The sequence below is a fragment of the Myxocyprinus asiaticus genome, chromosome 37 (genome assembly GCF_019703515.2).
Source record: "Myxocyprinus asiaticus isolate MX2 ecotype Aquarium Trade chromosome 37, UBuf_Myxa_2, whole genome shotgun sequence".
NCBI classification, from domain to species: domain Eukaryota; kingdom Metazoa; phylum Chordata; class Actinopteri; order Cypriniformes; family Catostomidae; genus Myxocyprinus; species Myxocyprinus asiaticus.
This window is the reverse complement of record NC_059380.1, coordinates 20572152-20644240: the sequence shown is the minus strand read 5'-3', so window position 1 is coordinate 20644240 and position 72089 is coordinate 20572152. Positions and strand designations below refer to the sequence as shown.

The 72089-nt window shown below is 42.0% G+C and overlaps 1 pseudogene; it reads right to left on the bottom strand.

Annotated features, from left to right (window-relative positions):
- Positions 1 to 21318: 21318 nt before the first annotated feature.
- LOC127427784 (uncharacterized) lies at positions 21319 to 63595 on the bottom strand (annotated as a pseudogene).
- Positions 63596 to 72089: the final 8494 nt, after the last annotated feature.

The window sequence follows — 72089 nt, the reverse complement described above, 5'->3', positions numbered from 1 at the left end:
CATAATTCAAACATCACTCTTTTTGCCCTGCTGCTGGTTCAACTTCACTAAAAAGGCACTGATAACACATAATCTGTGCATTATCTTTGTACAACTATCACATCACAGCATTCTCTAATAATCTTTTGTTCTTGACAATAGGCCTTAAAGGAATAGTTCACCTACAAAAGAGGAATATTCTATTATTATTTACTCACCCGCATGTTGTTCTGAACTTACATGTTGTTATTTGTATAGTGGAACACAAAAGCAGAATCGCACAGCTTTTTTTCATACTATGTCAGTTCATAGTGAGCATGTCTGTCAAAAGTACTATTACAGTAGCCTATATGACTTGTGCACTATAGTCTATAGATTAAAGTCTTCTAAAGCCTTCAGACAACTCTAATGTTTCATTTGGCATATTCAAATGTGCGTAAATTCGGTTACAACACATGTGAGAACCAATGGCATTCGGCTTCCACTTTTCAAAACCGAACATGGATGCAAATAGGATCCAAGAGTTTCGGTGTAGTGCAAGATTATCAGTGAATGACGACTTCAATTTTGGTCTATTCCTCACACAAAAGTATCATATGGATTCAGAAGGCTTGGACTATTGCACATGAGTTGTATGGACTACTTTTATGGTGTGTTTTTTTTTTTTTTTTTTTTTTTTTGGAGATTGATAGTTACTTTTAACTGTTGTAAATAATTACAGTATTTTATTTGTTTTTTGAACTAATTATTTATTCTCATGTAAATATATGTATGGTCTCCAGAACATCCATCAACACCTCTCCCACCCTGTGACCCAACAGAAATGACTGCCAGTTCTCCTGACAGATCTGTGTTATTGATTCACCGCTGTTTCCAAGACAACAAGGTGGCAGTTAAATTGACACATTTGTCTCTGGCTGCATAATCGTTTCAAGAGGATTTACACTTGGTAATCAAACACCTTCTGAGTTTGAGTCAAATTTCACTCAAGCCCAAGTCAAACCAAAAGTGAATCTTAAAATTGCACTTGCTATTTGATCTGAGTTCAAATTTGATTCTTGGAAGAGGAAGAAAATTTTACAAGGGAAACATCATTGTAGTAAATTGCCTTCACCACCAAATCATAACACATTTTCAATGATAGGCCTATACATCAAATTATACAACTTTCAAATGATAGGCCAATTATTTAATTCCACAATAAATCTACTATACATTTTACATAAATATTATCTGGCACAAAAACAATGAAGATCTCAATTAACATGACACTAAACAAATAGGGTGGCAACATAAAATGAACAAATAACTTCCTACTAAATAAAACAAATCCTACTCAATTAAACAGAGTAGTTTACGCTAAATACAGCACTTTAATTGTAACTGAGTTGCAAACATAAAGATAAACAGCTGCATTAGCCAACCTAAATATTTTTCCTAAAAAAATAAATAAAAAGAAATGCAGTAACTTCTACATATAGGCTCCAGTAAATTGGTGACTCTTTACATGAAACATCTGAACAAACCAATTCACTTTAGTTAATCAAACTTCATAATTGCTACATTATACAGTAAGTGTCACGGATCCACCGGACTCCCTCTCTCACTCCACACTCCGCTCCCTCTCCCTCACTGCCTCCACACTCCACTCACTCTCCCCTGAGTTGATCACACACACCTGCATATCATCAGTGACTAATCTTGGACTGGATTTATACCCTGCTCTCACACACATTGTCTGTTCTTGTCCGTGTTATCCCGGAGACTACGAACTCCCTAGTTTTGTCTAGACTTACCTGTGTATGTATACTTACCTGTTATTGTTCTCCTCGTCAGAGTTTTGTGTTAGTTCATCCTCTGTTTGTTCCCCAGCGTTTGGATTCTCCTGTTTCATTTACGTTTCCTGTAAAGATCAAAAGACTGTTGTGAGTTTACCTTTCATCTGCACATCACTATATTTCCCTGTTTGGCTATTACTCGCCTGCTGTTTGCATCTTATCTGTTTCTGGATTGCCTCACCTGTTGTTTACATCACTGCTTCATTCACCTGTCTAATAAACCCCACGATTGAGTCCATACCCCTGCCTCCGTGAGTTTTTCCATGACAGTAAGTGGATTGGTGAATCGTTTGTTTTAACCGGCTTACTGCCATCCAAATGAACCTATTCACTTAGACTTCACATGAGAAAGGAGCGGTGTAGGTAAGTGCATTTTTATAAGAGTTTTGGTTAGCTCGGGTGCTGCATGTACAATACAATGCACCCTGGTCTTATAGAATCACATCACTATCAATAAATTTAGCAAAATGAGTTTTACATGCCTCGTTCTACTGTTATAGTATTATACTAGACCACACCTGAAAAAAAGCGTATGGCTAGCATTTCAAAACTGGCTAAAAATGTCTAGGATTTTGCTCTCTACAGTTAGGACAATCATACATTCTGTGAATTTGGTACTGCGCATCAGTTTTCACATGTTTGTGTCCTTTGTGATTTATTCTGGCTGAGAGCGGCAGAGTGGGCACTCTTCCAAAGTACTTTTTTTACACTCTCTCGCTCACTGGCTCGCTCTCTGCACATGCACTGTATGTGTGTGTGCACGAGAAAGATGGCCAGAGCCAGAACCCCTCTACCAAGGGGGAGCCTTCAAGGATAGAAAAACGCAGTACACTGGCGAGAAGACCAGAGGCGGTTCTTTTTGAATGGATGTTAATGGAGGAGATGCTTCAGTATGCAGAATAAACTGCTTTTGTGATTTAAGCAGCTCATCACTTAAAGGAATATTTCAGGTTCAAGACAAGTTTAGCTCAATCGACAGCATTTGTGGCATAATGTTGTTTACCACAAAGTCTTATTTTGAATCGTCCCTACTTAAACAAAAAAAAAAAAAAAAAAAAAAGCAAAAATCAAGGTTACAGTGAGGCACACAGTGGAAGTGAATGGGGCCAATTTGAAGCTTATAATTTAATAAAAGCACTTGCATTAATTCTTCTGTTAAAACTTGTGTATTATTTGAGCTGTAAAGTTGTTTAAGTCATAACTTTTACAGTCGTTTTAGGGTTTGTTGACATGTTAATTTAATCCGACCAATCACACAGCCAGAGTGTATATAAACAGCTGCTTACCTCTATGTAGCACTGAGAGTTTCTGGCATTTCCGCCCATGAACAGACCCATACAAGTGACTCGGATCATCGGATTGCAACTCCGCTGTAAAGCATTTGACTTCATCAGAACAACTCTTCCATCTAAATCATTTCATTTCAGCAGAAGCTGCTACAGCAGCTCATTCGTTTCATAGCATCAACTGCTGCTACTTTAAGTGCTACTTTTACTCTGTCTTTCCTCCTAATCTCTATTCGCCAGAGCAGATCATTGCGTGAAGCTGCTTCTGCAACTTGCTGCTTCGACACTGTACACATGTGAAACAGCTCTCTACAACTGTTGAAATGTTCTCATCTAAAGTTTCCACCTGAGTCGGCCATTCGCGTGAAGCTGCTTCTGCAAACCGGCTACTTCGGTGCCTCACATGTGAAACAGCTCTTTATACATTCTTATCTAAAATTTCCACTCGGAGTGGTCCGTCGTGAGCTCACCTCCTTGAACTCCGGCTTCACGTTATTCAAGCTCTATTACAGCTCTATTCGAACACGTGAAACAAAGATTAACTTTTTAATTCAACCATCATGTCAACGCTCCCCAGCGTTTCAATCCGGTTCACAGCGCAGCCCCGTTAACCATGAAGCAATTGCTTCTACAAACTTCTATTCATCTCTAGACCATAACATGACTTCTCTCCTCCCACCCAGGACAAACACTTCACGCAGGTAAAACATCTATTTTGTTTTACAGTCTTTGCCCGAATCATTGGATTTCAAACTCTTAACAAGCTCGACCATAGAACCTAATTGCTCATGACTTAAAAAGCATTCAACAATCTGTCATAATCTTATGCTCCACCCCAGTTAAAGTAACGGGTTTAAATCGACACCAAATGATTCAGCTTGGCACCTTATACTCCAATATTTCAAGTTTTCTGTAGTATTTATTACAAGTCAATATATTTCAGTCGTTCTGTAGCATTCATTGCAAAGTCATCAATATAAGCAAGTTGTTTCATTCACCACGCTACTGCAAACTGTGCTCTTATAGTATCTATTAAAACCAACTCTCAGGCACAAACTCCTACGATTTCATACGTCCTTGTCAAAACGAGACTAGTCTCCCCATGCCAATAATACAGAGTCATGAAATGACTCGCATTACATTGGAAACAATCTACAAAGCTCCAGTTTATAACATCAGACTACGGTATTCATCTGGGCACTCTGTTTCAGGTGCCTTCTAATTTCATGACAACCAACTTTAAATGACGTCATTCATATGTACACGCAAGCATGTTTCTTGACATTGTTTCACAATGTTCCCGACATTTAATCTAGCAACAATTATGTTCAGGTGTCCGCAGTCGCTACATTTACCATGTTTTCTATTGACTCAACACATCCCTAAGCAGCACAAATGTGCTGTCCAGGTGCCGCAACTGCGGCGTCTTTTGGGCTGTGCGACCAAACCTCCTCCTGCACTGCAAACAGCGCAAATACGCTGTTCAAGCACCACAACCGTGGCATCTTTAGGGCCATATGACAAACTCCAACTACACGGCAAACAACGCAAACACACTGTCCAAGTGCCACAACTGTTCATGTGCCACAACCTCGGCATGTCTTTCAGACCATGTCTCAGCCCCCATGGCTCCGTAACCTATACTATGCCACTCATACTAAACAAACCATCACCACTTAGTGATTGACAATCGGGCTGCTTTAGGTCTTCCCTAAATAGTCTGCCATGAGCCGGCATTTAGGGCAGTGGTAGCTCAGCGGTTAAGGCTCTGGGTTACTGATCAGAAGGTCGGGGGTTCAAGCCCCAGCACCGCCAAGATGCCACTGTTGGGCCCTTGAGCAAGGCCCTTAACCCTATCTGCTCCAGGGGCGCCGTATCATGGCTGACCCTGCACTCTGACCCCAGCCTAGCTGGGATATGTGAAAAAAAAGAAGAATTTCACCATATATGTGCAAAATGTATAATGTGTGATAAATAAAGAAAAAAAAAATAAAAAAAAATAATAAATAAAAATCTCTGCATCAATCATTTTCATTCAAATATCGCCTACAATTTGCCCTCACGTCGAACGCCGGGCTTGATGACTGAACCCATTCATATCGCAGAGTAAGTTCTTGCTTGTATGCAGCGTGAATTGTTCACACGAAAACACAGGCTCTTCCTGTTAACGCCGTGTTATCCCGTGCTCACGGATTCAGCCCTTTTTGCATAGGGAGTTTCCTTAAATACATATATCGCTTCCACAAGAATCTAGTGTCCTACCATCGTATGTCATGCGGGCCCACGCCTATGGATTCAGCCACTCGCAGCTCCTAGCAAGCTCAATCTAATACAGCTAAAATATTCTCACACAAATAACATGCTCTCCCATTGAATGCTGTGCGGTCCCACACCTGAGGATTCAGGCTGTTCATATAGCAAACACACATGCAAGCATGTACCCTGACATTGCCTCTCATGAGGGCATTTATTTTCATTTTCAATCTGCCATCTCCCATCCAGCCCTTCCAATTGCTTGTACACTATATCCATTATGGAGGATCCCACTTAAATCCGGCATCTCGGAAATTAACTCAAGCCATTCCTTCCATATCGGCGCCACAACCGCAGCAGCCCAAAGGCCTGCCTGTGCACCAAATCCGCTCACTAGGCTGGTGTCATCTGATGCATGCAGTAGTTACATACGTACAAACCATCTCCAAATCAAGAAAGAGCGCCTTGCCCTAATAAAAAAGGGAAGGTGGCCCCCCGTGCTCGAGCATGGCAAAGCCCTCCAGTTGCAATAACAACAGCTGAGAGCTCATTTCTATGTGGCCACAACCACCACTGTCTTTCAGTGTTTCAGCTTAAATTTCACTCTCCATTCCTCCCTATCCTGCACCTATTGGTTTCCTATCCCCCAAGCAGACCCTAGCATGAGGTTTGTTCTATCTTTGGCACCTCTGCCCATCTGGCACACAAGGCTCCCTTCCAGTACGTCATTTCAGGTTCCATTCTTTTGGAGGGGGGAAGATATTGTCGTTAAAATCAATCGGTTCCTCTTATTCCTTCCAACACATCACTTCCACACCTCATGAGGCTATGACACTAGTGACTTGCTGTTGCATTTCTTGGCTTCCTTTTGGGGGGCATTCGAGCTCAGGTCAAGTCTTGAGCCTCGAGCCCTCCACCAGGGACAGCAACACACGTATGTTTACGCTATCCTCACTGCAGGATTACATTAAATTGCGAACTACTAAAATGGTGTTTTGTTAACAAAATTCATTTAATCCGACCAAACACACAGCCACAGTAAGAGTATATAAACAGCTGCTTACCTCTACGTAGCACTGAGTGTTTCCGGCATCCCACCACCTCCCCATCTCCTCCGATCTATTCCATCAAAACTAATCCAGTACGGGGGGGGGCATTCGAGCTTAGGTCAAGTCTCAAGCCCTCTGCCAGGGACAGCAAGCCACATATGTATCCTCACTGCAGGATTACATTAACTTGAGAACCACTGAAATGGCAACGAAGTTGTAAAATTGGCTATAACCTTACACAAGGTTAGTAAGCTATTGTATCACTCTAAAATCATGTTAACATGCATATTGTTCATGTCTTGTGGCTATACTTTTGAAAAAGTGAGTATTTAAATATTTTAAAAAATTGGCCTGCATTCACTTCCATTGTAAGTGCCTCACTGGAACCAAGACTGTTGCTTTTTTTAAAGAAAAGGAGGGACAAATCAGAATGAATTTTGTGGTAATCAATATTATGCAACAAATGCTGTCAATTGAGCTTAACTTGTATTGAACCCAGAATATTCCTTTAATAAACTGACCACCTGTCCACTATTCTTCAACATGTTCACACTAAAAAAATCATTTTGGAGTGAACTATGTTTATAAGAGAAGTAATAGACAATTTAGCATCAGGTAGGTGTCGGTTTACGGCTCTCCCCATTCATTTATATAGCATGGTCGTAACACACTAGTTGACCATTACGCTCCCTGTCCTGTGGTAGAGTTGCAAAGGTTGGTATCTCAGTATAAAATAATCTTTGCTACAGCCAGAAAAATTCAATAACATAAGTACACTTTTAGAAGTATATTCCCCAATTCCGCAATGGTTCATGTGGAAAGGTCTGTATCATCAGATTCACACTTACTATGCACTGCCAGTTTCAACTGAATATGTTGACTTCTGTATATCGAGACAAATCAAATATACTACATGTCATTTTAATTTAAACTGATATGATGGATAAAAATAGACCATGATGGAACTTTACAACTACGTTTTACAGATATTTGTTTTGCAACCTCTGTATGTGACCTGTAAAGCTGGCACTTGCATATCAGTGGCAAAAAATCACAAAAAACAAAACAATGAACACGAACACAGGTTAGGCGATCTGAGGGGAGAAACAAGCCCTGCATCTCTATTCACATACTATTTATACTAAATATTGTGTGATGAGCAAAAAAGTTAGCCAAAGGAGAGTTTGTTATAAAATTTTATCTTCAGGGAAGTACACCTGGCTACAGCAAGAGGACTGAAAAGTGTGAAGTTTAGTTTTATAAGACATTTTTTTAAAGCGTCTTTTCTGTTTTAATTTGTTGTTTTATTTTATAACCATTATTACATTTATTAGCGTTTATTATTCATTAAATGTATTAGATACATTTATTGAACAGCTGATACAATGTGACTTAAAGCAATTAAGTGTTTTGTCGTGTAGCACCATAACTTATTGAAAACGTCTGGGTTACTGGTGTAACCCCTGTTCCCTGATGGAGGGAATGAGACGTTGTATCGATGTAGTGATACTAGGGGTTTGATCTTGAGAGCCCCAATCACCTTTGCTTAAATTAGAAAAGGCCAAAGAGAATGGTGAGTGGAATTTGCATGCCACTCTCTGCCCAGGACATACGGGTATAAAAGGAGATGGCGTGCATCACTCATTCAGATTTATGCTGAGGAGCCGATTGAGAGTCCCGGCCATGTCAGTGGCCAGTTCAGCGCTACGGCAGGACAGACACAACGTCTCGTTCCCTCCATCAGGGAACAGGGGTTACACTAGTAACCCAGATGTTACCTGACTGTCACTCACTCGACGTTGTGTCGATGTAGTAACACTAGGGGTTCCTATAGGAAATGCCGCAGGTGCTGAACCATGTCACGAGGTACGGAAGAGTGGACATGGGCAAGCTGCTGTATGCCTCGCAGTGAACGCTCGACCACGTTGTGACCTTCCAGCGAGTTTAGGTAAGACGTCTCCCTAGTCCCGTTAAGGGGGGAGGAGGCACTTACCCAAGGAGGCTACAGGCGGTGGCCTTTCCTGATATTTGCTGTTAAGCAATTTCCTGCCGAGCACCTTCTAGAATAACGCTGGGATGTGCTCTTCCCGCTCCAGGAGGGAGGGCACTATGGAGACCACATCCTACCAGAGTGAGGTTAACATGTGGAGAACGCCTCATATGGACTTACCAACGGGGAAGTTCACATATGGAATGATACCAATGGGAGGACCCTATCTACGGAGAGGGTACACAGCAACAGTGGCCGAAGCAGAGCGAGGATCTGATGAGGGGAAACACAGGGTTCACCAGAGGGGAAACCGAACAGTGGAAATGCATCACATGGGATTACACAGAGGGGAATCACCACGTATGGAGCAGTGAGCCCAAGTACACAGGCTCACCTGAAAAGAGGCATACCACGAGTACTGGGCCTAGTGGTGTCACTCCTCCGCCGAGTTTGTCACCGAACAGTGCTTAAGATTTAAAGAGGCATCCAGGGTTTACCAGTTACGGGGAACTGTTGTGGACAAAATAGCACACATTATCACCTTGAAAAAGGGGAAAGGCGTAATGCAGGCGGTACACCCAACCGGCTGCCTGGCCTACCTGCTGTTACCTTGTAACACTCTGGATGAAACCAGTTCTAAATAGGTTTTAAAACCTCACAAAGGTATTGGGTGTAGCCCAACCCCCAGCTCTGCATATGTCTGCTAGAGAGGCCCCCCTTGCCAGTGCCCAGGAGGATGCAACACCTCTAGTGGAGTGCACCCGAACTCCCAAGGGGCACAGCAGGTCTTGTGACTGGTAAGCCAAGGAAATGGCATCCACAATCCAATGGGCCAGCCTCTGTTTGGAGACAGCTTTCCCCTTCTGCTGCCCTCCAAAGCAGACAGAGAGCTGATCCGAGCATCTGAAGCTCTGCGTGCGGTCCAGATAGATGTGCTGGGTGCGAACTGGACATAGCAACGACAAGGCCAGGTCTTACTCCTCTGAAGAGAATGCTTGCAGGCTCACCACCTGGTACCAGAAGGGAGTGGTGGGAACTTTGGGCACGTAACCGAGCCGGGGTCTCAAGATCACGTGAGAGTGTGCCGGCCTGAACTCCAGGCATCCGCTGATGACAGAGCACCTGTAGTTCCCCCATCCTCTTGATGGAAGTGAGCGCCACCAGGAGGGCCATCTTCAGTGACAAAGTGCTGAGTTCAGTCTGCTCCAGGGGCTCAAAGGGGGCTCTCTATAGGGCAAGTAGGACCACAGAGAGATCCCAAGAGGGAATCAGGCGTGGTCTAGGAGGATTCAACCTCCTCGCAACCTTTGAGGAACCTGGTGATCAGGTCGTGCTGCCATGAGGGTCTCCCATCCAGTGTATCGTGATGCGCTGCTATAGCAGCCATGTACATCTTCAGGGTAGAGGGAGACAACCGTCTCTCCAGCCCTTCCTGTAGTAAAGACAGCACAGACCCAACCGCACACCTCTGTGGGTCTTCCCCATGGGAAGAACACCAGTTCACAAAGAGATGCCACTTCAAGGCATACAGCCACTTCGTAGAGAACCACGACTGATTGGGCCAGTACGGCGCAATGAACAGGACTTGCTGCCCATCCTCCCTGACTTTGCACAGTGTCTGTGCAATGAGGCTCACTGGAGGAAACGCATACTTGCATAGCCACCAAGGCATCCGTGCCAAGGGGAGCCTTGGACAGGGAGTACCAATGGGGCAGTGAGAGGACTCTCTGGAGGCGAACAGGTCTACCTGCACCTGGTGGAGTCTCCACTCCCCGCGGAGTGTTACCTGCCATGAGAGCGCATCCGCTGCACGGTTGAGGATGCCCGGAAGGTGAGTGGCTCGCAGAGACTTAAACGTCTGCTGATTCCAAAGGAGGCAGCGGCGGCCGAATTGCAACATGCGACATGAGCCTACACCGCATTTGTGGTTTATTTACGCCATGATCGCTGTGTTGTCAGTCCGGACCAACACATGCTTGCCCTGAATCAATGGCCAAAGCCTCCGCAAGGCCAGCGATACTGCCAGCAACTAAGCAGTTGATGTGCCATTGGAGTCAGGGCCCTGTCCAGAGCACCAATACTGCTTGCCCGTTGCACACAGCACCCAAGTTTGAGGCATCTGTCGTGACGCGCCTCGAGACCTGCTATTAGGGAATGCCTGCCCATAGAAATGCCAGGTCTGACCAAGGGCTGAAAGTCTGATGGCACTGTGGCGTGATAGTCACACACTGGTTGCCATGGTGCCATGCCCACCTCGGGCCTCAAGTCTGTAGCCAGTGCTGAAGCAGTCTCATATGCATCAACCCGAGGGGGAGAATCGCCGCCGAGGATGCCATATGACCCAGGAGCCTCTGAAATTGTTTCACTGGTGCCACTACCTTCTGCCTGAAGCTTTTCAGGCAGGTCAGCATTGACTGTGCATGCTTTGGTCGTAAGACATGCCGTGAGAGTGACAGAGTCCAACTCCATACTGAGAAAAGAGATGCTCTGCACAGGGGAGAGCTTGCTCTTCTCCCAGTTGACCTGAAGCCCGAGTCGGTCGAGGTGCCGAAGCACAAGGTCCTGACAATCATCCTGACGAGCCACCACGAGGGGCTGGAGAATGCTAACCAGGCCTCCAGACTCCGCACCAGCGGCACCAGGGGGACGACTGGATTTATAATGCCCGGGGAGGTTCGCGGCAAGGCAGAGCAGGCTCCCCACCTGGAAGACAACCCAGGGGGGATGTGCTGCTCCGCAAGCCCGCAACGATGGCCAGTGGCTGGGGTGGGCACGCGGCCCCAGAGACCAGCACGATTACCTGTTTGCCGGCCGTCTCTCGATGGGGAAAGAGGGAACACGAGATACTCACTCTCGTCCGACTGTTTGACCGGAAAGACTTCCAGTGCTTGGCCGTCGTGAGCGCGATGACCCAGGGAATGAGGAAACTGCTCTCAGAGGGCACCCGGCAATTTTATACTTGCCAAGCGGACCGGCCGGAGTCATCCCTGGGTTGCCTGTGTCAGGGCCGCCTCGAAGCCCGTCCGGGGTTCTTGGGGGCCGGCTGACGGGCGGATGGAGCCACCTTCCTACGGGAGGATCTTCTTCTCAAAGACCGACATACGGGCTCCGATGGTGCTGGGGCCGGCGCCGCAGGAGGATGGCCCTGGTGAGAGGCAGATGGGGCGTGGGACTTCAGAGGCCTGAAGGCAGCTGCGTCACACCGTGGCAAGATATGTTTGATCACCTCCATCTGCTTCCTCACCGTCGAGAACTGATGGGTGAAGTCCTCGACAGTGTCGCCAAAAAGCCCCCCTTGGGAGATGGGCACATCGAAAAAGCTAACCTTCTCTGTGTCACACATCTACGCAAGTTTGAGCCACAGGTGCCGCTCTTGGACCACCAGAGTGGACATCGTCCGGCCCTGGGCACGCACCGTGGTTCGCCAGTTCTCATTGGCCTTTTCTATTTTAAGCAAAGGTGATTGGGGCTCTCAAGATCGAAACCCTATTGTCACTACATCGACACAATGTCGAGTGAGTGACAGACAGGGAACAGTAGCCTATTTCTGGAAAAGAACACGTATTGTAGTTGGCAGTACTTTTTTGCTAGTTTTCTAGGCTTCTTGCATGTGCAAATTCCATCTCTTTATTTTGAATAATCTTGGAGACTTAAAGCCATTTTTATTCAAAAATCTCCCTCTAACTCTTTACCAAAAATTACTGGGGGTGTTATCCATAGCCACATGCTTAGTTATCCAAACAAGAAGAGCAAGCCACGGAAACAAGTAAAATTAATTTTGAGACCACGGATGTCTTCTTAATCCCACAGTTAATAACTTCAGCTGTAAGTAACAGAATATCATTAACACCTTGAAATGCAAAGCTGCCTCAGAGGCAGGCATTTTTCCATCATTATGTTTCAGCTCAGTGAAAATCCAAATGCAGAAAGTGAAATTTAATATCTTCTGTCTATCTTTTCCTTCTGAGAGATTGCATTCAATAATGAAATGTAATAATGAAAAAATGTTTCAGAAAACTCTTGTTGTTTGGCTGATCTGGCTGTAATCACAACAGCCAACTTAATTATTCCATACACTGCATTTATTAACTTGTAAGACATGAAGATGGACAAAATGGCATGGGTGTCATTTTATTTTAAAAATTTTGGTTGGGGGGGGGGGGGTGTAAGATGATGTCATGAATTAGCGAAACTCATGAATATTAATTAGGTTATGTACAGATAATATCAAATAATCTTTTACTGTTTTGATACTGTAAATAGTCATTCTTGATGAACAATACAAACATTTTAATACAAAAATTCTGTTATCCATTATCGCTCATTGTTTTACAATGGACTAATGCCTGTTTCCCAAACCTGCACGTAGATCGCTAATTATAAAGTTGAACTTAAGTTCTTCGTTACGGGAGCTGTCCGGTTCCAAGCATGCTGGTTACTTTGGCCAGTATATGTCCAGGAGATTGTTTTCTCTACATGAAAATGTGGAAATACTAACATTCATGGAAGTTGTTTGTAACCTTGTCGAGGCGCCGAAATGTAGGCTATTAACTATTACAGAATTTAATAAAATAAATAATGATGGCTTTAGTAAGATGGAGTTTCAGATGTGTAGGCTATTGATGCTAAATCATAGAGATCAATGAATTTGAATCATATAGGGCTCTCATGTAACCTAAAGTTGTGGTACTTAATCTGGAAACTGAACAAATGCGCCCAGAACAGGATTAAAATGACGGGCATCAGTACTGAACTAATCATAGACCTATCTAAATATTAATAGATCGTCTGGTTAGAGTTCAAGGCACTGTGTACTTGTAGCCTTACTGCCATTATGCAGCATGCAATTTGTTACTAGCTTGTAAAAAGACTGATTTGAACCAGCCATTGGAGGAATGAAGAAGAGGAGGAGGAAGAGAGAGAGGGAGTCTCTCTTTGTACACTCTCACTCAAATTTCCTTTTTTAACCATATTTTAATTATTTATTGAGGCATATTTATTTAAATTTTAAACTGCATGGTTACATTACTCACATATGTCTTCTTAAATAATCTGTTTTTGTCATGCACAGACTGCGGAGACTGCCTATTGATTTCATAGCGATTTTTTTCCAATTTATTTTATCCTCTGAAATAATAATTACAATGGCTTTCCAATTATCAAAATAAATTAATACAATTTATTAAATTTCCCAGTGTCTGACAAACTGTGAAAGATGCGAAACAGATACGTTAAGTTGCACTCATTAGCTCTCATTAATTTATGAACATTTTTACGAACTACTTAGATAACGATGCTTTTGGGAAACATGACTTAGAGATTAAGTAATACTTAAGTGCTACTAACCTTCAACTTGGAGCTTCAGGAAACCCAGCCAACATTAGTAAAGATGATCATAAGAACTTAAGTTGCAATGTTTTCAGGAAACCCTACCCTCGTCAGTTGTTTGCTTGCATGCATTTCACTTCTGCTGGTCGATTTTGCATTAAAAATAAAATGCATTAATTGAAACATTCTAGATATTCTAGAACTTTCTAAATATTTCTTCAAACAACTTCAAACAAAGTGAAAATATAATCACAATAATGAAAAAAGAAAAAAATCCTATATTTTTAACTACCCAAATCCAAAAATGTTAAACTCTTCAACTTCTTTCACCAGCAATTGTAAATATAAGCATAATTATAAATGAAAAATTAAACCATGGCCTCTGTAAAGTTTAACACAAATATCATACATTTTTGTTTCATAAAATGGCTCCAAAAAAGCTAATGAAGACTTGGTCTAAAATCTCCTGCTTCTCAAATGTTTCCCTTGAGAAAAAGCCCCTAGCAGTGCATGAAGTGGGCAGGTACTTACCAGTACGCACTATCTGCACTTCTATAATTTATTCTACAGAGCACTGGCAGTTTTTTGTGTACCACAGCTTTTCAGAGTATACCGGTATAATGTAAATTATTTATGTAATGTACATCAGATGGTGATTCGACACAGCCAGCCAATCATTTTATCTGGCCCTCAGACTGATTTAGATAAATCCACGTGAAGTCACGTCTAAAACATCCGAGCGTCCTCTGCACAAAACTCAGTGGTGAGTTTAACAACACTCAACACGTAACATTCAGGAGAAGCTATCTATCTACCGGAGTCTGCAGTTGCATGTAAGTGTGTTTATTTCATTGTTTTACTTTGTTGAAGAGTGGTATTCATTTCTAGACTTGTGCTGTTTGTTTACTGTCTGGAACTCGCGTCGCTTAAACGTGTGTTGGTGTGTGTGCTATATTGTTTTGACTTGTCCCAGGGTATTCACTGCTAGAGTTAGAGTTGTTTGTCCAGTGTGTGTGTGTGTGTGTGTGTGTGTGTGTGTGTGTGTGTGTGTGTGTGTAAAACTATCAAGTGCAGCATAATTGATTTGCAGTGTACTGAAGTCGCGTTTGTTCCCGCGCTTGTCACCCTTAGTTTCGGTTGCCCACGTGACTAGCTTTGTTGTGCTAAGTAGTTTTAAGGCGTGTCCTGCTTTTTTCACTGAACGGCTCGTTAGCATTGTGTATATATTTGACGTGAATGCTGATGCAGAAGCAGCAGTGGAAGTAGTAGCCCACGTGTAAAGCCCTCCTGGTGTGAAGACCTACTTGTGTAAAGATCAGCGAGTCTACCTGTGCAAGTCCACCGAGCAAGGACACCGACAAGGCGCCACTCACCATAGCACTTAAGTATCTTTTACTTTTAACTCTTTACTTATTTTCCTTCGACATACTAACATGTCTACTTCACGAATAACACATGCCTTCAAGCACATCCCTGTTATGTGTTACCGACCGTTTACACAATATAGATGCAAGACCAAATGCAACCCACACAACCTATGGCCTTTTTGCACTTCAGCACCTGCTCCACTCTCTTTCTCATTGGGACTCTGGAACTGCCAGTCAGCTGTGAACAAAGCTGACTTAATTCCAGCCTTTGCCACACAGTCCACCCTCAGCATCCTGGCACTGACAGAAACATGGATACGTCCAGAGGATACAGCAACACCTGCTGCTCTCTCCAACAACTTCTCCTTCTCTCACACCCCTCGACACACCGGTAGGGGTGGGGGAACAGGTTTGCTGATTCATAACAACTGGACTTTTTCACCAACTCTTCACTATGTAACAATACTCCATATTAATTCCATGCTATTATTATCAGCTGACAAACTTTCTTGAGGAGTTGGATGTCCTGCTGTCCTCATTCCCAGAGGATGGTAGGCCACTTGTGATCCTTGGTGATTTCAACATACACCATGACAAGCCCCAGGCCACTGAACTGAATACTCTTCTGGCCTCATTTGACTTGGAAAGACTACACACCACAGCCACTCACAGATCAGGCAACCAGCTGGACCTCATTTTTACACGTAACTGTACCAACTCAAATATTCTTGTTACTCCCTTGCATGTCTCTATTCACTACTTTGTTCAATTCCACATGACTCTCCCATCTACATTAAAACAGACTCCACCTTTGTTTTTTTTTCACCGTAACGTCCGTTCTCTTTCAGCCTCTCACCTTTCCACTGCTGTCTCTACCTCTCTTCCTACACCAAATGTATTTTCCACGCTTGATGTAAACACTGCCACAGACACACTAAGCTCTAATTTAACAACCTGTCTAGACAACATCTGTCCTCTCTCTTCTAGGTCAGCATGTGCTACACCACCCAGCCCCTGGCTCTCTGACGTCCTTCGTGAACATTGGACTGACCTCAGGGCAGCTGAGAGGAGATGGCAGAAATCTAAAGATCCACCAGATCTAGGTAAGTATCAGTCTCTACTTGCAATTTTTTCAGATAACGTTAAATCTGCTAAAACCTCCTATTACCAGAACAAGATCAACAGCACCACAGACACTCGCAGCTTGTTTAGAACATTGAACACACTTCTTTGCCCTCCCCCTCCACCACCTGACATATCACTGACAGCAGATGTCTTTGCCACATTTTTTACTAATAAGGTTACAACCATCAGCAATACATTCTCAGCACCACACCCTGTCAAACACCAATCTCCTGTATGCAACACTTCTGTCTCTGTTCTCTCCTCTGACTGACACTGAGGTCTCTAAACTATTCTCCAACCACCCCACCACCTGTTCCCTTGACCCCATTCCTTCTCACCTTCTCCAGGCCATCTCTCTGTCCATCCTACCTGCACTCATACACATAATTAACACATCTCTACTTAAGGCACTTTTCCCACTACATTTAAGCAGGCTCGAGTAACCCCGCTGCTGAAGAAACCCGCACTTAACCCCACACAAATAGAACACTACAGACCAGTCTCTCTCATCCCATTCATGGCAAAAACACTTGTCACAGAACAAGCTGCTGGATGACAATCAGTCAGGCTTCAAAAGTGGACACTCCACCGAGACTGCCCTGCTGTCTGTCACTGAGTCGCTGAGACAGGCGAAAGCTGAATCCAGATAATCCGTCCTGATTCTGCTGGACCTTTCTGCAGCCTCTGACACAGTCAACCATCAGATCTTACTCTCCACCCTCTCTTCGCTGGGCATCACAGGAACTGTGCTTGACTGGTTTAATTCCTATCTCTCAGGTAGGTCCTTCAAGGTAGCCTGGGGAGGTGAGGTATCCAAGCCACATCAGCTACTTACTGGGGTACCTCAGGGATCAGTGCTTGGGCCACTTCTCTTCTCTATATACACATCATCACTGGGACCCATCATTCAGGCACACGGTTTCTCTTACCACTGCTATGCTGATGACACCACAGTGACTGCACAAATCTCTGCCTGCCTGGCAGACATCTCGGCCTGGATGAAGGAACACCACCTGCAACTCAACCCAGCCAAGACCGAACTCCAGCGCAAAAAGCCTTGTCTGTCCAAGAGCTAGCACCTGATACCTTGTCTGCCCTAGAGCTAGTGCCTGAAACCTCATCAGGCCATGCCATCATACCAGCCATGCCAGCCAACCCTGCTGTTCGAACACATCACCATGCAACTGGGTGCAACTACAGTAACGCCTTCCAAAATGGTCTGAAATCTAGGGGTAACCATCAATAACAAACTACATTTCACAGACCACATATCAAAGACTGCAAGATCATGTAGATTTACACTCTACAATATCAGGAAGATAAGACCCTCCCTCTCTGAACATGCCACACAACTTCTTGTTCAGTCACTTGTCATAACTAGACTGGACTACTGTAACGCTCTCATTGCAGGCCTCCCTACATGTGCAATTAGACCCCTGCATATGATCCAGAATACAGCAGCACGTCTGGTCTTTAATCAACCAAAGAGAGCGCATGTTACACCATTCCTTATCTCTCTCCACTGGCTGCCGGTTAATGCATGTATCAAATTCATGGCTCTGATGCTGGCATACAGAACACTCACTGGGTCTGCTCCAGCATACATAAAATCATTTCTGCAGAGCTACACGCCCACTTGAAGCCTGTGGTCAGCTAAGGAATGTCACCTTGTTGTACCAACACAAAGAGGCACCAAAACACTTTCCTGGACTTTCGGCTTCATCATACCACGTTGGTGGAATGACCTTCCCGACTCCATCCGTGAAGCTGACTCACTTTCTGTCTTCAAAAAACGACTAAAAACACATCTTTTCCATGAGCACTTAACCAGTCACTAATTTAAAAAAAATACAAAATTCTTGTTGCACTTTAATCTGTTTTGAATACTATTCTGATGCTAGTGAAATTTTGTAATATGGCATTTTTCATATCACTGTCTCCTTAAGATGATATGCTTATGTTTTCCTCTTTTGTAAGTCACTTTGGATAAAAGTGTCTGCCAAATGAATAAATGTAAATGTAACAGCATCAGCAGTCTTCAAGCAATCCGTAGTCCAGTTCCGGACAGAAGAATGCATGTTTAAGTTTGTTTGAGCTTAGTTTGGTTACACTACTCACCAAACAGCCTAGCCTTATGAAATTTATGTGAGCATTGCAAAGTTTTTGCAAAACTTTACACGTTTGGCTGCAGTTTTCAAGTGAAATGTCCAGCAGGGGGTGCCAAAACTGAGCCAAACTAGATTGCAATCAGACAGTGTTTTTAAGGTGAATTTTAGATGGAGGGCTTAATAAGTAAAACGTACCTCCCTAACCTAGAACTTTACCCTAAACCTAACCAGTAGTTTTCGAAAAGATAAATGAGAGTTTAACAAAACAGACATCCACGGTGTGAAATAAGCTATTTTGTGAAATAACTGATTGGAGTCTTAGCCGATGCAGATCTGAGCAGATCCACTCCTGTTCACTGTAACTCCGCCTCAGCATGCGCTTCAAGCACCATAACTTTGTGCTTTCAGCCCTTGCAAACCCGACATGCTAAAAAGTGATAACATGAATGGCCACTAAACCTGCATACATGCATATATCCTGATTGTTCTTGGCTCTGTATACAGATGTGTTTCAGCATTCTCAATTCCCAAACATCATCAAATCATATTGTTCTCTGTTTACTAATGATTATCTACACAAGTATCTGGCTCATGTACAGTATGTGTGGTCAGGGAAAGGTTAATTTTCCCTTCATTGAATGAGAGGATATTAGAGAAAAAGGAAGAACAGACATTTTCCTTTTCTTTTTCTTTTCTTTTTATGTATAAAAGACAGTTCAACATTGGATTGCCATTGTTTTCTTATGTGGGTTGATATAGTCAAAGATATAGACTTTAGCAGATCTAAATGTACTACTTCAGCTGTGAAAAACAATAACGCTAGGTTACATGTTTTTATTTTCAAAGTAACGTTAATCAAAACCTATTTTTTACTTGAGGATGTGAGGTCATTTTTGTTCTTCAGACAGATCTTAAGAAGGAATTTATGGCCAGATGTAAAAATATTAAATAACCCTAACCATTTTATTGTAAATAAACACATATTATTAACATTGTTTTGTTTTTCATGTTAACATGTTACAATGAAAGTGTTCAAAGATAAATACGGGAACATTTTGGTCACCGTTAAGTTTTCATCTGGATAATCTGGCCCCCGCAAGAAGTTGAAGGGCCCTGCCATATAGTATAAACTCCAAATTTATTTCTTTTATTTTTAAATAAACACATGTTGTGAACAAAAGCAGTCTCAGATTATCATTTATTTTCCAAAAAAATGAAAAATAAATTGTACCTGCAGTTTTTTACTTCCACTTCAAGAACTGGACCCTCGTAATTTTTTTTTCTTTTTCAGAGTCTGAAGAAATCTCAGCAATGTCTCAAACTGTGCAATATATTTGATTGCAGATTTAAGTCTGCAATCAAATATAGAAATTTCAATATGAACTCAAACATTTATCATAAAATTCCTCCAAGACTAAATTATCTGTGCCATCCTGTCTGGGTTATTTAATTTTTAATTTTTTGGCTATATATTCAATTGTCTATGTGTCTTTTTTTTTTTTTTTTTTTTTTTTTTTTTGACAGTTGATACTTAAATGAAACATTTTATGAACATGCATTGTGTTGTGACCTAAAAAGCCATTTTTGAGCACTAAATTTTCCTCTAGACACTTATATGGCCTTGTAGTAAATGTAACAATGTTTTGATGAGTTGTCTACTAATTTCCTACTGTATGGCCTGACTTGACTTGCATTAAAAAAACAAAGCAACTCAATCAATAAGAACATGCTCCCAAGCAATGAACAATGTTGCATCAATAAGGCCTATCTGCTTTCTCCCGCCTGACATGCATGTCTATTTTCTCCTGAGCATAGACAAACAGCACAGCTCAGCAAAGCTCAAGCTAAATGTAATCTGATCAATACTAATGAAGTCTGATCACTGAAACCTTGCAGCCAAACACAACACAAAGCCTCTAAATTGCTTATTTGTGTTTTTCAATCTGAATTTATATTCAATAACAAGATCTGCATCTCGATATAAAATGAATGTGAATGCATTGCAATTATTATTTAAATATAGCTGTTGCCCTTTAGCCACTATATCATTTTTATTTTTACGATATTGTCACTTTTACTGGATAGAGACAGTGGAGAGGATTAGGTAGAGAGGGGGAATGGAAAAGAAACATGAAACTGGCTGGAATCAATCCTGAGTCACCCATGTGTACATCAGGGTCAGAATTTAATCAGGATTTGTAGCAAAAATGTCCCAGATATTTAAAATGTGGGGACATACTTTTTATTTATTTTATTTTATTTATTTATTTATCTTCAATCTAAGGTTTGTTACATTTCATGGTATTCTTTTCTAGGCCATAATATTATATTATATTATATCTATTTATGGGTTTAGTGTCTCTGCAGACACCACAGTGACCTGTAGTGATAGATGTCTGTGTTCACTGTCTCAGAGGAAAGTGATGACATTATATATATATATATATATATATATATATATATATATATATATATATATATATATATATATAAACCATATATATATATAATTAAAAAAAATAACAACTAAAAATCATTTCTAATGACATCAAAATCAACAGTGATGTCCGAAAGTGCAGAGCTGTAGGGATCGACCAATTATTAAAAATGTACTTGCGTATTTATTTGTTTATTTATAGATAACTTTGAGCAGAGCGCTATTGTTTTAGTATCATGTGCATCATTTTCTGTCAATGGGTGGCTCCTGATGCCCAAACATAAAGAAAAATAACACTAGATTTCAATAGGGAGCTGGGGGGTGGGCTCCTTGAGGCAATGGCGGACATGGACCTTGGGGCAGGGGTGGACATTGACTTTGAGGCCCAAAAACCAGGGTGATCCAGGCGCCCAGAGCGTAGCCGGCGGGAGGCCATGAGGCCAGGGCAGATCCGGCTGAGGACCCAGACACCAGGGCGAACCAGGCAACCATGGTGGAGCTGGCACAGGACCCAAAAACCAGGGCAAACCAGGCGACCAGGGCAGAGCCAGCGGGAGGCTAGGGCGGATCTGGCAGATGGCCAGGAGCGTGGTCCGATGAGACAGACAAGGGCTGAGGAACAGGGCCTGATGAAGCAGCGTGGCATGGCGAGGCTGACGTGGCAGCGTGGCATGGTGAGTCAGTGTGGCATGCCGTACTGTCAGGGGGCAGAGCCGCAGAAGTCAGAGACCCATGGGGCAGAGCCGCTGGAGGCGGAGACCCAGGAGTCAAGGCAGCCTGGCATGGTGGGTCTGACGTGGTGACTTGGCATGGCGGGTCAGATGTAATGACATGGCTTGGCATGGCAGGCATGATGACATGGCTTGGCATGGCTGGTGTGATGTCATGGCCTGATGAGGTTTCAGGTACTAGCTCTAGGGCAGACAAGGTATCAGGCACTAGCTCTTGGACAGACAAGGCTTTTTGCGCTTGCTCTGGAATGGACGAGGCTTCAGGCGCTAGCTCTGGGATGGCTGAGGCAGGTATGGGCACTGGCTCATTGACTGTGGCAGGCGTGGAGGCCATGATGGGGGACACAGGCGTGGCAGCCACTGTAGAAGTGCTGAGTTCCTCACCAGCCACTCCCACAGTGAAAGACGAACCACTCAACAGTAGGGCAAAGTCGATATACCACTGAAGAGACCAGTTGACTAAACCCCCAGGCATCCTGGAGTGGATGGGCTCATTTAAGCCTGCATGAAAAATGTACTTAAGAGCGACATCATTGAAGTTCACCCGGTCACACAAAACTCCACAATGAATTCTTCAATGGAAAGATTCCCTTGATGTAAACGCAGTGGTGTTTTCTCAGGGCCAGCAAAGCCTTCACTGCTGGCGTAACATGCCTATTAAATAAATATTTTTCATCCTTTCATTCCCATTGACCTTTTGCCCATGTACACTATATGGCCAAAAGTTTGTGGACACCATATGTGCCTGATGAACATTTGATTTCAAAACCTTAGGCATCAATTTCCCCATTTGCTGTAATAACAGTTTCCACTCTTTTGGGAAGGCTTTCCACTATACTGTATGTAGTAACATGGCTGCAGGGATTTACTCTCATTCAGACACAAGGCTATCAGTGAGGTCAGGAACTGATGTTGGTCGATGGGGTCTGACTTACAGTTGCTGTTCCAGTTCACCCCAAAAGTGATCAGTGGGGTTCAGGTCAGGGCTTTGTGCAGGCCAGTCAATTTCTTCCACACCAGACAGAGTAAACCATTTCTTTATGGACCTCACTTTGTTCACAGGGGTATTGTCATGCTGGAACAGAAAAGGGCTATCCCCAAACAGTTGCCACAAATTTGGAAGCACACAAAGCCCAAGCCATTACATAAAGAAACATTAAAATTCTTTGCTGGATTTAATGGAGTAACCAAATTCGTAAATTAGAAGGGGGTGTCCACAAACTTTTGGCCATATAGTGTATTTTCAATCGCTTTCCACTCCTAATTAATCTACAAACGAGTAGCAAAAAACAAAAAATTTATCCAATCAGAATTTATTCCTCGATGTTTATAAGCAAAGCGTGACAACTATTTCACCAATCGCATTCCCGAAGCTATGCTCCTTAGCCAAAGTAGTGCACGAGTCTGAGCTCCACCCCATCAGGCCTTCAGAATTTCCACAGAATCCCTCAACAGTGAAAATGAATGGGCATCTAAAGTCAGATTGTCAGATTCATCAGCCAATCAGATTGATTTATTTGTTCTTGGTGGGTGTGGTCTTTAGGATATGTCCCAGTCCAGGCCTCCTAGCTGGCCTTGAGTGATGCAATCGCATTTGAAGCGCAAGGTCTTGCTGACAATTCGGCTGTCACTGCCACATCACCAATGAGAAAGAGATCTTTAAAAACCTGAGATGTTCACATGCATGATTAATTAAACAGGAAAGGAGGGCTGATTTTCACTTCAAGCAAATTGGTAAGTGCTTTTCGCATTGTTATACAGTATCAACATCAGGAGTTTAAGTGTAAATTAGGCTGCATGAGCATTCAGTGTAAGATCAAGTTTTGAAAAGTAACCGTGTACCCTGACGAAACAATTTTTTGCAAGCAAAATTTAAATCTCAAATATTATTAGAGAGCTTGTTCTTGGTATTAGACCTCCTTGGTTTTGGCTTTTGTGCATAGACGTGTTTTTAAAATGTCATTTGATATTATTAGTTGACTGCCACGTAATGTATGATAGGCATACGGTGTCTTATTCATTCTGAAACTGTGTTTTCTTAAGGGCAAGAATTGCACTGAAGGCCTAGACTTAAAACGCACGGACTGCGGCTGTGTAAACGTAATAGCAGAACTGCTCATTGTGGCAGGTCGAGTATTCTGTTGTAGGCAGGTAAGACAGACAGGAGCAAGACAAAGAACATAATGAAAAGAACCCAAGTGCAAATGATTCAATCCAATGTGAAAAAACTATAAATCCAAAACAGAATGTGAACAATAACTAAACTAGACTTGACAAGACAATGACTAAACTTCATTAAACTATAACGAAGACTATGAATGACCAAGAACAAGTGAAGAGGCAACAATAGCAAACATGATGGCTATAAATACACAGACTGGATAAACAAGTTAACAAGATAACCAATCTCAAGACTGAACTAATAACAAGATAACAAGACAATAAACACATGAACCAATGACAGGATAACAAGACTCATGAACATAAACCACATGACACATGGAACAAGAGAGGATCACATGAGAGAAAAGGAGATCACATGACGTGACACATGACAATGAAACAGAAACAGGAAATAAACAATGAACTTACAAATAAAAGACATGAAAACATGAACAAAACACACATAAACAGCCTGAATGTCAATACAGTACAATACAACCTACTGTACATTCTATATATACTTTTTTTTATTGAATAATGTGTGTCTATATTGTGTGTATTGTATACTGTACAGTGTATGTTATTATTTGTATATTGTGTTGTGTAATTATGTGTATATTAGACTTTAAATTGTGTTCTGTAAATTTGATGTTTATTGTAAATTGGTATATGTCTCATCACTGTCACGACTGCTATGTTGATCGGAACTGCACCCAAGAATTTCACACACCATTGCACTTGTGTATATGGCTGTGTGACAATAAAAGTGATTTGATTTTGATTTGATTTGATAAACATGACAATGTGTTTGGCATAATTGTTATATATTTTTAAATAAATATATTAAATATATATATATATATTTTCTTAAGTAATGATTATATGATTACAGAATAGTTTAAAGCCAAGAATAACATTTCAAGTTTCTTCCAAACGAGTTGAATTTTGCACCAAAAGTCACACAGAACAGAATGAAACCAAAATTAGGTTAGAAAAAATGTCAAAATGTGTCAACTCTGTTAAATAAATGTGATGGCATTGAACAACTAATCAATCTCATTGATTATGAATACAATCAAATAAATTATTATTTCAATTCAGTAAGGATTTGTAAACATTTGTGCGTCTCTAAAGTTAATCATACACAAAACCCATTGCATTTAAGATGCTGGCAGTGCATCAGTATTGTACATTTCGGTGTCTATGCAAAGGTAAGCAAATGTACAGTATGTGTGCACCACACCTACAAATGCTCATGAGATTAAGTTATATCTAGAGACCAGAATATCGTAGAAAATGGAGGTAGGATGACCAAAGTCCAGCCATGAAACTCAAGCACAAGCTGATAAGTTCTTTGTTAGGTTCTGTTTGCCAGTTGGCTGGCTCACATGTGACATGTTCAGTCAGTCGGCTTGCTTTGTGTAGGCTGATTGGTACTTTGACATGTAATTGGGTAGCCAGTCAACTTGCATCTCTCTTGTCTAACATTTAAATTGCTCAGTTTTGCAAATAAGCCTGTTTTACTGGAGTGTGCTGCAAGAGTTTTTTTTTTTTTTTCTCTGAAACCGAACTCCACCACAGGTCTACATGTCTAGATCTGCTACACTGGGATTCTTTGTAATGTCTATTTGTGCAGCAGCATGACATACATGGTCAGTGCAGCATGTCTTATGTTTTGTCTAATTGTGCAGCAGCGGCAGCATGTCCACTTGCTTAACTCCATATGTTTGTGCATTTTTTAGCAGTAGCATGTATCCATTCTTGCTCTGCAGCAGCAGTATCAGCAACATAGCAGATCTAGTCCACCAAGACCAGTATCCTATTTTTATGTCATACCCACATTAACATGCTAGTTTCCGAGAGTTGTTAAGACTGAACTTGGGTCAGTAAGCAACTACCAGAACACTCCATCATTGTGGCACCCCATCATTATGTCTTCAGAAAATATACAATTCTAGATAAAATGTCAATTCTGCTGCACATTTTAGAGCATGTTTTTAGCACAGAATTGTTCACAGAGCAGATTTAACTTTACATTTATCTCTCCAACATCTAAAAGAAATTAAAGGGAAAGCCAAGTGATGCAAATATAGGCCCAGCATCTCTGTGTGTATATTTAATAACAAATACATAACCTTATTGATTGAGAGAGGAACGGAAGCACTGAGAGAGAAAATTGAATTCTGGCAAAAAAAGAGAAAGAGAGAGAGAGAGAGAGAGAGAGAGGGAGAGAGAGATTACTGGTGATGGATCTTCTTGTGAGGCTGAATGTGTATGTTTAGAATCTGCAGTGGCAGCGAGGATACAAGCAGCAAGAGAGCACTTATCGTACGCTACAATAGAGCTGCTATTTCCTTTAAGATATCAGAGGAGACGGAGCTGAATTTAATTACTGTGAGACTGTTAACGTTTCAAGGACTTTTTTTCTGCAGCTGAGAATGAGATTAGAGCTAACGCCTCAGTCATACGAGAGAATCATGATTAATTTCTCGAAGGAATATGCCTCTAAATCAGTAAACTTTCTCTATTAGCAATTTAGATCAGAGCTGCTCTGATGCAGCAGTGAATATTCACCTGACAAGCATCATCACACTTTATTAACAGCTCAGTCAGTGCTGCATGTTGGGGCCCTCATTTCCAACTTTACACATACACATACATCATAGAATGACAACTGTTATGAATCCATTGACAAATCCACAATGTGTTTTTGGCAGAGCATACTGTACAGCCAGGCAGACCCACTCCTCTTTCATCCCTCCATACTTTATAATAACTCTAAACTCTACTTACCAACAGCTTGCCTAACAAGAAAAACTTAAAATACAATTTGTACCCTCTGGCATTTTACAGACATTGCCTGAAATATTTATCTTTCCTTAAAGTGAAGGGCTCAATAATGAATGTAAGTAATATAATCAACCTATTGTTAGGTTAACAGCAAAGAGAAAAAAACACTGTGGTTTTGTGGTACTTAGTGTTGTCAGAAGTACAGGTACTTTGATAGTACTCGGTACTACAATAAAAAGATGTAACAATACCAGTGTTTCCACAGTACCGGTAGTACCGAGCACCGGCTTATTTTGGTACCCGCATGCAGTCTGACTGACACATGACTGCTTCCAAATGCTCACATGCTTATTTGAGCGTGTGCTCTGTGACTCCTTTTACACTGAAATGGACAATTAATGAAATTAAAATTGAGATACGTCCTAATGCTTTCATTAAACTGCAAAAGTCTCCAATCTTAGTCTGCATTTGAGCTGCGTGTTTTAAATGAATGTATGAAGCACACTGCTCTTGCACTGGAAACTCCACAGATATTGAGAATCACTTGCATTATATGAGATGACAGAGCAGAGCACTAACCTACTGTGAAGCGCATATTACATGTAGACTATATATTTATATAAATAAATCACAACATTTGCACTTTAACAATCACACTGGGCCATGAAGCGAACTGTTTATCTGTCAGAAGAAGAAAAGTCCACAGTCAGAATAAAAGCATGATTCAAAATAAAATCTAGATGCCTGAAATTTAAGAAATTGCAACAGAAATACTGTATATTACAACTGTTTAGTAAAATATAACATTCACTGTAGTAATATTAATAATAATAATGAATAATGAAAGCAATAATAATAATAATAATAATAATTATTATTATTATTATTATTAAGAAATATATCACAAGCAAGAGTGTATTTGTAATGAGTAATTAAAAAAAATGCAATGGTATGTTGAAAAGTAATTATTCTATTTGTTTATTTGTTAAAAGTTTTTAAAAGTTTCAAGAATTAATTTGATTAGACACCATTTTGATTATGAAATTAAATTAAACTTTAAACAAGGAATTGTGGAAAAATAATTAAACAAAAGTGACAAAAAAAAGGATTAGGTAAAAAATAAAGCATATTTCAGTAGGGCCCTGTTTAGAAACACTTATGCAATGCATGTTCAATTGAGAAACACTTGAAGGAAACATGCATATCTTTTAATTTAGTGTTTACATTGAAATTAAACTTAAATTAGTCTAAAGGAGTGTGTTCAATAGCACATTACCATATTAGCATATTTTTGCTGTGGTATTGAAATTGGTATCGAAAACCATGAAATTTCACTGGTGTCGGTTCCGAAAACTACCATTTTGGTATCGTGACAACACTAGTGGTACTTTCAACATTGATCTTTTTGTTCGAGCAGCCCAACATTTCAATTTCAGGCTCAACCAATAGTAAGAGTTTGGGGTGGGGACTATCCAAACAATGGCAGAAGGGGGCAGCTGGTTTAGTGCTGTTAGTTCCCTATCTGTCACTCACTCGACGTTGGTGTCGATGTAGTGACACTAGGGGACCAACGTCTCGTTCCCTCCATCAGGGAACGGAGGTTACACCAGTAACCATGACGTTCCCTATCTGTCACTCACTCGACGTTGGTGTCGATGTAGTGACACTAGGGGTCACTCTTGGGAGCCCGAGACACCTCTGGTCTTTGATAAAAGGCCAATGAAAATTGGCGAGTGGTATTTGCATGCCACTCCCCCGAACATACGGGTATAAAAGGAGCTGGTATGCAACCACTCATTCAGATTTTCTCTTCGGAGCCGAACGGTCATGCTCGCTGAGCTGAATACTACTGTTCATTCTGCGCTGGATCTGACGGCGCATTTCAGCGGCTTCTCCCTCCTCTGCACTGGTGCACTGCAGAGAATGCCCCTGGGCGCTTCGGCAGAAAAACTAGAGAGTATATTTTCTGAAAGAGCATTTTTCCCCTCTAAAAGAGTATATATTTCTCTAAAAGAGCGCACACACGGAACGTCTTTTTAAAGACGCGTCTTTTTAAAGATGCTTTTCCGATTGTGTGATATTCCTGGTTGTGCTCGTTATCTCTCGCCTTCTAACGGTCACGATCACTGTCTTTCGTGTCTGGGCACTGCTCACGCGGAGACAGCGTTCGTGGATGGTCACGTTCTCATTGCGAGAATATGTCCATGGCAACGTTGCGGTCGCGGCTCGCCTTCGTAAGAAAGCGAGCCACCACAGAGGCTCCCGCCTCGGTCCTTTTACCCACGGGTTTGAGGCCAGCGCGGCTAGCACTGGGGACAATTTGGGGACCCCAATGGGACCGCCTCCGCCGGGTATCCCCCCGCGGACCTCCCATTCCCCAGCACGCTCGTCTGTCCCGAGCGGGCTTCCGGGTGAGTCTCACGGCGAGTTCAACCTCTTATTCGGAGCCCGCGAAAGTGATGAGCTCTCGAGCGCAGCATCGGAGAGCGGACTCGTCCAGTCGGAAGACTCAGCTGGGCTCCTCCTTTCGGGGTCGATCGCCCAGTCACAGGCTGATGCGGAGATGACGACATGCTTTCCCGGACAGCTGCGAGCATCGGTTAGAGTGGATTTCACCGCTTTTCCCTGAACCCTCGCGGCTCGGTGATTGGTTCCTGGGCTCGCGGCGCCGCTCAAAGCCACGCCCCGCCCCGTTCCTTTCTTCCCGGAAGTGCATGAAGAGCTGACAAGGTTGCGGGAGGCACTTTTTACTGCCCGGTCCCGATCTTTTCAGCTTCCCCGCTCTCACTACCCTCGATGGTGGGGCGGCCAAGGGTTATTCGGCAATCCCCCAGTGGATAAAGGCGCTCACGGTGCACCTATGCCTGCAGAGCGCCGCCACCTGGCGCGGGTGCCCAAAGCCCCCGTCCAAGGCCTGTAGGTTTACGTCATCTCTGACGGTCGAAGCCTACGGTGCCGCTGGACAAGCCGCCTCCACCCTGCACGCCATGGCTCTCCTGCAAGTCCGCCAAGGCGCTAAAGGAACTGCACGAGGGTAGTTCCGCCCGGGGATTGATGCAGGAACTGCGCTCAACGACCGACTTCGATCTCCGAGCGATGGAGGTCACGGCGCGGTCTCTCGGGCGGACGATGGCCACACTAGTGGTCCAGGAGCACCACCTTTGGCTCAACCTGGTCGAGATGGGTGAGTCCAACAGGACACGATTCCTTGCTGCCCCCATTTCCCAGGCGGGCCTATTCGGCGACACCGTCGAGGACTTTGCCTAGCAGCTCTCGATGGTAGAGCAGTAGATGGATGCTAGCCGGCTTATCCTGCCCCGGCACGGCTCAAGATCCCGCACCCCATCTACTCATCGCCGAGGGCGTCCCCCTGCGGTGATTGCACCGGCTCCGCCGCAGCCCGCCCCTCCGGCCCGGCCCCGGCGTGGAGCTCACCGCAGGAAGGCGACACCACCCGTCTCACAGCCGGCACCAAAGAACCCACGGAGGTCTTCGAAGCGCCCCTGAGACGGGCGACCCAGGGACAATGAAACCGCTGCTCTGGAGCTGGTAAGCAGATCTTCATCTTTTTGTTACCTTTTGTATTTAATTGCGCTGCATGCCCAAGTGGCTGCAGTACTCAAGAGCTCAGCAAGAGTGGTTTCCTTGTTCCCTGGGTCACATATCCGGTGTGTACGGCTGGCATCACGACCACCATCCACCACTCCATTTGGCAGGTCGGCGCTCCAGCGGCGGTCTCCCGCCCTGAGCGCCCAGCTGTGGCACAAATCCGCCCCCGATGTGACAGTCTCCACGGGTCACGAGGACAGGTCTCTTCCTCCCCCGTCCCAGGCTGTTCCGGGTGTGGTCACAAGGAGCCAGGTAAGTGCTTCGATGTCCTAGGACTCAGCACGGCCACGATGTGGTGTGGCACCTCGAGCTCCGCCCCGCCGCGAGGCCCCACCTGCCGGTACATCTGATGATGTTGTCCCTTTGGTCCCCCTTGCGCGGGACTTGGACGCATGGCTTGCGCTTACCAGTCCGTCACGAGGGCTGGTCCGGACCGTCCGACTCGGCTGCGCGATTCACTTCGCTGGGCATCCGCCCAGGTCCAGCGGTGTCCACTTCACCTTGGTGAAAGTCGGAAACGCTGCTACCTTGCGCGGAGATCGCTACCCTCCTACGGAAGGATGCGATAGAACCTGTCCCTCCAGCCGAGATGAAGAAGGGGTTTTACAGCCCCTACTTCATTGTACCGAAAAGAGGCGGTGGGTTGCGGCCAATCTTAGACCTGCGAGTACTGAACCGGGCCTTACACAGACTCCCGTTCAAGATGCTGACGCAAAGACGCATTCTAGCAAGCGTCCGGCATCAAGATTGGTTCGCGGCGGTAGACCCGAAGGATGCGTACTTTCATGTCTCGATCCTTCCTCGACACAGACCCTTCCTGCGGTTTGCATTCGAGGGTCAGATGTATCGGTACAAAGTCCTCCCTTTCGGCCTGTCCCTGTCTCCTCGCATCTTTACGAAGATCGCAGAGGCTGCCCTTGCCCCGTTAAGGGAGGTGGGCATTCGTGTTCTCAACTATCTCGATGACTGGCTAATCTTAGCTCACTCTCGAGACGTGTTATGCGCACACAGGGACCTGGTGCTCTCACACCTCAGCCGACTAGGGCTTCGGGTCAGCTGGGAAAAGAGCAAGCTCCTCCCGGTTCAGAGCATCTCTTTTCTCGGTTTGGAGTTGGACTCAGTCTCCTTGATGGCGCACCTTACGAACGAGCGCACCCAGTCGGTGCTGGCCTGTTTGAAGGCATTCAAATAGAAAACAGCGGTTCCACTGAAACTTTTTCAGAGGCTCCTTGGGCATATGGCATCCTCAGCGGTGGCCACCCCGCTCGGGTTGATGCATATGAGGCCGCTTCAGCATTGGCTCCAGACTCGAGTCCCGAGATGGGCATGGTGCCACGGGACACACTGCGTGGCCATTACGTCGGTCCGTCACCGTCTTTTCAGCCCTTGGACCGACCTCTCGGTTCTACGAGCAGGTGTTACCCTAGAACTGGTCTCCAGGCGCGTCGTGGTCACGACAGATGCCTCCAAAATGGGCTGGGGTGCCTTTGGCTGCGTGCAATGGGCACGCAGCCACCGGCCTCTAGACGGGTCCGTGGCTGCATTGGCACATCAACTGCCTCGAGTTACTGGCAATTCTGCTCGCCCTGCGGAGGTTCCGGCCGTTGATCCAGGGCAAGCACGTGCTAGTTCGAACAGACAGCACGGCAGCGGTAGCATATGTCAACCGCCAAGGCGGTCTGCGCTCCCGTTGTATGTCACAACTCACCCGCCGTCTCCTCCAACGGAGTTAGCAGCACCAAGTCGCTGCAAGCCACTCACATCCCGGGCAACCTCAACACTTCGGCGGACGCGCCGTAACAACAGGTTACCCTCAAGGGAGAGTGGAGACTCCACCTTCAGGTGGTCCAGCTGATTTAGAGTCGATTCAGTCAGGCACAGTTGCACCTGTTCGCCTCCCAAGAATCCTCCCACTGCCCGCTCTGGTACGCCCTCACCGAGGCCTTCCTCGGCATAGACGCGCTGGCACACAGCTGGTCCCCTGTCATTCGCAAATATGCGTTTTCCCCCAGTGAGCCTGCTCGCACAGACCCTGTGCAAGGTCAGGGAGGATGAGGAGAAGGTCGTCTTGGTAAGCACCCTACTGGCCCGCCCAGACATGGTGCTCGGACCTCACGCTCCTCGTGACAGCTCCCCCCGGGCAAATTCCCCTGAGGAAGGACCTTCTTTCTCAGGGAAGGGGCACCATTTGGCACCTCTGGAATCTCCATGTCTGGCTCCTGGACGGGACGCGTTCACTCAGGCTAGGGCTCCCTCTATGAGGCGCCTGTATGCCTTTAAGTGGCGTCTGTTCGCTAAGTGGTGTTCTTCCCATCAGGAAGACCCCCAGAGGTGTGCAGTCAGATCAGTGCTTTCCTTCCTGCAAGAGAGGTTGGAAGGGAGGCTGTCCCCTTCCACCTTGAAGGTGTACGTTGCTGCCATAGCAGCACACCATGACGCAGTCGACAGTAAGTCCTTAGGGAAGCATGATCTGATCATCAGGTTCCTAAGAGGCGCCAGGAGGCTGAATCCCTCCAGGCCACGCCTCGTTCCCTCATCGGACCTCTGTAGTTTTTCAGGGTCTACAGAGAGCCCCCTTTGAGCTTTGCAGTCAGCCGGGCTTAAGGCACTCTCCTTGAAGACTGCCCTCCTGACTGCACTCACTTACATCAAGAGGGTAGGTGACCTGCAAGCATTCTCTGTCAGCGAAACGTGTGTGGAGTTTGGTCCGGGCTATTCTCACGTGATCCTGAGACCCCCGACCGGGCTATGTGCCCAAGGTTCCCACCACTCCTTTTAGGGACCAGGTGGTGAACCAGCAAGCGCTGCCCCAGGAGGAGGCAGACCCAGCCCTGTCGTTGCTGTGTCCAGTGCGTGCTTTACACATCTATTTGGATCGCACGCAGAGCTTTAGAATCTCTGAGCAGCTCTTTGTCTGCTTTGGTGCACAGCGGAAAGGAAGCGCTGTCTCCAAGCAGAGGATCGCCCACTGGCTCATTGACGCCATAACTATGGCATATCTCGCCCAAAACATGCCACCCCCGGTAAGGCTACGAGCCCATTCTACCCGTGGTGTAGCGGCTTCTTGGGCCCTGGCCAGAGGTGCCTCTCTAACAGACATTTGCAGAGCAGCGGGCTGGGCAACACCCAACACCTTTGCATGGTTCTACAACCTCCGGGTGGAACCGGTTTCGTCCCAGGTAGTGGCATGCAACACAAGCGGATAAGCCCGGGATAGCCGGCCGGGTGTATCGCTTGCACATAGCGCCTTCCACCTCCTTTTGAGCTGAAGACGTGCGCTGTTAATTCCCAGTAGTGTTCACAAAAGTTGTTCCCTAGTTGACTTCCTCCGAGCCCTGTGGCAGTCGAGTTTTTGGAGAGACTCGCTGCCGGCCCAGTACACACGCTAACTAAGAGCCCGGTTCTGGGGTAGGTGCTCCGCATGTGGCGGTTCCCTGTAAGGCTAACCCCATGCGATCTATATCTTCCGCTAGTTCGTTTCCCTGCAGGCAAACTGCGTCTTCCTTGGACAGAGCCCCTCTGCCCCAGTCTCCATGTTTGTAGTAACTCCTCCACCATTGGGCAGGATCTACCTTGAAGGCTCTCCACATGGTTGGAAAGACCATGTGATGTATTCTTCCACTTAAATACCCCCCCCCCCTCTCTTGGGGCGAGGTGTGGTCTCCGCGGTGTCCTCCCCTTGGGAGGGACACCCCCCGACTAGACCTGGCGGCCCAGTCGGATAATCCCCCTTCTTTTTTAGGGAGTGGAAAAAGAGAAGGGGAAAGAGGCCACGACTGGGTTAAGCCTGTCTCTATCTCTGGGTAGTCGACTTGTCCCCAAAAAGGGCCGTTCGACACTCATAACTATGTTGGGGGAGGTTACATGTCGACCTGGTGCGCTGTCTATGAGGCACACAGCAAGTCTGCCCACCACACACCGCCAGTTCACGTAACACAGTTCAGCCTTGTGGCATTTTGTATAGGGACCCCTAGAGTCACTACATCGACACCAACGTCGAGTGAGTGACAGATAGGGAACGTCATGGTTACTAGTGTAACCTCCGTTCCCTGATGGAAGGAACGAGACGTTGGTCCCTCCTGCCACAACGCTGAACTACCCGCTGAAATGGCCGGACCTTATATCGGCATGCAAATACCACTCGCCAATTTTCATTGGCCTTTTATCAAAGACCAGAGGTGTCTCAGGCTCCCAAGATTGACCCCTAGTGTCACTACATCGACACCAACGTCGAGTGAGTGACAGATAGGGAACGTCATGGTTACTGGTGTAACCTCCGTTCCCATCTGGGAACGGAGGTTACACCAGTAACCATGACGTTATGCGCCATGACAGTCACATTTATAAGACAACATGTCAAGTTAAAAATAGTTTAACTGTTAAAACACATCTCAAGACTCCTGCATTCTGCATTTCTTTCCATCAGTCTAGCTGTTTTTGAATGTAAGTTCATGGCCTGTGTGCATGCACCCTGATCCTTTCCAAACATGGTGTCGAGCACTGTTGCTGTCCAGGACCAAAATCACAATGTCAGGGTTTAATTCCTGTCCTGACTCTGACCGATCAGGCCATAAAGTAACACCCAAAATATTACCATAACCACAAAATTAAAAATTAAAAGTTTTGAAGTTAGATTAAAAAATCAAGTCACGCAATAATGGTGTTTTCATAATCAATCACTGCTGACACTTCTGCTTGAGTATCCCCATACCTACTGAAGGGATAATTCACCCAAAAATGAAAATTCTCTCATTATTTACTCACCCTCATGATATCCCATATGTATATGACTTTCTTCACCAGAACACATTTGAAGAAAATTAGAAAAATATCTTACCTCAGTAGGTCCTTAAATGCAAGTGGATAGTGATCCGATTTTTGAAGCTCCAAAAATCACAGACTGTCAGCATAAACATCATCGATACGACTCCAGTGGTTAAATTAATATCTTCTAAAGCGATATGATCATATTTGGTGTGAAAAATATCAATATTTAAGTACTTTTTAACTTCAAATCATCGCTTCTGGTAAGCTTCATGAGAGGGTGGAGATAACGCAGTCTCTCGTGTGACGTATTACCATTGCCATGATACGGACGTAATTTCACATTCTCCTCTCGGTTGAGACATCCAGGATAAGCACACAAATGCCCCATTGTGAGTAAAGAAACATATAAAGACAGATCTAAACCAAAACCAACCAAGCTACTGTACAGCGTTCCTCCTTCTCACTTAAAACAGAGATGCTCTTACAGCTGACTCATGTGCGTCAGTTCTCGCGTGTTTCAAATGCCAATGTGATTACGTGACACACGTGTACTGCTTCTGACCAGAAGTATGATTTAGAGTTAAAAAAGTACTTACATATTTATATTTTTCGCACCAAAAAAAGATCGTGTCACTTTAGAAGACATTCATTTTAACAGCTGGAGGTATATGGATGACATTTATGCTGTCTGTGATTTTTGGAGCTTCAAAAATCGGATCACCATTCACTTGCATTTTAAGGACCTGCTGAGCTGAGATTTTTGTATATTTTTCTTCAAATGAAGAAAGAAAGTCATAAACACCTGGGATTTCACGAGGGTGGTAAATAATGAGAGAATTTTCATTTTTGGGTGAACTATGCCTTTAACTATTCAGCCACGTGGCCCACCTGATGAAGGACAGTGTGAATTACGATGTGTAGCGGTTAACTAATCATAACAGAAGTAATTTATGTATAGAATCTTATACAGTATGTACAGTAGCAAAAAGTTTGTTTAATTGCATTTGTTCAGGGAGTGCAAAAGTTGCACTGCAGCTGTGCAACTGTTTTCGTGGAAACCTTGTCTAAAGTTACAGGTGGATTAAAGAGAAAAAATAAATGCTCCAAAATGTAGAATATGGACCCTTTAAAAGCAGAATATATGTGTGTCCTGTTGCAAACAACAGTGGTCAAAGCCTTGTATCACATTTATTATTTCTAATTCTTACCATTTCAAATCCCTCTCTTTCACTGTACTGCTAAATCGGCATTTCGGGTCACAACTCCAACAATGGCAGCACTCTACTTACAATCCATGAGAAGGAAGCGCCTATAGGATGACAAAAGCAAAAATCTAGATTAATGACAAGAATCAAGCTGTGGTGTCATCCGTGAGAGGGCACATCAATCTCAAATCAGATTACTCAAGATTAATGATGGCAAAGAAAAACATCTTGATAATGAACTTTATAATGATGGATGGTGCCCAGAGTTAATGTTACAGAAGCCTGAAGAGCTGTTTCCTGGCACAGGCACAGAGAAAGGCTAATCAAAGTGAAAGAGATATTCATACATTGCATCATATTCAGAAATCGTCATACTGTTTCAAGACTGCGTGACTGACTGTCTCCCGGGACACTGATCAAAGAAATAAAAGAAAACTGATATACTGCAGGTTCGGATCAGAGGAGTAGAACTAAATCTTATTAAGCTTAATCATTGACAGTCAGTCACTTGTGAGGCAGTTTTGCACTCTGCATTGTCAGCATGGTTATGTTTGATTTGCACAAGAAGAGCTTTAGATATGATGTGTGTTACCAGGCTTAGGTGAATATTAACATGGTTCTTATCCTCACAAAAACCCATGGATTGTCAAGTAAAGTAAATCAATCAAAAGCATGTTTATATATACAGTATATACACTACCGGTCAAAAATTTTGAATTTTGTTTAGTCACAACATAATTCCCATAGTTACATTTATGTTATTCCATAGTTTTGATGACTTTACTATTATTCTAAAATGTGAAAAAAAAAAAAAAAAAAAAAAAAAATGATAATAAAGAATGAGTTAGTGTTTCAAAACGTTTGACCGGTAATGTGTGTGTGTATATATATATATATATAGAGAGAGAGAGAGAGAGAGAGAGAGACAGACAGACAGACAGACAGACAGACAGACAGATATATTAGAGTCTATATTCTGATTGGATGAGCTGTGTTCAAAGCTGTTGTAAAATGCTTATCAACTCACTCCTATGACCAAACAATTTACTGTATATTCATGAACTGTTTCTTCATAGTTGTTCTAAGTTGCTGTGTTGCTTCTTTAAGACCTTCTTTTGTTGAAGACATTTAAACTCAGTCATGTTAGTAGAAGCTGCACTTCAGAGGCTATTACATAGTACTTACTATTTAATTCAAATGTTACAGTTCACAAAAAAATGAAGGTCGGAATAAGCATCCAGTGGCGGTCCTAGGCAAGATCTTTACTGGCTACCTGCAGGTAAAAGACACTTTTTTCATGTTTTTTTTTTTTTTTTTTTTTTTTTTTTTCACAGTAGCCTAACAATGCTTCTCAAACTACAGTAAAAGCTATTGATTACTTAAAATATAGATAAACTACAGTCAGTCTACTGTTTTGAAAAGTATGCAGTTACACTACAAACAAAGAAAAAAAAAAGTAGCAACTGTAACTACATTCAAGCTGTTAACCAATAACCTAACATGAAAAATAGATGTATCGCCTCTTTAAAAAAAGTGATGGCCAGTCCCAACTCAGAAGTCATGATATTTTATAAATACAACAATTAAAATCATGCAATGTCAGAATTGTGACATATTTGTTGAATTGATATTAAATTAATTGGAGTATAAATAAAATGTAAAAACGTAAATGTAAAAAAAGGAAGACAATGTTTTAATAATGTATAAAATATTATGTGGTTCTACTATAAGTCTGCTATAAATTACACAGTATGTATCTGGCACAAACATTTTAATATCAATTTGGGTGACATTAGACAAATAGGGTGGCAACAGTAAACTGAACAAATAAAGTCTAATTCTAATTCAACAAATTATTTTATACTAAATACAACTAATGAAACACTTTTATATTAACTAATCTAAAAGCATTTGTAAACATTGTTATTAGAGTCAAAAACAAAGTGATAAACAGCTGCAATTACCTTATTATATTGCTTTAAAAAGATGCAGTGACTTCTACGCATGGGCTTGAGTGAATCAGTGAATTGTTTATTCTAAGTGGTTCATTTACATGAACTGTCCGAACAAACCGATTCACTGAAAAGAATTGGTCCTCCCAATACTGCATATTGGCATAGTGGATTGGTGAATAGTATTGTTTTAACCAGTTAATGGAAATTAGTCAATTCACCTAAATGTTTTGGAGAGAGAGAGAGAGAGAGAGAGAGAGAGAGAGAGAGAGAGAGAGAGAGAGAGAAGGGAAGGTTTAGGGAAGCACGTTTGATTTCTTGGTATGCTGGGCAGCTGTGCATGCTATACAATGTGATAAAAAGCAATGTGTGTTTTTTTACATTACACTATTACTCGAAAAAAACAGCTTGTTACTGGAAAAGGTATACTATTGTCTATATACCGTAGTTTAACTACTGTCATGCTACTGTATAATGTAATGATTTGGGGGTATGGCTCAGCTCGATTCTAATTCTTTGGGGTATATGTCAGTTATAATGTCCATTTTGCTTACATATAAAATAAATTGTCTTGCAGCAAATGCTGTTAATTGTACAGTGGACCTTGTAACTTGGTACATCACAAAATATTAATTTTACACATTTTATTAAATACAGTATATGTGAGTGTGTAGTTACATGTTGATATTTAGAGCAAGCTCTAAAACTGTACTTTCTCTTTAAGAATGGCAGCAGTATACCATGCTGAGTTTTAATTGTATGCATTTTAAATTCAGTGGAGTCAGATTGTTCTGGAGTCAAATCAGCATTGGATAAAAAAATCTAATTCTTTTCACATATGCCCTGGAACCTGCTTATGTATTCCCTGGGGTACGCATACCCCTATTTGGGAATCACTGTTCTAATATTTGATTGCCTCGCATTTGATATTATAATGTTGTTAATGAATCAGTAGTGCACAGCCATGTTTTTCCAATGGTTTAGCAATAAGCTCAGCAACAAGCTGTTAAAGAAAATTACTTTTCATATGTTATTTCTTCCTTCCCACTAATATTTCAATATCAACACCTACTGTGAGATATTCTTCCTAACAGAATGATGACTACTGGCTGTATTTCCCTGGTGACTGATAGTGCTAATGCAATATGTCATAATGTATTTCATGTTTAGATGGGGTAAAGGTCATAGAAATGTTATTAGTACTTCTTAAATTACATAAAGTTTTCTTTTGTACCTTTTTTTTTTTTTTTTTTATTTTTTTACCGCATTTGTCTCTAGGGATGTTCAAATAAAGAATTGCAGACAGTTGTTACTGTGGTTACTGTGAGAGCATATGGCCCATCTCATTTTACATCTCTGCATTCTGTTGCATTCAACATTTCTTCAAAGCAGAATGAGGGTCAAAAAGTACATGTTAAATTCCATATTAAAATGTATAAATAGCCAAGAGAATAAATTGCTTTCTGATATTTTCAATTCAAGCCAGCTGTAGCTGTTATTGCCATTTACATATTTGTCTCTGCAAAATATTCCAAATTTGTGCATAACTCATGGTTCGAAGGGGCTAGTTTTGCAATCAAAGTTTGAAATTGACGTATGTAGATTCATCTACATCTGCTATAATTGGAATATATGCATGTATGGTTATAGCAGGTAAAGCATCTCAAATCATAGTAAAAAAAAAGCATTATAAATATAAAGGTTTTTAAAGTTTGTATGACCTTTTATATAAAGGTTTTAAATATTGTAGATGTTTTAATTTGAACATTGGGGATACTGAATACTGAGTGTTTGTCAATATAAGTGGATGTTCATATAGTTATATTCATGTATATTTACATGCTGCAATACTATGTAAATGTCTGATTGAGTTATTGATTTCCTTCATATTATGTGTATTCATTTAAAAAACCTTGCACTTCTCCACTACTGACCCTTTGATGAGCAATCATCAAAGTTTAACATCACCTGCATGACTTGTGAGTTATCTAATAGGAACTATGTAGTGGTAAAAGCTTAATTTACCAGCATATCATCCTAAATTCTTTTCAGTGTTGCTATAAAAAGAAAGATACATGATAGGGCCCACTTTGAGCTTTGGGGCAACACTGTAATTGTATTTTAAGTTCATATTTTTCATGAATGTATTGTGACTTTAGTGTTTCTTCAGATTAAGCCCCTAAAATTTAATACCAGAAAGAAGTAGAAAAAGGCTGCAATACAGTTTGTACAGTACCACTGATTTCCATCCATTAAGGAATGTACTTTGAATGTTGGCTAAATCAAACAAGAATGGACACAAGAAACATCTCTTCACAATTCTCCTTTTCTTTTTTTTTCTTATCATTGGAGGCAAAAAGGCAAACAATTATATCTTTCTATCATGCTGGCTAATCAGCTAATGACAGGTGCATTAACTGTGAGGATAGGTGGCTTGCTATTAACAGACAGCTCATGCTGAGCTATGGTTAATTGAAGAAGGCTGGTAAAAATGGGAAATATGGACTCTCGCAGTTATGATAAACCATATTGCTGACACACTGAGCTTATGACAGCCGTTAATGGGGATCCCTGCTGTTTTAATGCCAGGACATTACTCAGAGATACTGCTATACCTTATTAGCTTGTTTTGTGCTGCTTTTCTCAATGTTACTGGCTTTTGCTAGGCACTTTCCACAAATAGGAAAATTTCCACAAAATAGGACCTGAAACTTATGAAGAATTAAGTAATTTTGCTTTTTAATGAGAAAGTGGTCAGTGAAAGGAAGTGTCTAAACTTCTGAAAGTAATAATCGTCAACCTCAGAAGGTCAAATTAATAGTATATTAGCTGTTTTTTTTTTTCTTTTAATTTTATGAGGTTTGCAGTTTTTACAATCATGTCACCAAAATGTCAAAATACATTTTAAAATTATATTTTTTGTGATTTTTTTCTGCTCTAGCAATAAACAATATATGAAAAATAATATAATTTGTTATAATAATAATAAAACTACAAAAGAATGGCTATCAGAGATGCAATTAACAAGGTAGCAAAATTAAGCTATTACTATCACTACTGTATTTGTCTGAGCATTGTATCTATCTATCTAACTCACTAACTTGGGTATAACAGGGTTGACTGGTTGATGAAAGTTTGATGAATGCAGTCAACACAACAATATATGTAAAAATTGAGAATATTGTTTATTTCCTGCCATGCTGTAGAAGGGTGCAAATGGTTACTTCTTGGGTGTCACAATTTTAAGAAATGTTAAAATGTCTGGTAAAATGGGGGGAAATAGTGTGGTAACAGGTTTGTGTGCCAAATGTGAGACACAGCTAAATATATTTTTGGTAATAAAAATTTTGTTTTTACATTTTATTTATACTACAATTAATTTAATATCAGTTCAACAAATATGTCTGTTACATCCCACCCCCGTCTAAGGTTGGGGAGGAGTAACAAAATTAAAAAGGTTTGGGGTTCCCCTTCTCCCATCCCAGCACTCAATGATCAGTCGAGTTTAAAATCCAAATTATTTAATTAAAACAAGAAAAGGAAGTCAAAAAGGCTTCGGGAGGGGGCAAAGGCCAAAATAACAAACAAAACTTAAATATCTGTTGGGGAGTTAAAACTATGTTACCAAACAAAGAAAAAGTGCAAATAAACAGCATTAACTTCCCTACCTCCCTCACTAACCAAAACACAGGAGAAAAGAAAAGGCTGAACAAAAATGGCACCCACCTCCCTACAACTTCCACACTTAACTAGTATTTACAATATTTACTATTTACAATATTTACATAACGGTTAAGGATAACTTCAACAACAGCTACCTTCAACTCACTATTTACAACAATAAATGATAACCACAACAACACTATTATAACCATCCCAGTTACTTTGCACTGGTCAAGCTACAAGCATTCAAAGGGGGGGGGGGGGGATCACCTTTTGTACAAATACTTAAATTGATCTAAGCTGAAAGAGGTCTATTACTTAATTAATTCTTGAACAAACAAGAGTGGTTTCTTTCAGCATGTATTCAAACTATTTACACATTCATTATCCACAAACTCCATATACTGCAAATCATACACAAATATATACATAAATACAATGCAATGTTTTTGTCGTGTGCATGTGTATGTACGTGTAGTGAATCGAAATGCCCAGTACAGTCCACTGCTGTTTGAGAGCATAAACAGTTTAGGAAATGAAGGAAACCAGTCTTATCTGTAGATGAGCAGAGTTACAAAGGTTGATGATGATGAAGTCGATTGTTGTCCTACACTTAGATGTTTGGTCAATTGCAAGGTTTCATACCAAAGGAACCAAGAGTTGCTTCAGCAATATAAGTGTGTTTGTCTGTAAACGCGTAGAGGTAGCCACAGCCAATGAGCAAGAGCTACATCATAAACAAATCCTGCTTGAGCAGGAAAAAAAAACAGTTTCTCAAACAGGATTGGGAAATAGGTTGCAGACAACCATGAGGCAGCATCCAACAGACCCTAGCACTTACTCTACTACTTCCTGTTTTATACCATACAGAGTACACTCGTGTCCCCCTAGTGGCTAGGAAGAACATAGCAACCATAACTGCAATTAATAAACCTTGTGACGGGCAGTGACTGTTACATATCCGTCCCCTCATGTTAGAACTTTTCCTACATTGCCAAAATAAGGTTTCAAATTCTGTACATGGAAAGAATCTACAGGTGCATCTCAATAAATTAGAATGTCATGGAAAAGTTCATTTATTTCAGTAATTCAACTCAAATTGTGAAACTCGTGTATTAAATAAATTCAATGCACACAGACTGAAGTAGTTTAAGTCTTTGGTTCTTTTAATTGTGATGATTTTGGCTCACATTTAACAAAAACCCACCAATTCACTATCTCAACAAATTAGAATACATCATAAGACCAATAAAAAAAACATTTTTAGTGAATTGTTGGCCTTCTGGAAAGTATGTTCATTTACTGTATATGTACTCAATACTTGGTAGGGGCTCCTTTTGCTTTAATTACTGCCTCAATTCGGCGTGGCATGGAGGTGATCAGTTTGTGGCACTGCTGAGGTGGTATGGAAGCCCAGGTTTCTTTGACAGTGGCCTTCAGCTCATCTGCATTTTTTGGTCTCTTGTTTCTCATTTTCTTCTTGACAATACCCCATTGATTCTCTATGGGGTTCAGGTCTGGTGAGTTTGCTGGCCAGTCAAGCACACCAACAACATTGGTGTCATTTAACCAACTTTTGGTGCTTTTGGCAGTGTGGGCAGGTGCCAAATCCTGCTGGAAAATGAAATCAGCATCTTTAAAAAGCTGGTCAGCAGAAGGAAGCATGAAGTGCTCCAAAATTTATTGGTAAACAGGTGCAGTGACTTTGGTTTTCAAAAAACACAATGGACCAACACCAGCAGATGACATTGCACCCCAAATCATCACAGACTGTGGAAACTTAACACTGGACTTCAAGCAACTTGGGCTATGAGCTTCTCCACCCTTCCTCCAGACTCTAGGACCTTGGTTTCCAAATTAAATACAAAACTTGCTCTCATCTGAAAAGAGGACTTTGGACCACTGGGCAACAGTCCAGTTCTTCTTCTCCTTAGCCCAGGTAAGACGCCTCTGACGTTGTCTGTGGTTCAGGAGTGGCTTAACAAGAGGAATATGACAACTGTAGCCAAATTCCTTGACACATCTGTGTGTGGTGGCTCTTGATGCCTTGACCCCAGCCTCAGTCCATTCCTTGTGAAGTTCACCCAAATTCTTGAATCGATTTTTCTTGACAATCCTCATAAGGCTGCGGTTCTCTCGGTTGGTTGTGCATCTTTTTCTTCCACACTTTTTCCTTCCACTCAACTTTCTGTTAACAGCACTCTGTGAACAGCCAGCTTCTTTGGCGATGAAAGTTTGTGGCTTACACTCCTTGTGAAGGGTGTCAATGATTGTCTTCTGGATAACTGTCAGATCAGCAGTCTTCCCCATGATTGTGTAGCCTAGTGAACCAAACTGAGAGACCATTTTGAAGGCTCAGGAAACCTTTGCAGGTGTTTTGAGTTGATTAGCTGATTGGCATGTCACCATATTCTAATTTTTTGAGATAGTGAATTGGTGGGTTTTTGTTAAATGTGAGCCAAAATCATCACAATTAAAAGAACCAAAGACTTAAACTACTTCAGTCTGTGTGCATTGAATTTATTTAATACACAAGTTTCACAATTTGAGTTGAATTACTGAAATAAATGAACTTTTCCACAACATTCTAATTTATTGAGATGCACCTGTACATATTCTGGTTGTTCAATGAATGACACCGAGTATTTAACAGGACCAAGACATTTAACCACTTTGGCAGGACCATTCCATTTGGCAGCCAGTTTAGCCATAAAACCTTCATCAGCACATGACAGAGGATGCGTACGAACCCATTCTAAATCTCCAATTTGAAAGTGAACTTGTCGCCTTCGAAGATTATAGTACTTGCGTTGTTTGCTCTGGGCCCGCTCGACATTCCTTTGCACAGTTTGAATTAGTTCCTTTGACTTTTCCAGGATAGGGTAGGCTGGACTGTTTGGATCAGGTGGTCTCAGGATAGCTCTCTCTAGAGGTCCTTTCAATTTGCGACCAAGCATGACTTCGGCTGGGGTGAATCCCGTACTTTCTTGCCACGCCGTATTAATAGCAAATCGGAATTCTGCTAGCCACCTGTCCCAATGACGATGATGGTCATGCACATGAGGCAATCATGGTCTTGAGTGTTCTATTTACTCGTTCGGTCAAATTGGTTTGTGGGTGAGCAGCGGTGGTAAGTTTCTGGATGGCATTCCATTGTTTGCAGATTAGACTGATGAGTTGGGAAGTGAACTGTGTTCCTCGGTCAGACACCAAGTACCTAGGAGTGCCCCATCTGGTAAAGATTTCTTCAACAAGAATGCGTGAAATTTGAGGAGCTTTGGCTACTCGCAAAGGGAAAAATTCCACCCATTTTGAGCAGTAATCAACTATTACTAGATGTTCGTTCTGTTTCTGACTTCTAGGGAATAGTCCCATGAGGTCAATCCCCAGCATATGCCTAGGTTCCACTATCGGTGTCGACTGCATATAGCCAGCTAACTTCGAAACGGTCGGATTGTACTTTTGACATACCTGGCATTTCTTGCAATGCTTCCATACATCAGCACATATCGTTGGCCAATAGCATATGTCCACTAGTGTCAATAAGGTCTTGAGTCTGCCGAGATGTCCACTTAATGGGTTGTCGTGAGCATATTTCAGAAAGTCAGCTCTGAGTGAGGTTGGGATGACAAGTTGAAGTTTTGCTCCTTCCTGTCCTTGAGATATGCTTCTGAAAAGAAAACCATTCTTCATAACATAGTGGATACGATTGGGATCTGGAACAGAGGCTGATTGGACTTCAGCCATGAGTTCTTGGATTTATATGTCTTTTTGTTGGGCTTTGGCAATGTCTGAACATTCTATGGGAAAGGTTGCAAAGGCAGTTGAAGAATCCTTGGGTTTTGATGGAGTAAGTATGTTGAGTAATGAAGATTCAGTGAAACTATGGGAAAGTGTGTCTGGAACAATATTACATTGAATTCACTGTCAAATACAGAAAAGGACAAACTCTTGGAGATGAATACCCCAGCGTATCAACCGAGATGAGGATTTCGGATGGTTGAAGACCCAGGTAAGAGCAGCATGATCGGTGATCACTTCAAATGGCTGTCCCTCTAGGTAAGGTCTCCATTTTTCTATTGCCCATACCACAGCACAACACTCCTTTTCCGAAACAGAGTATGACTTTTCAGCTCCTCTTAAAATACGTGAAGCATAGGCGACTATATGTTCCACTCCTGCAATGTCTTAGGTTAGGACAGCTCCTACTCCAAGGTCACTTGCGTCCGTCTGGACTTTGAATGGTTTACTCAGGTCAGGGGCAATGAGGATTGGTGCATTAATCAACTCACCCTTAATTAACTCTAAGGAATTCTGACATTCTTCTGTCCACATCCAAGTAGCTCCTTTCCTTTTCAGTGCATGCAATGGTGCAACCTTCTCTGAGAAGTTTGGAATAAATCTATGGTACCAGCCTGCCATACCTAGAAATCGTTGCACTTCCTTCAGCGATTTCGGCACAGGGAAATTGTTAACAGCATTGACTTTGTCTTGATCTGTCTTTATTCCTTCAACTGAAATCACATGTCCAAGAAATTTCAATGACTTCTGCATCAAGTTGCACTTTTGAATATTCAAAGTTAAACCCGCCTTGTGCAAGCAATGAAACACTTCTCACAGATGGTTAAGATGCTCTTGCTCAGACTTTGAGTACACTACAATATCATCAATGTACACAAAACAGTTTTTTTTCCTTTCTGATGCTTTAACTCAAACTCCATAAGACGTTGAAACGAGGCTGCTGAGTTTAAGGCCAAAAGGTAATCGTAAAAATTCATATAGCCCTGATTGTGTCACAAAAGCAGTTTTGTGAATGCTTTCAAGGTCCATCTTAACTTGCCAATATCCACTTTAAGATCGAGGGTACTGAAAACTGTAGCTCCATGCACAGACTCCAGGATCTCATGGATCTGAGGCATAGGATACCCATCCAGATACGTCTTTGCATTGAGACCTCTGAAATCAATACAAAATCTTTGTCCACCTCCCTTTTTTGGCACTAGGACAACAGGGGCAGCTCAAGAAGAAAATGAAGGTCGGATGATCTTTTTATCCAACATCGACTTGATCTCCTGGTCAATGAAGGCTTGTTTTTCTTGTGACACATGGTAAGCTTTCTTATGAACAGGTACCTCGATGATGGTGATAATGTGATGTTTAACCACATTGGTGTGTCCGATTTCACTTGTGCAGACAGTAGGCCATTCTTCGAGTAGATGACGAAGTTCTGACTGGTATATGGAAGATGTATCAGCGTTTGTGACCAGCTGTTGAACATACTGCCTGGTTTCTGTTGTTTCTTCTGGAATAGGTAAGGCAATGAAAAGTGACAGCAATGTATTTGTAGCAGGAGGAGTCAAGAATGAAAATGTTTCTTCCTTGGTAGCAGGTAAAGTATACAGAACATTACCAATATCCAAATTTATTGTAGTGGCTACCAGGAAATCCATACCTAACACCATGGGTATTATGAGATCATCATCCTTCATTACAAACAGTTCAACTTCATACCTTCTTCCTTGTAGCTCACATTCACAACTCCATACTCCCATAGTAGGTAATACTTTTGGCTTTGCTTTTGACCATTGGCTTGCTTGAAAGTTCACCCATGGCTTGATTTTAGCGGTTCTTTATGTCCCAGCTGTCGCCAACATGACTCTTGTATCAGAGTTAGGGAGCTTCCAGTATCGACCAGAGCTTGAAAGTATCTTCCTCTGACCAACAGGGGCAAAGTCAGAGTTTTTAAGTTGGACTCACTCGCATATGTTGTAGAATGCAGGTTGAAGAAGGATTTGACTTGGGGTGAGAATCTCGTTCAAATGGGGATTTTCTTTTCTGGGTTTCAGCATTAACCTGGCTCCAATATCACTTCACTTCTTTAAAATCTCTCTCAATTTGTGTTCCAGTTCTCACCAACTCACTCACTTCCTTCATAGTCCCTCTCAGTAAACTTGCAAGTCTGGGATTACAATTTCTCAAAATGGTCTGAACAATCTCTTTCTCCATCATCTCTTTCTTCCATCTTAGACAAAGGGCTCAGTAGTGGTAAGAAAAATCACGAATGGATTCTCTAGAACCTTGTTTCCTTTCTAAAAGACATTTTGTTGCTTCAGCTTCATAGTCATCTGTAAGGAAAGCATGCAAAAACTCTTGTTTAAATTGTTCCCAGGTAAGTAAATGTCTTCTCTCAGCCAGACACCAGTCTTTAGCCATACCCTTTAGCACAGAAGTCAGGGATGCTAGGATTTCAGAATCTGTGAGGGGTCTAATTGCAAAATACTCTTCACAGTGTTCTACGAAGGAAACAGGATCATCAGAATCAAATTGTGGAAATTCAGCTTTTACAGGTGGATGATAAAATACATCATTCACATTGTCTGGTAAGTTGGGAATTTGGTGAAATCTTGCATGGTAAGCTGGTGTGGACAATGGAGGAGAAACTGGAGTAGATATAACATGAGCATAACTTTTAAGTTTGGCATCAATTTGAGCATCTCTTCAGACAGTTGACCATTGACTTTCCCAAATGTTGAATGCTTACCTCAAGGCTCTGCTTAACTCTCTCACATTCTCTTTTAATTTTGTAATTCAGTTTTTCTTCCAAGAGTTTACACTGACTGCTAAACTTAGTTTGTAAGCAGCATTGATGTAACTTTTGCAGGCAAGTTTGTACATCACCCTCTAGAGTTGTAACTCGCTCAGTCAGTCCATGACTAAACTATTCGGTGAGACGGAAATCAGGAACCATATCACCTGGAGGAGGAGGAGGAAGGGGAAGATCAAGTTGATCATCGGATTCATTTTCATTGTCTGAGTTAAGGTACAGTTCACTGAAAGTGTTTGAGATCTTTTATTGGAGGTGGGTCTCTTCTATTCACAAGAGGACCAGCTGTGAAATCGGCAGTGGGTTCATACTCATCCTCTGCACCACGCGATGATATTGACATTTCTATAACAATGCACGCATTAAACAAAACACAAACACCACATAGACCTTTCACTTCAATGTGCAACATAAGTGTCCCTGTTCGGGCGCCAATCTATAACCGTCTCAGTTACTTTGCACTGGTCAAGATACAAGCATTCAAGTGGGGGGGAGGGGAGGGATCACCTTTTGTACAAATACTTAAATTGATCTAAGCTGAAAGAGGTCTATTACTTAATAAATTCTTGAACAAACAAGAGTGGTGTTTCTTTCAGCATGTATTCAAACTATTTACACATTCATAATCCACAAACCCCATATATTGCAAATCATACACAAATATATACATAAATACAATTCAATGTTTTTGTCGTGTGCATGTACGTGTAGTGAATCGAAATGTCCAGTACAGTCCACTGCTGTTTGAGAGCATAAACAGTTCAGGAAATGAAGGAAACCAGTCTTATCTGTAGATGAGCAGAGTTACAAATGTTGATGATGATGAAGTTGATTGTTGTCCTACGCTTAGATGTTTAGTACCAAACGAACCAAAAGAGTTGCTTCAGCAATATAATTGTGTTTGTCTGTAAATGCGTATAGGTAGCCACAGCCAATGAGCAAGAGCTACATCATAAACAAATCCTGTTTGAGCAGGAAAAAACAGTTTCTCAAACAGGATTGGGAAATAGGTCACAGACAACCATGAGGCAGCATCCAACAGACCCTAGCACTTACTCTACTACTTCCTGTTTTATACCATACAGAGTACACTAGTGTCCCTAGTGGCTAGGAAGAACATAGCAACCACAATTGCAATGAATAAACCTTGTGACAGGCAGTGACTGTTACACTCTGTAGCAGCAATACATCAACCACAACTGTCTGGGATGGGGGAAAAAGGGAAGTTCCCTTGCAATGAAGATCTGCTTGGGATTTATTCTGTTTCCCTCTCCTCACCAACCAATCCAGACAGGGGAGTGATTGGTAATCATCATTGCAGACACCTGATGTTAATCACCCTGCAAGGAGGATGGAGGAAGAGAGAGAGAGAAACAAAACAGGAAAACCACAACACAAAGTGGACAAAATCTCCAACTGCAATAAGGCCAATGCCATACATCTATAGATGTAATTGAACAAAATAAGTTGACAAAGAAAGGAACCAACAAATACATCCTGGGACGTAACAGTCACAATTCTGACATTGGATTATTTTAATTGTTGGATTCATAAAATGTCATGACTTCTGAGTTGGGACTGGCCTTCGCTTTAAAGAGGTGATACAGACATTTTATGTGTTTAAAAAAATCTATTTTTCATGCTAGGTTAATTTTATTATGATAGATAAAAGTTTATCCAACATATCTAATAGTTCTACAAAAAAGGGATTTGTGCCTCTAATGATGTTAATAAAAACATACCAAGTACCGTGCTTTTTCACATTGTGAATGGCTCATGCTACCAAGCTTATTAAACATAGCATTCAGTGCACAGAATGCACTAAATGCTTTTCAAAGACAAATTTTAAAGCAACATGAAATTGTTTTTGTATTTAATGGTGGACTTTGTTTAATATCTGAAAGAGCAGTACTTCTAACATGCCTTTCATTCTGTTAATGCCCTCTTTTAAGACTTTAAAATTAACACATAGATGAACTTGGAACACACAACTCTGACATCTCTATCACCTGAGTGATAGCACTATTTTCAGTCTCTATGTTTATACAGAGAAAAGCAAAAGCCAAAACAGACATTATCTTGTGCTTTAGTAAAGAATGCTTGTTAAAAACTTACTCTGCCTTTCTTAGTTTCACTCATAAATTTCTTCGTTTCATGCATAGATTTTCTGTCTCAGAGCTGTGGGAGCCAGGAAAGATGTGTTTGAAACTGTGTTGTTCTCTGATTTGCCTCTCCCTGGCAGAATCAATCTCAGCTCGATCTGTATAGATTTGCCAATACTTTTGCCAGCTCCTCAGGACTAGAGGGAGAAAGTTGAGAAACCTGCCAGGTGTCTTTAAACTGTTAGCTGTCATTTACATTGGCGGCAGCACCACCAGGAGGCTGATAAATCAGGTTTATTGTGCCATGCAGGTGGCATTTATATTAATAAGAAAAACCCTTACGATATGTCGACACATTAGCCATGGAATATCCCATACACATGGGATAAACATAGTTGTGCACTGTTTATTCATTAACATCATTATGACATCAAATATAAGGCAATCAAATAATAGAAGATACACTGTAAATCTCAGTTTACCATTGATCTAGTTTTAAAGGAAAAGTTCACCCAAACATTTTAATTTATTCATAATTTACTCACTCTCATGTTGTTCTAAACCAGTTTGATTTTCTTTCTTATGCGGAAAACAAAAGGAATGTTTTAATTGAATATCTCGGTTTGTCTTTTCAATACAATATCAGTGGATAGTGCCTCATTCGAATTTAAATGAAAATTTAAATATTCATTCAGTACCCATCCGTGCAGGTTGAGATTTATTGTGACCATATCGGTTTTCAGCTGATATTAGAGTAAGCTGATATTCATCAGTATGGTTGGGCCAATATTGGATATTTACCTATGGACTAGTTTCCAAACTATTTAGGATAGTAATGGATTATGGCAAAGAGCACTATCCTTAAATGTGTGATTTCCCTTTAATATAGACTGATTTGAGGGTTAATTGTAGTTTGCTTTTGTGTTTTGATTTTGTTTTTAGAGTAGTATAGGTTAATATTTTCAGCCATTTTTTGGTTATCAGTTATTATATTTCCATATTTGATATTGTATATTACATTTCAAAATCCCAAGTTGTTAAATTGCATCTTAAAGTCTCAAATAGTTTAATCATACATCTAGGAACAAGTGAACTGTTCCTATTAAAGATGTTGTTGTTTTTCTGTCTTTCATTATTTAACTTCCTTTTTCTAGTATTTGAGCTCAGTTAATTTGTTTGGGGAATTATGGCTTGCTAACTGTTGTTGAAAGCAACATTTGCTTTTTTACTTTTTATCTCCTGTGAGTTTAATTAGCATTTGTTTTGCACAACAACACAAATTTAAACCATCACCTCGCATCAATGAAAAATTATTATTTATCATTGGGAACTGATGTGGAATGCCAGACAAGAGAGTAAAAAATGACATTGAAACTCTTTTCAAGTTTGTATATGTCATTTTATTAATAATGGGCATCTTTTCCGAACTGAGTGATGAGGAAAACTATCATTACGGGGGAAATTCATATCTCACACATCAGACAACTCAGTTGACAGCTCATCTGGATAAATTTGAAAGAAAACTCAGGCATATTGCTGCCCTGTGACGTGCACAGAACGAGGGCAGCAGGGGCACAAGCCGACGGCGTGTCTGGGAACCGGTGAGCAATTTTTTTTCTCTCTCTCCTCTCTTTCTCTCACTGTCACTCCACCTTGCTCTTTCCCTCTCCCCTTTTCCCTCCCAGGTCTCGAGAGAGGCGGGGAAAAGCCTGCCGGCAGGCACAGCCAGAGGGGCAACGCCCCCCCAGAAGGGGGTGGGGAGGGAGGGATAAAAAGAGAGCCACAGGCAGCTGCTGTGTGTGCGTTTGTGTTTTGTGTCTTTATGTTTTAATTTTACATTAAATATTACTTTGACTGTTCAGCTGGTTCCCGCCTCCTCCTTTCCCATTTTAAACTGTTACACCGACATACCATACCTCATCTGCCACTTCATTCCCTTGCTTCTGTATATAACAGATTGTAATTGTATATTGTACATACGTATATATATATATATACAGGTGCATCTCAATAAATTAGAATGTCGTGGAAAAGTTCATTTATTTCAGTAATTCAACTCAAATTGTGAAACTCGTGTATTAAATAAATTCAATGCACACAGACTGAAGTAGTTTAAGTCTTTGGTTCTTTTAATTGTGATGATTTTGGCTCACATTTAACAAAAACCCACAAATTCACTATCTCAAAAAATTAGAATATGGTGACATGCCAATCAGCTAATCAACTCAAAACACCTGCAAAGGTTTCCTGAGCCTTCAAAATGGTCTCTCAGTTTGGTTCACTATCATGGGGAAGACTGCTGATCTGACAGTTGTCCAGAAGACAATCATTGACACCCTTCACAAGGAGGGTAAGCCACAAACATTCATTGCCAAAGAAGCTGGCTGTTCACAGAGTGCTGTATCCAAGCATGTTAACAGAAAGTTGAGTGGAAGGAAAAAGTGTGGAAGAAGAAGATGCACAACCAACTGAGAGAACCGCAGCCTTATGATTGTCAAGCAAAATCGATTCAAGAATTTGGGTGAACTTCACAAGGGATGGACTGAGGCTGGGGTCAAGGCATCAAGAGCCACCACACACCGACATGTCAAGGAATTTGGCTACAGTTGTCGTATTCCTCTTGTTAAGCCACTCCTGAAGCACAGACAACGTCAGAGGCGTCTTACCTGGGCTAAGGAGAAGAAGAACTGGACTGTTGCCCAGTGGTCCAAAGTCCTCTTTTCAGATGAGAGCAAGTTTTGTATTTCATTTGGAAACCAAGGTCCTAGAGTCTGGAGGAAGGGTGGAGAAGCTCATAGCCCAAGTTGCTTGAAGTCCAGTGTTAAGTTTCCACAGTCTGTGATGATTTGAGGTGCAATGTCATCTGCTGGTGTTGGTCCATTGTGTTTTTTGAAAACCAAAGTCACTGCACCAGTTTACCAAGAAATTTTGGAGCACTTCATGCTTGCTTCTGCTGACCAGCTTTTTAAAGATGCTGATTTCATTTTCCAGCAGGATTTGGCACCTGCCCACACTGCCAAAAGCACCAAAAGTTGGTTAAATGACCATGGTGTTGGTGTGCTTGAATGGCCAGCAAACTCACCAGACCTGAACCCCATAGAGAATCTATGGGGTATTGTCAAGAGGAAAATGAGAAACAAGAGACCAAAAAATGCAGATGAGCTGAAGGCCACTGTCAAAGAAACTTGGGCTTCCATACCACCTCAGCAGTGCCACAAACTGATCACCTCCATGCCACACCGAACTGAGGCAGTAATTAAAGCAAAAGGAGCCCCTACCAGGTATTGAGTACATATACAGTAAATGAACATACTTTCCAGATGGCCAACAATTCACTAAAAATGTGAATGTGAAATTTTTTTATTGGTCTTATGATGTATTCTAATTTTTTGAGATAGTGAATTGGTGGGTTTTTGTTAAATGTGAGCCAAAATCATCACAATTAAAAGAACCAAAGACTTAAACTACTTCAGTCTGTGTGCATTGAATTTATTTAATACACGAGTTTCACAATTTGAGTTGAATTACTGAAATGAACTTTTCCACGACATTCTAATTTATTGAGATGCACCTGTATGTGTGTGTGTGTGTGTGTGTGTGTGTATATATATATATATTAGTCCTATTGTGTATTTCTATATATACTTTATTTTCTATTCACTTTTTATTTTTATTCTATTTATTTTTGTATTATTATCTGTCTTGTTGCTGTATTGTTTGTGCACTAGAAGCTCCTGTCACCAAGACAAATTCCTTGTATGTGTAAGCATACTTGGCAATAAAGCTCATTCTGATTCTAACAGGTCAGATAAAAAGTCCACTCCATGTATTGTGTTGTAAATTCATCAAAAGAATAATACTTGATTGCTACCGCATTTCCAACATCACGCATCTGCAGACAAATTATTAATTATAATGGGAGCGGTCGCGTCACTTTCAGTGTAGACATTCAGTTCGTCTTTTATAGAATATTGACATAAACTGAAGTTGCTGTCTGGTTCAGCCAAAGCCAGATTGGTGAAACTAATAAGCTTTTAGACTAATCACTTTCTGAAAAATACCATTACCTTTGGTATTCAAACCGTCTTGACACCATCATTATACCATGGTTCTGCCATATTATTGCTGTAAGGTCCTGTATATTTATAAATATTAATGACAGAATACAGTAACATTATATGAATATTAAAAGAAATGAAAAGTAATATAATAAATGTCAATTACTGTATATAAAGAGAATGTGAAGTGAGGGAGTAGAGATGAGAGAATGTGAAAAGAGTGATGAGACAATAAAAGCATTAGAGCCCTTTAACAATAAAATACACTGTGCAATTACCAGGGTAATACCATGGTACTGAATGAATGATAATGTTCATATTTCATGATACTGTCATGGTACTCAAAGGTACTTTAAAAAATATCATGGTTTTACTATGACACATGTCATAAACTGGGGTTATCACAGACCATGTCTGAAAATAAACAAGTGTAATACCATGGTGCTTTTTGTGAGAAATATAACAGAATAGGCTATTACTTATGATAAAGGAAAAACTGAAGACTTATTTATCAAGAAAATTTATCAAAAAGCAAAGACATTAGTGATTAGTATATATAATTACTACTCATTCAAAAAAATCAATTAAATAAAAATAAATAAATAAATTAAATAAAATCAGTGCCCTTTTTCATCCTTCCGCCCCTGTCCCTGCTATGGTCTGTACACATCACTGTTGCTGCTGTACCATGCACAGGCACTCTGGCTCTTGAGCTTTTTATGGAGGGACATTTGGGGTTTTGTGAGCAATGTGGACATGTCAAGCGAGCCTGGCTCCATAGTGTGATGGATATACACAGCAAAAAGTCCAGTGTTGAATTAACTCCCACAGTGTTGATTTCAACACTTTTTCAGGGTTTATATAGCTTCACACTCTTTAGAGTTAAATTAACACTTTCAAAATAGTTAAACATTTAACACTATGCCAGAGTTCCTTCTTTAACTCGCAAAACAGAGTTAAAGTAACACTAAGGGATTAGACAAATAACACTGCTACGAGTTACATTTTTTTACTATTTGGGTAGTGTTAGTTTCACTCCCTAAAGTGTCAAACTGTCTACACTGAAAAAATGTTAAAATTGATTATAAGAATTAATTCCAATAAACAAAATAATTTTCAAAAATAACATTTATTTTTGCCTTTTCACCCTTGCAGTCATTCATACAGTTGAAATAAAACATTGTGAATGAAGGTATAATGTACAAACTTTCATCTGAAATGTTGTATGAGCTTTGAATATCAAACGGTTTATGAAATTTAAGCTCAGACATTTTTATCATACACCTTTCCTCACTTCGTAATACTCTGAATGCATGATGATGGTCATCAAAACTCTCTGTGAATAGCTTGTTTGTCAATAAAAATAAAAAAATATTTCCAACCAAAAGCATGTCACTTATTTGACAAAAGACGAATAGATGTCTTCTTCCACTGCATTGCAAATAACAAGTCCAGCTTTATACTCTACACCATCAACTTTAACCCAACTAGTTGAGAAAACATCTTTTGACAAGATCATTTCAAGCATTTCATTGTTGACCACATTCTTATCTCTGAGGGAAAAAGATTTAATTGGCCCGTACTCATTTTGTTTGAGGGTGTAGGTTTCCCAGTGATAAGCAATGGCCATCTGATGCTTTTTAGCATGTGATTTGGTTATGTTTTTGACATTTTTAAAAGAAGATTTAAACGTCATGGTTACTTGTGTAACCTCCATTCCCTGATGGAGGGAACGAGACGTTGTGTCAATGTAGTGACACTAGGGGTCACTCTTGGGAGCCCGAGACACCTCTGGTCTTTGATAAAAGGCCAATGAAAATTGGCAAGTGGTATTTGCATGCCACTCCCCCGGACATACGGGTATAAAAAGAGCTGGTATGCAATCACTCATTCAGGTTTTATGCTGAGGAGCCGATATAAGGTCCGGCCATTTCAGCGGGTAGTTCAGCGTTGTGGCAGAAGGGACACAACGTCTCGTTCCCTCCATCAGGGAACGGAGGTTACACAAGTAACCATGACGTTCCCTATCTGTCACTCACTTGACATTGTGTCGATGTAGTGACACTAGGGGTCCCTATACGAAACGCCACAATTGGCTGAACTGTGTAACGTGAACTGGCAGTGTGTAGTGGGCAGACTACTGCGTGCCTCATAGCCAGCACACCAGGTCAACACGTAACCTCCCCCAACATATTTATGAGTGTCGAACGGCCCTTTTTGGGAACAAGTCGACTACCCAAAAGATAGAGACAGGCTTAACCCAGTCGTGGCCTCTTTTCCCCTTCTTTTTTTCCACTCCCTAAAAAAGAAGGGGGATTATCCGACTGGGCCGCCAGGTCTAGTCGGGGGGTGTCCCTACTAAGGGGAAGACACCGCGGAGACCACACCTTGCCCAAAGAGAGGGAGGGATATTTAAGTGGAAAAATAAGTCACATGGTCTTTCCAACCATGTGGGGAGTCTTCAAGGTAGATCCTGCCCAATGGGGGAGGAGTTACTACAAACATGGAGACTGGGGCAGAGGAAGTACGCATCCTTCAGGTCTACCACCGCGAACCAATCTTGATGCCAGACGCTCGCCAGAATGCGTTTTTGCGTCAGCATCTTGAACGGGAGTCTGTGTAAAGCTTAATTCAGAACTCACTTAATTCAGAACTGAAAAACCCCTTCTTCATCTCGGCTGGAGGGACAGGTTCTATCGCGCCCTTCCATAGGAGGGTAGTGATCTCCACGCAAGGTAGCAGCGTTTTCGTCTTTCACCAAGGTGAAGTGGACACTGCTGAACCTGGGCGGACGCCCGGCAAAGTGAATCACGCAGCCGAGTCGGACGGTCCGGACCAGCCCTCACGATGGATTGGAAAGCGCAAGCCATGCGTCCAAGTTCCGCGCAAGGGGGACCAAAGGGACAATATCAGAGCTCGAGGTGCCACACCAACGTCGGAGCTCGAGGTGCCACACCACGTCGTGGCCATGCTGAGTCTAAGGACATTGAAGCACTTACCTGGCTCCTTGTGACCACCCCCGGAACAGCCTGGGACGGGGGAGGAAGAGGCCTGTCCTCGTGACCCGTGGAGACTGTCACATCAGGGGCGGATTTGTGCCACAGCTGGGCGCTCAGGGGCGGGAGACTGCTGCTGGAGCGCCAAACTTGCCAAATAGAGTGGTAGACAGTGGTCGTGATGACGGCCATGCACACTGGATACGTGACCCAGGGAACAAGGAAACCGCTCTTGCTGAGCTCTTTAGTACTGCAGCCACTTGGGCATGCAGCGCAATTAAATGCAAAAGGTAACAAAAAGATGGAGATCTGCTTACCAGCTCCAGAGCAGCGGGTTTCGTTGTCCCTGGGTCACCCATCTCAAGGGCGCTTTGAAGCCTTTCACGGGTTCTGGGCAGCCGCGAGATTGGTGGCGTCTGCTTCCTGCGGTGGGCTCCACGCCGGGGGACGCCCTTGGCAATGAGTAGATGGGGTGCGGGATCTTGAGCCGTGCCGGGGCAGGATATGCCGGCTAGCATCCATCTACTGCTCTACCATCGAAAACTGCTGGGCAAAGTCCTCGACCGTGTCACCGAATAGGCCCGCCTGGGAAATGGGGGCAGCAAGGAATCGTGTCTTGTCGGCCTCACCCATCTCGACCAGGTTAAGCCAAAGGTGGCGCTCCTGGACCACTAGTGTTGCCATCGTCCGCCCGAGAGACCGCGCCGTGACCTCCGTCACTCAGAGAGCGAGGTCAGTCACCGAGCGCAGTTCCTGCATCAATCCCGGGGCGGAACTACCCTCGTGCAGTTCCTTCAGCGCCTTGGCGGACTTGCAGGAGAGCCATGGCGTGCAGGGCGGAGGCAGCTTGTCCAGCGACACCGTAGGCCTTGGCCGTCAGAGACGACGTAAACCTACAGGCCTTGGACGGGTTCTTTGGGTACCCGCACCAGGTGGCGGCGCTCTGCGGGCATAGGTGCACCGCGAGCGCCTTTATCTACCGGGGGATTGCCGAATAGCCCTTGGCCGCCCCACCATCGAGGGTAGTGAGGGCGGGGAAGCTGAAAAGATCGGGACCGGGCAGTAAAAAGTGCCTCCCACGACCTTGTCAGCTCTTCATGCACTTCTGGGAAGAAAGGAACGGGGGCGGGGCGTGGCTTTGAGCGGCTCCGTGAGCCCAGGAGCCAATCACCGAGCCGCGAGGGTTCAGGGAAGAGCAGTGAGTTCCACTCTAGCCGACGCTCGCGGCTGCCCGGGAAAACATGTTGTCATCTCCGCATCAGCCTGTGACTGGGCAATTGACCCCGAAGGGAGGAGCCCAGCTGAGGCTTCCGACTGGACGAGCCCGCTCTCCGATGCTGCGCTCGAGAGCTCATCACTTTCGTGGGCTCCGAATAAGAGATCGAACTCGCCGTGAGATGAGCCGGCAGACTCATCCGGAAGCCCGATTGGGGCAGACGAGCGTGCTGGGGAATGGGAGGTTCGCGGGGGGATACCCGGCAGAGGCGGTCCCATTGGGGTCCTCAAATCGCCCCCAGTGCTTGCCGCGCTGGTCTGATACCCGTGGGTAAAAGGACCGGGGCAGGAGCCTCTGGGGTGGCTTGCTTTCTTACGAAGGCGAGCCGCAACCGCAGTGTTGCCATGGACATATTCTCGCAATGAGAACATGACCATCCATGAACGCTGTCTCCGCGTGAGCAGTGCCCAGACACGAAAGACAGTGATCGTGACTGTCAGAAGGCGAGAGATAACGAGCACAACCAGGAATAACACACAATCGGAAAAGCATCTTTAAAAAGACGCGTCTTTAAAAAGACGTTCCGTGTGTGCTGCTCTTTTAGAGAAATATACTCTTTTAGAGAAATATACTCTTTTATTTCTGCCGAATCGCCCAGGGGCATTCTCTGCAGTGCACCAGTGCAGAGGGGGGAGAAGCCGCTGAAATGCGCCGTCAGATCCAGCAGAGGTGAATGAACAGTAGTATTCAGCTCAGTGAGCATGACCGCTCGGCTCCGAAGAGAAAATCTGAATGAGTGGTTGAATACCAGCTCCTTTTATACCCATATGTCCGGGGGAGTGGCATGCAAATACCACTCGCCAATTTTCAATTATCAAAGACCAGAGGTGTCTCGGGCTCCCAAGAGTGACCCCTAGTGTCACTACATCGACACAACGTCGAGTGAGTGACAGATAGGGAACAGCTTGTGTTTGGGTTCAAACCTCATACACCACATATGTAATAAGGGGCCAATTTTCCTTATAGAAGATGGGTAATGAATCATAAAATGATGCTTAGGTATCAAGTTCCTATGTGGATACAAGTGCTTAAATAGTTTGTGGTGGTCAACAATCAAATGCTTTAAATATATTGTCATACCTAGAGTGAGAGAAGGTGAAAAAACTATGTTCATTATTTGAAGTAACAACAGTAACAAATTCCTTTTTTTGTTTCATGCAGGAATAATGTAACCAAACAACAGTGGGATGTTTTTCACAAGACACAATGTCTGAATAGAATTCAAACCAATGCCATTGCCAGCTCTCTCCAAAATAATCTTTGTGGGACGTTTTTTTTTTTTTCGTTCTAAAAATCCATAATCAAAACCATAAATCCTGGAAAGCAAGTCCTGTTCTGACATAGTGTTGTGTGAGATATCCAAAAAGCAATTTGATCTCATACTGAGCCACATCCTCAAGAAGATCATACATTAAATCAAATGAATAGTTATTACAAACATGGAAATACATCAAAGAATTAAGTGTAGAATTTTTTTTCAAACCATATAGTGAATTCAATTGTGGGTTTTCCTGGAGTGACTGGCAATGCATTTCAAACATATCTTTTCCATGAAAGATCACCTTAGGATCATCCTCACTGTATATCGTTTGACAATCATTCTTCTCAATCAAACAAAGGTGACAGAAATGACAGCTACTGAATGACTCATTAAAACCAAGAATTGTGTGCATCCCTAGATTATCTCCAGTGATCTGTGAGATTGTACCATATACCTGCTCATCAGAAAATGGAAGACTTAGCCCTTGGCTTTCCAGTTTTTTTATATAATTTATCAACGATTCCAGAATAACATCGAAAACATACTTGTGCAGAAAAGTGATACCAAATGAATGTTCAACAAAACCGAATTACATTTTGGGGGCAAGTTTCTTACAACAAAATAAAGACAACCAATTTTGTGAATTCCATGTTTGGAGCCTAGGGGATTGGCTGTTTCAGAATCATAGTATAGTTGAATTTGTAATGCATGTCTTTTTTGCTGTAAACAAAGGGTGGGTTTTAAAATAACTTCCATCAAAAAAGTCAGTATAAGTGTCAGGTTCTGATCTATACTCTTTCTTTAGGAAAACACATATGTCTGAATTTCTGCACATGAACTTCAGTGTTTCTAAAATCGGCACATATATAAAAGTATCCTTCACAGGTACTTGATCATAAGTACCAGATTTCTGATTTCGCCGTTTGTCATATCTCACTCCCAGTGTTATTTGTACTGGCTCGACAACTCCCCATTTTAGGTTGAAGTATTTATTTCGTTTCCATTCTGTATTTAGATTAGTGAACGGGTTTTCAAATTTTTCAAAAGATTCATTTATCACAGATATGTTGGGGTCAGTTGTAGGTAAAGCAGAAATAACAGTATGCTTTGCTTGTGAGCGAAGCTCACCTGTTAGTTCCTCCAAATCTCCTACAATTGAGGATACCAAACTGTTGGAAATCCCACTCCCCTGTAATTTGGCCACGATGGATGCACACATTTCTTTGGTTGGATCTTTGGTAAGTCCTGAATCACTGCTCTCAAAAGAATCACTGGAAGAGCTACATTGATTTTGGGGATTAAATTGGTCCTCCAAAGTATGTGCCTGAGATGAAGTTGCAACTGGCTCACTAGAGGAACATGCAACAGTTGAAGTTTGAGCAATTTGATGAACATTGCTATGAACACTATTAAGGTGCTTCCGAAAACCTGCATATGTTAGTAACTGATGCCTACACCCTTGTTGAGAACAGAACAATTTGAACTTGGGTCCAGGATAGTAACCATGTTGAACTCTTAAATGTGAAATCAACTGCTGACTGCTGGGATACAGTTTCTGACACATGAAACAGGTCAGCATTGATTTATCCTCTTACAGAGTGAGAGCGCTACTGTCTGGTTAAGCAGTCTGGCTCTCAAGTCTCTAACTCTGGGTGACTCCTTCATTTTCCCCACATCAATGTTATACACTGTTGTCTGCAGGAATGTGTAAAAATTCACCAATGCAACATCATAAGACAAATTAAACACAAAATGTGCTTTGAAAAGTTCATTAAATGCCCAGAGGAAGCGGTTTGCCTGGCATGGGATGAGATGCTTATCCATGGTGATGTAGAAGCTGTCAATCTTGCTCTTCTGACGCCCAACAGCGAGGAGGTATGGCTGCTGACCCTGCTGGTGGCAAAGATGCTCCTCCAAACTGCAGCATGACTAGGGTTGAGATAAAGAAACTGAACATCAGACACAAAAATAATGTGCAGCCACAGAGAAAACTACATTATAGAAGCACATTCAAACATCTTCTCACTGGCTAGTGCAAGATGGGAATGCCTATGAAGACTTAATTTCAATTTCATCCACTTTTTAACAACCCTCATTTACACATGTGGCTAAGAAGGTGACATGTGACAAATTATTATAATCACCTTAATAATATAATTACCTTATGAAAGACTACAAGTCTTTCAACTGTATCACATGCACTAATTTTTGGAGACTTCAGTCACCCTGGTGGTGGTGGAAGGAGATGTATCAGCAACAACAGGGAGGCCATTTCTTGGTCGTAGGCTGTGGACAAAGAGTCACAAGAATTAACTGAAAACTCTTCAAATGTAATACTTTAAGTTTTAATGAGAACAGGGAGGCATTATGAGATAATTTTAGATAGTCATCCATCTATTGTTCATATTTATCCCAAAAATCAGATCAACTTTCAGAAATACGCAGAATAAACAAATTAAATTTAGTAAAAGACTATCTCACAGGTGATTTCATTTCCTAGTTTTAGTCATATAGTCATGAAAATAATGAATGAAGCAACTGTAACTGCAATTATAGCAAACACTTTAAAACAAGCAAAACAAATACAACTCACTTGTTGCCTCATCAAGATCACTTCCTGGGGGACTTTCTGCTGACTGCACTAAGCGACGCAACTCTGGTGTTGAAGTGAGCCGCTTAGCCTCTTTTATGACATTTGGCTTGAACAACACATCCCATTTCTGAAGCAGCCTGGAGGATGTCTCTTCATCAAATAGGAGAGTGAAATCTTGATCCACCTGTAAGAAAGAAGATATTTCATTACTACTATAGGAAATACTTTCAAATTTCAAGCCATTCTAAACATCTCATTCCAAACTTACCAATCCTTTTGTATCCAGGAATCTTGGGAAGGTGGAGAGGATATGAACACTTCTGCCTAAGTCATTAACAAGCTTCTGATGATTGCTGAAAGGTCTCTCTCAACTTCTGGAAAATCAGGGAATTGTCTGTGGTATGGTTGACAAAGACATGGCCTCTTGGCAAGCATCCCCATCAAGATGCCTTTCAACAATAACAGTCCTCTGGAAATTTGGGCCTCCTGGAGAAAAGTCATTAGAGCCATTTGGTGGCAGTACAGATCCTCGACGAATCTTCCTTTGGACTGTTTTCAAATGCCAAGTAATGTATCCTGTGCTACTTGCAGCATCATAGAAGCGTTCCTGAAATGAAAAAAAATAAATAAATAAATTAAATGCGTTGTGATACTCGGCTCATAAGAAATCTCAGAGAATTCAAATGTCAATGTCATACACACAGCTTTGTGTCACAACATGAAAGTATGACATGAAAGTGTCATGCAAATAATAATAATGACTATTACATAGCCTTTCTTGGAATATGGATCCTTGAGGGAAGGGAACAGCATCAGTATCCCAAGAGCATACTCTTCTCTGATTGCTTTAGTGGGAAGGTGCCTGAGAGGAGATATTAAATTAGTAATCTAAATTTATGCAATGGCCATGCAGATATTTAGCACAAATAAAAAGAATATGAAACACACATACCCATGATTATCAACCATGTGAGCCACCAGTATGTTAACCATTTGTCTTCTTGTGGCATCTGTTAGGGATTGTGTTGTTTGGTACTCCTGTATTACTTCTTAACCACCGGACATCTTAGCACAGCTTCAATCAACTAATAAAAAACAAAAACATGAGAATGCAAAACATGGTGATAAACATCTTTTCTAGTCTCGGAGTGAAAAAAACTCATGAGAATCAAGCTTTGTTCCAACCTGTTTAGCAGACACTGCATCACGTATATCCTCAATTCTTTGTCTTTTGTTAGGGACCTCATCTATGATTACAGTTGATGCACTTGAGCTGAAGCTCAAGTCAGACATCTCAGAAGCAGAAGACAAGGAGCAATCAGAAAATTCTAAAGGAAAAAATTACATTTTATTCCACAGGGTGTATAGTGCTTGATTATACCTGCCTTTATATCTCACCCTGATTTGAGAAAACTGTCAGCACCACGTTGCCTTGTCCAATGAGTTCGCTGAATATTTCTGCATCAACTTCTGTCCCTGTTGCATCCTTGTATATAAACTCTGCATCAGGTGACAGGCAAAATCTCTCAATGACTGGGAAAGATGTTAAGATAATTAAATTATTATGATATATAATAAATGATGATTGGCTTTTTTATTATTATTGACTGTTTTGGTGTATATTATGCTTTACACTCAATGAGGCACACATTGCCAAACTGAAAATGTTTAGCAATTTACCCCCAATTATGAAAGAGTCTGCTAAAGACATGTAAAGAAATCAGAGTCTACAATATTAAGGAACTTGCAACATTAGGTTTTAAAGAAAATGGGTGTATTTTTAAACCTTTTTCCTCAGCCAAGCTAAAGTAAAATTAAACACCTTTTTCATGGAATTGCAGAAAGTCAAACCGTCCTTCGACCTCATCCAACTTCACATACTTCTGCTGTTGGCTGTACTTCACCTGGACCAGCATTTTTACTGAGACATGCAAAAAAGTTTGACAAAGTAAATTAACATTTAAAGGAAGAACGTAAAAAGTGAAGTCCCGGTCACACAGACAACTAGACACATGAAACACGCGTGTCTGCTTGTTGGGACACGTTCTTTGAGGCCTATTTGACGTTCACCACACTGAAGTTTGACTTAATTGCACTTACTGTGTAGAACTGCACGAGAGGAGGAAAATGGCGCTGACTTGTCTCCTTGTCTCCAAACGAAAGAGTGAAATGCGTGGGCGGAGCTTAATTACATCTTTGTGGAGTTGGGCTAACACTGATATGATCAACTCTATCAAATAACTCCAACACTGAACACCATTTAAATCAGAATGTGTTAAAATTACACTTTGGGAGTGGAAATCAACTCGGAAATGTTTAACCCTGAAATTTCAACACTCCAATTTTTGCTGTGTATATGGAGACAGCGTGGAGAGCTGAGCGTGTTTAAGGTAGTGAGAAGGGAGGCTTAGCCAGCATGCAGGGCCAATGACACAGTTATCATGAAGATGAATGCTGGCCTGCACCCCAGTGTCAAGCTAGGCTACTCCTTAGAGAAGCATGAAAACTATAGATCTGGATGCAGCACACAAGAGCACGTCGCATCATGCGCTTGCATACAAAGTAGGTTTGCTGCATAATGCTCTCAAATTCTGTGAAAACTTGTTTCTTCCTCTAGGTACAGCGAAACATGGAGTATATTAGTTGAAAATTATTTAGCTACAGACAATTCCAACAACAGAGAAATGTCCACACTATAAATGTACTAATAAACACACTGTATAGTAACATTCTGTTGATGATGAAGAGGTCCTACACAAAAGCACATTGTTATAGAAGGGGAGGTTAGCAGATGGTGTACTGAGCTGTGCAGAGCAAAAGTGATTTGTACAGGCCACTGCTCTGTGGAGGCCACCCACCAAGGTCCAATGCCAACCAAACCCTTTTCTAGCCGCATACTGGTTCCTTATTGAATTGATGCAGAGTGATGAGATCACTTGCAACAGTGTAAATTATTATAGAGATAACACAAAAATTATTTTTTTGGCAGTTTGCTAATTTAATGAAGTGCTTTAAGATTTTCATTAACCACTAACCAATGAGAGGGGAGTGGATATACTGTATTGTGTACAGTTGATTCAGTAATCAGATGCACAGGCAATATCTAAACATGCTGGGCATTACTGCCTGCCACACCTCTGCCTGTGCCTTCAGTCATCCAGCTATGGGGTCATCAGCCGGGAGATACCTATCACGGATGTTTCGCAATATTAATCCCGGAACGTCTCCTGGTGGTGGGGCAGTGGTCAGGGACGTCTCCCTGCCACCACCCACGGCTGGACACCAGATCCTTTCGATTGCCTCTCGTCCTTGCTTTCCCATCAAGACATACCATTCAACCAGGGTTCAAGACATACCATTCAACCATAACACTATGTCCAGCCTCAAGGAGGTAATGGCAATCTCAGAAGGAAATTTTAGCTGCTGAGCAAGGTCAAGCACCATTGACCAATCACTTCCATGTGCCAGGATTGACCTTGCTTCCTTCCATGTCGTGCCTTGTGTGGCACCTCCATTTTTAACAAGCTCAATGTACTTCCTCTGAGGAGCATGATGGCCTTTGTTTGCCTTTATTCTACACACCTCTAGGATCTCTTCCAGCTTTCGCAGAACCCAGTCTTGCACCCAGCCAACATGTGCTGCAGATTTGCTCTTGGGGCCTCACAGAGGGGACAACTCTCCTCTTTACCATACCACAAATACAAATTTCCAGGGCTTGGAATAGTGTCATAGGTAGATCTTATTAGAAAACTTAGCCTGGTCTGGGGTATCTTCCACAGGTCAGCCCATCCTAAAACACTATTAGATGTATCTTCCCAGACTGTCCAATGCCCTTGCTGCTGCTGGCTGACTGCTCGAATCATATACCCTTCCTCTTACATCCTAGATACTTTTGTCACTACCATCACTTTTCTCTATTTTTTAGAGGCTGCTGTTTTGGAGCCATCCCCCATTCAAGGCCTGCTCTTCCTGATTGGGTTCTTCTTCTAACAATCTCTTGTCACTTCAACCTTGAAACCACCCTGTTTACAACCTCCTCTACCTTCCAGGCATGGCCTGTTTGGACCTGGGATTGACAAGCCCTCACAGACTGGTCTGTTGATTCCCTTAGTTCTAAGGACAGTCTTGTCTTCTCCTTCTTGTAACCCAGGGTGATGGACTTTAGAGGCAGTTGTAAGGCATTTCTTCCAAACAATGCTATGTCTGAAAGACAATGCGGAGAGCCCAGCCACTTCCTGATGTAACTGATGGCCTTGGTATCCATCCTTGCCACTGCCTTTGTATCATCACCTGATGTGGCCTCTAAAAATGTGAGAGATCACAGCAATGTAAACTGCTAACACCAGAACTTGTATTTGCCTGGAAGTTGATACTTGTCTATCTTCTCCAAGCCCTCTTTCAGCTGCTTCAGAACCAACCCTGCCATGTATTTATCTTACAGATCTGCGGTGTATTCTCTCCCTAAACTTTGAATGGGCTGCTCTGCCAGCACAGAGATTCTTTCACCATCCACCTCAAACAATATCTGGTCGCTTCTAATCCCCTTACGAATAGAAAGGCTATATGATTTTGCTGGGTTGATCTTCATCCTGGCCTATGCCAAAAGCTCTTTCAGCCATTTTAAGAGTCTGTTTTTACATGCAGCAGTCTGGAGGATACTTGTGACAGCATCCATATAGCTGGACAGTGCTGGCAATCTCACCCCAGATTCTGCACAGATTCATTGAGCTATCTATCTGGCACCAATTAGGATGATATCGAATGCAGCTGTAAACAGGATGGGAGAGATTGAACATCCCATCTCAATCCCTTTTTCCAGTTATGTACTCCTGTGTTACATGAAATATTTTCAGGTCCCCATAGTAACTATCTACCAAGCTCTTCATACACACTGGTTCATGGAAAAACTCTAGTGCATAGCTGACGAGCTGTGGTGGAACTGATCCATAGGCATTTGCCAGGTCCAGCCAGACTACATTGAGGTCTTTCTTGTCTCTCTTGGCAGAGTGGATCTGTTCCCATATTATTGACACAAGCTCCACACATTCAGGGAACCTGGTACACCTGCCTTCTGGCAGCTTGTGTATATGTATTCATTCTTCAGGAGGTAATCAGACATCCTCCTTGCTACCACCGAAAAGAAAATCTTTTCCTCCACATTTAGAAGAGCAATACTCCTGAACTGACTTACGTTGGTGGATTCCTGTTCTTTGGATATAAAGATGGCCACTGCCCTTCTCCATTCCAGGGGTATGCACTGCTTCTTCCAAGCAACTCTCAGTAGTCTCCAAAACAGTTTAAAAACTGTTGGGCACATCTTATACAACTTATAAGGTATAAGATTCAGCCCTGTTCTGGCCCAGGGCTGAAGTTGCCCTGGCTTTTTCTACCACTTGCCTGATTACATTCAACTTGGGTGGAGCTACATCAAATCAAACTACTGGCTCTGCTGGCTGTGGGACATATGCAGGTATTTTAGGATAACCTAGTTGTTGTTTCATGTGATCTTCAAGATCTTGCTTCGGCATCACCAGCTTTCCACTTTCTCTTCTCTTTGAGAAGCTGTCTGGCAAATTTAAAGGGATCCTCTCATGCACCTTCCTTCTTCTCTCTGCCCTCCTCATAACTGAAAACCTAGCCCTTATGCCATCCCACAATACCTTCAAGCCCTCATTCTCATGCTCATCTGTTCTTCTCCATGCCTTGCAAAGCTGCCTCCGCTCTTTCACCAACTGAAGCATTTCCTTTTCTCTCCTATCCATCACCCTGTGACCACTCTTCCTCACTGATACATCCCTAAATATAACTGCACATTTTTCGTGCACATTGTCACTAAACATGTTAAGCTTGGCCTCCACCCTTCTGCTGAGTGCATTCTTCAAGGTGGAGCACATGCCCTGGTCTAGTTTGCTCCATGCTTCATTATCATTAGATCTTAACCAGTTAATTAGTTTTGCTCTCCCTGGCTCCTTTTCATTATCTTGCCTTCCCTGTCTTGTCTGTAGGTTGACAGTTGTATCTTCCTGTGTCTCACTTCGTGAGCATGACATGGCTGGCGGTACTGGTCTTCTTGATGCCCCTCCACAATAGTGGATTCAGTAGGGCTGTGAGGCTCAACCGGGCTCTGTATCCTTCTTGTCAAGGTTGTGTCTGGCTATTCCCGCCACATTTCATTCTTCCATGATGAATCCTCAGCCCCATTATGACAGTAACATCATTATGACATGAAATATGAGGGAATCAAATTTGAGAGGATGTACAGTGTATCTCGGTTAACAATTGGTCTTGTGGTTACAGAATAAATGATAATACACAAATTGTATTATGCACAAACTGCCCAGTGTTGCTGGGGAAGCTACTTTAAAACTGTTGCTTCCCAAGGTACAAGCTGCTCATAACTTAAAGGAGTTAAACAACAGTCAAGCTACTCTTTTAAAAAATTAGTTATCCACACTATATGTTACTAACAATAAGTAGCTAAATTAATTTAAGCTATTTTATGACTATATAAGAATAAGATAAAAAAAAAAAATCATAAGTGTGACATTAAACAATTAGGGTGACAACATTTAATTGAAAATATAAATCCCAATCTGATATATATGGCCATATATAAAATTATAGTAAATATATATTTAAGCATACAGTGTACTGTTTGTAAGTATTCAAATCCCACAAGTATTTGGGGATTATACAGTATATACATGTTACATGTATGAAAATGACAATTTTTGTAGTATTTTGAAATATATGTTACATTTATGTACACGTATGTGACCTTTTTATATCAGTGAAAGCCATATATGAACATATATTTCATATGTTTGCATATATTAGATTTCTGTAGGGTTTTATACTAAATATAAACTAAAAAAACTATTTTATACTACTGAGTAAGAGTATATTAATAAACAGCAATAAACTATATTTCTCTAAGTCCCCTTAAGGATGTGCAGGGGCTCAACTGAAATAGTACATTTATTTATGTGAACTAGTTCATTACCATGAACCATCCGGACAAACCGACTCACTAAAATGAATTGGAGTTTGCAAAGCAAAGATAATCATTTATTTTAACCAGTTCATTAACATGAGCTGTCAGAAAGAACTGATTCATTCAAAAAATTAGGATTTCCCAGCGCTACATATGAAAGATAGAGGACGGGAGATTGAGCGCACTTGATAACTTCCACAGCTCCATTGCTGCGCTCACAATACAATGTGATAAATGTATCATTTTGTGACAATAATGCACCACTTATTGGAACATTTTGCTTGTTATTGGAGAAACTACACTATTTTAATAATAGTGGAGCTACTGTCGTGCTTTTGAAAAATTTAGTAAAGTTAATAGTGGCGCTACTTTTAGTTACTTTAGGGGGTTGGTTGTATTTGATCGTTTTCACCTTCCGGGGTTGGGGGGGGGGGGGTTACGTGGGTGTTTTTCAGTGCTTCATTGCATCCACTATCATTTTTATCAGTTTTTTATTTAATGGCCAGCCGTCACGGGCCCTCTCCCACCCCCCCCGGTCCCTAGGGTGGCTGCCCATCCTGCTCTCCCTGTAGCTATGCCACTGGTTGTATCCACACCAGCCATTAAAAATAAAATAAAAATAAGAATAAGCTATTGTTACAATAAGAATTATCCTTCCTTCCGATATACTGTATAAGGCACCCACAGCTCTCTGACACACACTTTTCTATCATTCGTCTGCCAACTCTCTGTTGCAGTGCTTGAAGTGGAAGAAAAAAGTGCAGGTGCACTCTTTGCTAGTATTAAACTAGATTTGTTTTGGTAAATAAATGATACTGTGAGACTGTTCTTGTACACAACATATGTTTTTTTTTTTAATTTTATATATATATATATATATATATATATATATATATATATATATATATATAAACTTGTGGTTTTATACTATACATTCAACACCATAGTGCCCTCCAAGCTTGATGTGAAACTGCGGGCTCTGGGCTTAAACAGCTCGCTGTGCAGCTGGATCCTGGACTTCCTGTCAGGCAGACGCCAGGTGGTTAGAATGGGCAGCAACATCTCCTCATTACTGACCCTCAACACTGGAGCCCCACAGGCTGTGTTCTTAGCCCACTCCTGTACACACATGACTCCAATGCCATCATTAAGTTTGCTGATGATACAACGGTGGTAGGTCTGATCACTGACAATAATAAAACAGCCTACAGAGAGGAGGTGCACACTCTGACACGCAGGTGTCAGGAGCACAACCTCTCCCTCAATGTCAGTAAGACCAAGGAGCTTGTGGTGGACTTCAGGAGAAAAGACAGAGAACACAGCCCCATCACCATCAATGGAGCACCAGCGGAGAGAGTTAGCAGCTTCAAGTTCCTCGGTGTCCACATCACTGAGGAACTCACATGGTCCGTCCACACTGAGGCCATTGTGAAGAAGGCTCACCAGTGCCTCTTCTTCCTGCGACAGCTGAGGAAGTTTGGAATGAACCACCACGTCCTCACATGGTTCTACACCAGCACATTTTTATTGTATACAGTCTTCTTATTTTGTGTATACTGTATATTGTATATTATTAGGTGTATATTGTGTTGTGTAACAAGATGTGTAAACTGTGTTATGTGTAAATCAGATGTTTATTGTAATTGTCATACTTGTTCATGCTTGGAACAGCACCCAAGACTTTCACCCACTGTTGCACTTGTGTATATGGTTGAGTGACAATAAAGGGATTTGATTGATTTTATTATATGGAAGGGCTCTTCAACTGCTTTCTTCCGGGGGCCAGATTATCCAGATGAACACTCAACTGGGGCCAAACTTTTTTTTCCATATTTATTTTACTAAACACTTTAATTGTAACTAACATGTTGACATGACAAACAAAACTGTTAATAATATGCATTTATTTACATTAAAATAGCATTTAATGAACATTTGAAAGGTCTGGCTGTAAATTACTGTTATAAGTCCCCTATTGACATAGGAAGGAGGAAGTGGGAGCTTGATAACAGTCCACATAAGTTTTATTCAAAATTCTCAAATTAACACACACTTTGCTTTTCAGTATATGCAACACACACTCGGTCTCTTCCTCTTTCGGCAGTCTGGACTGCCCTTATATCTCTCCCCAGCTCTCACTGCAGCACAAAACAGCTGTTAGAGATAATTTCCCACAGGTGTCAATCCTTACCGCTCTTCCTCTCTTGGCCTTGCTCTCCACAGAATGTCGCTCAACCACGCCCCCATCTCCACAATTACTTCTTAAGATCTGTCAAAAGAACAAATATGACCACACACCCTCAACTAACAAACATGTTTTCATAAACTTTACTCTGAAAATAAAAGCATACATTGAAAATAAAAACACAATGTAATACACTTTCACAAGGGAAAGTTACTCCATGAATCACATCCTTAATCACTTTTTTACAATTGTTTTTTTTTTTTTTTTTTTTTTTTTGGTGAGCTTCACATGACAGGGAATCAGAGAGAGAGTTGCATAGATTTGGTATGTTTGTCACCCCTCCACCATTCTTAATCAGCAAGTGTGTCATACCTCCGACT